General features: G+C 34.4%; 2 protein-coding genes across 2 annotated transcripts; both read left to right on the top strand.

Moving 5' to 3' along the window:
* The first annotated feature begins 18,003 nt into the window (after window positions 1–18,003).
* LOC150031932 (uncharacterized) lies at window positions 18,004–24,738 on the top strand. The gene is made up of 3 exons (XM_090308326.1): window positions 18,004–18,582; window positions 19,511–19,855; window positions 24,625–24,738. The coding sequence occupies exons 1-3, from the start codon at window positions 18,130–18,132 to the stop codon at window positions 24,736–24,738; spliced, it is 912 nt and encodes a 303-aa protein (XP_090164452.1). The 5' UTR covers window positions 18,004–18,129.
* Window positions 24,739–47,044: 22,306 nt separating this feature from the next.
* LOC120067916 (EF hand calcium-binding protein family) lies at window positions 47,045–48,011 on the top strand. Its single transcript, XM_039019545.2, has one exon. The coding sequence runs from the start codon at window positions 47,322–47,324 to the stop codon at window positions 47,877–47,879; it is 558 nt and encodes a 185-aa protein (XP_038875473.1). The 5' UTR covers window positions 47,045–47,321; the 3' UTR covers window positions 47,880–48,011.
* The last annotated feature ends 24,078 nt before the right edge of the window (window positions 48,012–72,089 follow it).

Raw genomic sequence — 72,089 nt, 5'->3', positions numbered from 1 at the left:
GGAATTTAGTAATATTCTTTTGAAAGTTAAGCTTGCAATCCATTTTAGGAAGAGACTTGAATAAGACTTAAGAAAATTCTGGTATATAGAATTTGAATGAAGTATCCTTGAGGAATTTAGGAAAACAATTTTGCGGTGGACTTGCTAAAGGAATCTTTAGCTTATGCTTGAGGACAAGCATTGTTTAAATTTGGAGGTGTGATAACGGACATAAATGCACGTTATCATAGTGCTAAGTTATTAAACAATGTTGGATTGCATTGATAAAATATGTTAAATTGCGTCCATTAAGCATAAATTCTATAATATTACAGTTGCATGTGTTTAGCGCATTAGAACTATTGATTTTTGTATTTTTGTGCAGAATATGTGTTAACGCAATGCAAGATTGCGATCATAGGAAATTATCGGTCGAGCGCAACTTTACCGCAAGACTTTGCGTTGATCGTGCTCGCAAACATTCGCCTGAGAAGGATCGCCCAACTTGGTCAGCACAACATGGTGGGCACATCCAGGTGAAAGGATAATTAAGAGTGATGGGACAGAAAGCTGATGACAGTCGGATCCAAATTAAATTGACAGCCGATAATGGTCACGAAGTACACTCAGCTTTATTGGTGATAATCATTCGGCGCGTCAATCAGGAATTAAAGCTGTCTCATCTGTACAACCGGGAGAGAGAAGCCTCCTTTCACCATTGATGCCCAATAAATACCAAGTACATTCTTCAGAAAAGGGGTTGATCAGTTGACAAGTTAACCAATTGCTTCTGTTCATAGTTTTCTTTTCCATTTCATGACGAAGCAAGAGAAGAGTGGTGGTGCCGGAGATCGCCCAGGGCAACTTGAGAGAGAACCTTGGGGCGTAAGAGCAGAGAGCGGGAATATCTTTAGAGCACGAGTAGAAACAGTGTAAACGCCTGGCTGCAAGAAATTGCTACTAGGCTCTTTAATATACTTGCATTGTTATTTTGTACTTCATCTTCATATCTATTCAATGGAAGTTCTATTTCTGCATCTACTCACTCTCATAATATGTATGAGTAGCTAAACTAGTTGAATGGGTTGAGAAGAACTAAGCTAACATGACTTAGAAAGTTCATTGCTTGTGATTGTCTTGTTTTATGTTGTGCAGAATACCCTTTAGAGTTACTCAAGAGAGAATCTAAAGAAAGAACCTAATGTCTCGAGAGAGCTAGGTTAGAATCTGGACTCGAAAGAGCAAGATTAGGCTTGCATAAACAAGAGATAGGGACTTAGAGATAAGCTCTGTTTGTCAGCTTATGTTGCATGCATCCTCAGAATGGGAATGATAGTATGTGGTTGCATATTTGTGTGAATGTCATGTTGTCATCGTATAAATAGAGATAGAGGATTATGTGTAAACCCTATAGACTTATCGCATGCGTTCTAGCCTTAGAAGCCGTAGCACTCATGTCGAGAGGTGGTGTACTATTGTATGCATGTTGCATGATCGCAAATCATGAACGCATTCTAGGGAATGTTAGCCAAAAATTTTCTTAACCCGTTCACCGCATATTCATCGTATTTCCCGTTACCAACTCTTTTCAAACTCTGCCGCATTCATTATTTTTTTTATCAACGCAAACAACAAATCCAACGATTTATTTATTTAACTAGTTACCGCAAGTCTTCATAAAAATCACCAATGCAACTATTTTCACAAGCCCCTGTGTTCAACCCTGGACTTACCAGGAAACTCGGGGGGATTTACACTTGAATTTCGCTGGGGAAACTTGACTGCACAACACAATTCCATCAACGCATCTCATCCATATTTCCACTTAATAAAATAACGCATCAACTGGACGATTAAGATCAGATGAAGTTCAACAATATTCCAATATTTGAGAAGTACACTCCAATTACTCTCCTAATAGAACAAATATTTATGGAGATAGAACACATGAACCTCCTAAGAGAATCAGAGCAAATGAAGACAGGGCCACATCGTAAGGACAAACAGAGATATCATTTCTTCCATCGGGACCACGACCATCTGACTAAAAATTGCATGCAGTTAAAAGACAAGATTGAAGCCTAAATGCACAATGGATATTTATGAGAGTTTATCAGGTGCTTGGCCGATCAAAAAATGAAGGAAGCGTCGTCATCAGATGGTCCAAGGTCGAACAGAGGTAGCTCCAAAGATGGTGGGTAGAGACCATTTATGAGAAAAGTAAAGGTAATCCTCAGAGGTCTGGCAGAGGGAGATTCCAACAGAAAAAGGAAGGCAATGGCTCGAGAAGAAAATGAAAAGCTAAAGGGTTTCCAGATACATTCACTTCAAGTAAGGAATTCAAGATCCATCTTTGAGTTTTGTGAGGAGGAAACATGAGCTCTCCACCAGCCACACGATGAAGCACTAGTTGTTTGCCTGGTACTAGCAAATGTAAAAAAATTTTGTGTGTTGGTTGATGGAAGAAGTTCAGTGAATGTACTAACCCTAGAAGCCTTCAATAAGATGGAGTTGGATAGAAAACAGCTAAAAAGATGCATAACTTTTTTAGTAGGTATTGGAGGAGAGACAATACAGCCAAAGGGAAGCATAGAATTTTCAGTCACATTTGGAGAGGGCACTGCCTCCTTGATGAAGATGGTGGACTTTCTAGTTGTAGATTGTCCATCTTCTTATAATGTAATACTTGGAAGATCAACATTGCACAACCTGAAGGTAGTTTCGTCAATATTGAAGGAAATCAAACATGAGGATTTCCATGAGCAGCGGAAGGGATCGTTCCAAATTTTATTCGAATTAAACACAAACAATTACAGTCTTAAAATGGAAACTAACAGGTCATGCATAACAAGAAATTACAGCATGCTAAACGATGATATAAGGGATAGAGGATGCATACCTTTGAAGAACCATTCTTCAATAATCCCTCGAACTGTCTACAATGCGTCCAATAGAAACTCTTAAACACAACGAACAGAAACACCACGACCATGAACACAACGAACGCAGCCTCCACGAAATCAATCGAGTCTAACTCGATCCACGAACTAAGTGAGGATACCACCATAATGGTTACCTTGGTATTCTCGGTGTGAGAATCCAAGAGTTGTGAGCTCTATCTGATCTTGGCTTGAGGAAGAGACTGGAAGTCTACGATCGAGTAGACGATCGAGCAAGTGGAAGATAATATACTGTCTATTGTATAAACGATGTGCTCGATCGTTTAGTAAATGGCAGCCTATCATATAGACTTGCCACTCAATCGTTTAGCTACGATCAGCTGAATGACTATCGCATAGTCAAAGGTAAGCGGTCGTTTAGCTGATCTTGTAGTCTCTCAAAAGCTATCGCTTAGTAAAACTATTTCACTGGATAGCTTATCCGCGAGTTCTTTTCGAATGAGGAAACACCTAAAATTAGGAAAACAATTTTTCTTTTATCTCACGGTTACCATAAAACCACCAATAATATCCCAGTCAATCGATTATTAGAGAAAAATATTTAATTATCATATAATTAATATATTATAAATAAATACGATAACTAACTTACCATATTATATTTATAACCTATAGTTTTAATATTTCATCTCATGAAACATATAAACCATAGTTCTTTTTCTATTTTATGTACTTAATCTAAATCATATTTACATTAATTCCTCCACTTGATGTATCTCATACATCACATCAATTATATCATATATAATTGAATTTCCTATTATTAATTTGAACACTTCAAATCAACCCTAAAATCTAATTCTCAACTTGAATCCATTGAGCTACCAAGGGGACCTTATGGACTTGTAGCTTGAAGCTCCAACGGTACGTGAATAACTGACTAAACTCTTTAGTCACGAGATTCACCATCCATTAACTGTCGGGCACTCCACTAAACATCGACAACTGCACTCTTCTCACTACAAGATATATTGTTGTGTCCATATCAACCAATCAACAGTGCGATAACCCTTGACATATCGCTCGTAAGTACAGTTGGACCAATTTTTCGTTTTGCCTCTATAGTTACATCTAACTCCTTAAGTACCACTAATTCCTCTAATGAACAATAAGTCATAGTCCTACTATGATTGGGTTCTTTTTTTCAAAGAGAGGATGTCACCACTATGTTCAAGACTTGGAATCACCCATTAAGGAGCAATCTATCTACTTACCTCTACTTCAGGGAAGGAATGAATTCTGTCATGTGTAACTGAGTTCCTAGCTCCCCAATCAGACAAATTCCTAAAAAAGTAGGCTTGTTGAGTTGAAAATCTGGCCACTCTTACCCATACTAATCAAAAGACTGCCCTCATAAGTAGAAGTTCTCAAAACACTCTGGATTAAGGTCATGTCACCTATGGTCGTTTTAGTGAGATGTAAGTCTCAATTATCAATCTCGTTACGTAAAGAGACAAATCATCTCGTGGTCCGGTCTTATAAAACTCTTTGTATAGGACACCTCCACTCGCTTGTCTTCACATGAATGGTCAGGATCAAACCATCTGTAGTAGTTCACAACACTTGTAAACCTTTACAAAGTGGGCCGTATCCGTAGTGTCACCAGGATAAGGTATCCGTCATTTATCCTTATACTACAAACCTTTTAGGTTATTACTTAAGGCATGATCCACTTATATATCTCATATACATGTTTAAGTTTACATAAAATAACCACAGATCTTTGTTTATTGGATATGAGTAAATGCAAATAAAATAACTCTTATTTTATTCATAACAATGTGTACAATGTTTACAAACTACGAGACTCCGGGAGAATTAGGACACCAATCCCAAAAATCTCCCACTTGTCCTAATGTCTCAAGAGACTAATGTACAATACATAAAAAAACAAGTACAATAAACTAGGGCATACTCTATACCCCAGTATCATTTCTCACTTGCCCTAGACAAGATACCGCATGTCCCATAGACCCAGACTCTCTAGATGACCCTCGAACACTTTAGTCATGAGGGCCTTTGTAAACGGATCAGCGACATTGTGCTCCGATGTGATCTTTGTGACTATCACATCACTGTGATGCACAATCTCCCTGATCAAGTGATACTTCTGTTTAATATGCTTACCTCTACGATGACTTCGAGGTTCCTTTGAATTTTCCATAGCCCCGCTGTTATCACAATAGAGAGTGATCAGTAAAGACATATTTGGAACAACTTCCAAATCTGTAAGGAACTTCCTATGCCAAACAACCTTCTTAGCAACTTCACAAGTGACTATGTATTCGGCTTCCATAGTGGAATCCGCAGTGCATCCTTGCTTGATGCTTGGCCAAACTACAACCCCTCCATTTAGAGTGAACACTGACCATGATGTCAATTTTTTAGAATCTCTATCAGTCTGAAATTCAGAGTCTGTGTATTTTGTAAGGATCAAATCCTTATCTCCATACACGAGCATGTAGTCCCTCGTTCTCCAAAGATACTTAAGGATCGTTTTGACTGCCATCTAGTGATCTAATCTTGGATTGGACTGATAACGACTGACAATCCCTACTGCGTAGCAAATGTCAGGTCTAGTACATAACATTGCATACATTAAGCTTCCAATAGTCGAAGCATAGGGAATCTGTCTCATCTCCTCAACCTCTTGAGGTGTCTTAGGGCATTGCTCCTTAGACAAAACAATTCCATGCCTGAAGGGTAATAAACCCCTCTTGGAATCCTGCATCCTATACCTGATCAACAGTTGATCAATGTACAATGCCTGAGACAAGGCTAACCTCTTGTTCTTACGATCTTGAATGATCTAGATCCCTAGAACATACTATGCCTCTCCCAAATCTTTCATTTTGAATTGGGCGGCTAGCCACTTTTTAATGTCAGTCAGAAAACCTACATCCTTCCAAAGTTATGACTTAAATATGATCCACTTGTATGTCTCCACGTATATATTTAAGCTTCATCAAATAACCTTAGATCTTAGTTTATTGGTTTTGGGTCAATGCAATTAAATGTCAAATAAAATAACAACTTATTTTATTAAATAAATAATTTGTATGTACAAATGAAATACAAACTACGAAACCACGAGATTTAGGGCATCAACCCCAACAATCTCTCACTTGTCCTAAAGCTAGTGAGGTGTACAAATACAAAATTTAAAACATAGTACAGTACACAAAATAATAAACTAGAGCATACAATACGCATCCAGTAAAATCTACCACTTGCCCTAGACTAGATGATGCATGACTTGTAGACCCAGACTCTCTAGGTGACCTTCAAATACTTTAGCCATGAGAGCCTTCGTAAGTGGATCAACAACATTGTGATCCGAAGTGACTTTCGTGAAGATCACGCCCCCTCGATGTATAATCTCCCAGATAAGATGATATTGCGTTCTATATGCTTCCCTCGGTGGCTTCTAGGCTCCCTGGAATTAGTCACAATACCACTATTACCTCAATAAAGGGTATTGGGCTTTGACATGTCTGGAACTACTTCCAAATCAGTAAAAAAATTCTTGAGCCAAACAGCCTCCTGGGCAGCTTCACAAGCAATAACATACTCTGCCTCCATGGTAGATTCAGCAATGCAACCTTACTTTGTGATTCTCTAGACTACTACTCATTCATTAAAAGTGAACATCAATTTTGATGTGGATTTCCTAGAGTTCCTATTAGTCTGGAAATCAGAGTTAATGTATCCTATAAGGATCAAATCCTTAGCTCTATACACAACATATAGTTCCTCGTTCTCTGAAGATACTTGAGGATGGTTTACCGGTTGTCCAGTGATCTAATCCTGGATTAGATTGATATCTATTGACAATCTGCACTGCATACCAAATGTCAGGTCTAGTACATAACATTGCATACATCAGGCTACCAATAACTGACGTATAGGGGGTCTGTCTCATTTCCTCAACTTCTTTAGGTGTCTTAAGACACTGTTCCTTGGACAATACAATTCCATGTTTGGAAGGTAATAAATCCCTCTTAAAATTGTGCATCGAATATTTGACAAGCATCTTATGAATATAAGATGCCTGAGACAAGGCTAGCGTTTTGTTCTTACGAACCCTGATGATCTGGATTCCTAGAGCAAACTACGCCTCTCCCAAATATTTCATTTGGATTTGGGTTGCTAACTATTCTTTAATCTTTGTCAGTGGACCTAAATCATTCCCAATGAGTAGGATATCATCCACATACAACACTAGAAAAGCTATTGAATTGTTCATGATTTTCTTGTAGACACAAAGCTCATCAACATTCTAGTCAAAGCCATAAGATTTGATTGCAGTATCAAATCTTAAATTCCAAAATCGAGATGCTTGTTTCAATCAATAAATGGATCGATTAAGCTTACAAACCATTTTCTCTTGACCTTCTTTAATGAATTCCTCTGGTTGTTGCATATAAATGGTCTTCTCAAGATTACTATTCAAAAAGGCAGTCTTGACGTCCATTTGTCATATCCCATAGTCATAATATGTGGCAATAGACAAGATAATACAGATAGATTTTAGCAAGGCAATAGGTGAGAAAGTTTCCCCATAGCCCACTCTCTCAATCTTGGTATAACCCTTTGCTACCAATCTAGCCTTAAAAATCTTTACCTTCCCATCTACACCCCTTTTTCTCTTGTAGATACATTTGCAACCTATAGATCCCATACTAAATTGAAGTATATAGACTCCATTTTGAGGTCCATAGCTTTAACCCATACATCTTTATTCATATCTTCCATTGCCTATTTATCGGACAATGGATCCTCAATCACAATTTGATATGACGGTCAGGGTTTCTGTTAATCTTATATAATGAACAGGTGGGTTCACAACCCTCCCACTAAAGGAATTTGGAATTCCCATAGTGGAAGCATAAAGATGTCGGGTGTTTTAGAAATTCGTTTATGAAACTCAATTAAATAGAGAGACGGAAACTGAGTTTCCTCTTTAATGAGTGTTCACGAACAAATCTCCTCTAATGAGTGTTCACGAACAAAGAGAGGAAGAGGTTAGTGAGAAAACTGATTCTTGAAGAACCGATTCTTCATGTTTCCTCTCTAATGAGTGTTCGCGAACAAATCTCCTCTACTTCTCCCGTTCACAGCAACACAACACCACTGCAAGATCACGAAATTGGCATGGAGGACACCACCACAATGTTACCTTGTTATTCTCAAGGTGAGACTCATTGCAAAGTTTCGTGGGCTCGCTTTGGTTTATTTTGGTGAAAGGAAGAAGTTCTCTTTGAAAGAAAAACATAGGAAAAAGATGAAGCTTATAGAGAACTTCTTCTGCCCCAATTGAATTTCACGTTCAAAAGTGAAGTCTCTCATCTACCTAATTTTTGCAATATGAGAGATAGGAGGGAGTTGTAGAATAACTCCCTCCACCAATGTGAAATAACTCCCAAGGGAGTTATTTCAAAATTCAAAATTAAAATATTAATTATATTAACAAATTTAATATAATTAAATCTAAATTATATATTATATCCCATATAATATATAAACTATAGTTCATATTATATCACATATAAAATAACCTATAGTTTATCTTCTCTAATATAACTTATAGTTTTAATATGAATCATATTCATATTAATTTTAACCTATAGTTTTTATATGTATCACATTCATATAACTAATATTTGAATCATATTCAAATATTTATTTCTCTCATTAAACATTATATTATAATGTATCACATACATTATATTAATTGTATCTCATACAATTATTTTCGTTTAACTAATTTGAACATTCAAATTAATCTAAAATTAATTCGATTCTCATTAATCTTTATCGAGCTAACAAGGGGACCTTATGGACCTATAGATTGGAGCTCCAATGATAGAGATTAATTAATTAAACTCTTTAATTAAATTAATCCTCATTCATCAGCTGCTGATCACTCCACTAAAGACCGACAACTGCACTCTTTGCATTGTAGATATATTTCTGAGTCCATTGGATATAAAAAATCAACAGTGCATTGACCCTTCACAAATTGCTCGTAAGTACAGATGGGTCAAAATTACCGTTTTACCCTTGTAGTTACATCTAATTCTTTAAGTGCCACTGATCCCTCTAATGAACAATTAGTCATAGTCCAACTATAACGTCTGGCCAACGAGAGGGTGAGACATCTCATTATTCAAGATCCGAAATCAGCCCTTAAAAGAAAATTTTATCTACTTACCCTAACAACGGGAAGAAGTGAATTTATTTTTATGTAGTTGTGTTCCTTGTGTTAGGATTGGTGTCCTAATTTTCCTGGAGTCTCGTTGTTTTGTAAAGATACACATTGTTCAATGAATAAAATAAGTGTTATTTAATTCTGGCATTTACTCATATCCAATAAACAAAGCTCCTTGGTTATCTTATGTGAAATTAAATATGTATATGTGATATATAAGTAGATCATGCCTTAAGTGATAAACTAAATCGGTCTGTAGTATAAGGATTAAGGTGAGATACCCGATCCTGGTGACAATATGGATACGACCCGCTTTATAGAGGTTTGCAAGTGTTGTAAACTACTACAAATGGTAGATCCTGATCATTCGTGTGGAGACGAGGAGCGGGGGTGTCCTATACAAAGAGTTTGTATAAGACCTGGACCACAAAATAACTAGACTCTGTATATAACGCTATTGATAGTAAAGGCTTGCATCTCACCTAAACGACCATAGGTGACACGACCTCAATCCTGAGTGTTTAGGGAACTCCTGCCTTTGACGACGGTTCTTTGATTAGTATGGGTGAGAGTGGCTGGATTGCCAACTCAACATGCCTACCGTTTTGGGGACTTGTCTGATCTAGGAGCTGGGAACTCAATCCAAAATATGGAATTCACTCCTTTCCTGAAGCAGGGATAAGTAGAGAAATTTCTCCCTTAAGGGTTGATTCCGGGGCTTGAACATAGTGGCTACAACTTTTCTTTGGAAGAGAAGACTCAGTCATAGTGGGACTATGACTTATGTTCATTAGAGGGATCAGTGGTACTTAAGGAGACAGATGTAACTATAAAGGCATAACGGTTATTGGCCCAGCTGTACTTACGAGCGATTTGTGAAGGGTTGTCGCACTGCTGATTGGTTAAGATGGACACATAATATATCTGTAGTGAGAAGAGTTCAACTGTCGGTATTTAGTGGAGTGTCTGGCAGTTAATGGATGGTGAATCCCGTGAACTAAAGAGTTTAGTCAGTTATTCACATACCGTTAGAGCTTCGGATCTACAGGTCCATGAGGTCCCCTTGGTAGCTTGGATTATGTTGAGGATCAGTTTTTGGTGTTGATTTGAAATGTTCAAATTGACAAGAGATATTTTGATTATATATGATATAATCGTTTTGATGTATGAGATACATCTAGTGGAGGATTTATGTAAATGAGATTTACATTAAGTACCATGGAATAGAAAAAGAACTATGCTTTATATGTTTCATGACATGAAATATCAAAACTATAGGTTATAAATATAGTATGATAAGTTGGTTATCATTTTTGTTTATAATAATATTAATTATTAGATAATTAATACTTTTTCTTTTAAATAACCAAAGTAGTGGGTGGTTATTGGATCATGGTAACCGTGAGTTTAAAAGGAAATTGGTTTCATATTTGAAAAAAAAGTTTTTTACAAAAGTTTGAAAAAGGATGTTGAGTTTTCTCTCCGCGAAAAGAAACTCACGGTAGTCGTCAAGTAAATACAGATTTACTAAACGACGGCTAGGGGAGCTAAACGATCGTGCAGGTGCGAGCTAAACGATCGTGCAGTGTTTACTAAACGATCGCATAGCTTTGCTAGACGATCGTTGGCCTAAGGTACACGATCGTGTAAAGTCTGTACGCGACAGACCGAGCTAAACGATCACATAGCTTTTGCTAGACGATCGCATAGCTTTATCTAAACGATTGGGCATCAACCTATGCGATAGGTAGGACTTCTCCCACTTGCCTAGTCGTGTAATCAATCGTTGTTTCCCCCTTCATCTGCCTCACACCAAGTCCGAACAGAGCCCACCCTCTGGATTCTCATACCGAGAATACCAAGGTCGCTTTGTTGGTGGTGTCAGACTCAACTCGACACCGTTGAGGTTTTTCTGAAAGCCGTTCGTGGTGCTGTGGAGGTCGCTCGTATCACTGAGGATGAACACAGTGTTCGTTCATCTTGCGGAGGAGTTCGTTGAGGACGAGCACGAAGTATTCATGCGGTGTCCGTTGCGGTGTTGCGGTCGTGTAGATCAAACGCTCGTGGTTGTTGTTGTTCAATCAGAGTTGTGCATCGGAATGTGGAGACACTTCTGCCTATGTTCGTATAGAGTTTGATCTCTGTTCTTTTGTATTGTACATGCTGTAGTTTATCTGTATAATTGCATAACCGTTTGTTTTGAAGTCGATTGTAAATATCTATTGATCATGATTGTAATTTGGAATAGTCTTGCTTCCGCTACTCACGAAAATCTTGAGTGTCGATTTCCTTCACCTTATTCCTCACCTGGACGAATCACCAAAATAGTAGGCATATTGAGTGGACGAATCTTGTCGCTCTCACCCATGTAGATCAAATGACCACCTTTATAGATAGGAGTTCACAACTCACTCAAGAATAAAGTTAGTTCACAACTCACTCTTCAAATAACGGCGTTATAAAGAGAGACTAATCATTTCGTGGTCCAGTCTTATACAAACTCTTTGTATAGAATACCTTCACTCACATGTCTTCACATGAATGATCAAGATCAGATCATTTGTTACACTTTATAACAATTGTAACAATTACAAATCATTTTGTGGAGTCCATGATGATCCTAGCTTAATGCTTTGCTAAACTATAACTCTTCCTTTAAGAGTGAACATTGATCCTTATATGAATTTCCTAGAATCCCTATTAGTCTAAAAATAAGAGTTTTTGTATCCTGTAAAGATCAAATTCTTAGCTTCAAACACAAGCATATAGTCCCTCGTTCTCCGTAGATACTTGAGGATTGTTTTGACCTTGTATAGTGATCTAATCCTGAATTGGATTGATATCTACTAACAATACCTACTGCATAACAAATGTCGAGTCTGTTGGGAATGTTCTAGAACTCACAGTTCGTGTTAAACATTCTATTTATCAATAAAATATTATTGAGTAATTTATTCAATAAAGTTGTTGATTTTGCATTCTATTATGAAAATCCAATAAACATATCTATGGCTATAGTGCGAATACTTTAACTTTATGTGGTGACATAAACATGATCAAGTTAATAGTATATAGCCTAAATGGTCTAATAAGTATATGGATGAAATTAGGTATCTCATCCTGGTAACACTATTGGATGCGGGCCATTTTGTAGGTAATACAAATAATGTGATCCACAGATCATTCATGTAGAGACATGTGAGTGGAGGCATCCTATGCAATGAGTTTTCATATAGACTGGACCACAAAATAGTCACTTTTTTTTTTTTTATAACGACCGTTTACTATTAAAACTGACTATTTCAGTTTAAGTAACCTAGGATAACTAGATCTTAATCCTGAGCTAGCTATGAACTTTTGTTTGTTCGGGATTATCCTTTGATCTGCATGGGTGAGAGTAGTCCAACAGCACTGCTCAATAAGCCTTCCATTTTGGGGATAAGATCGGTTGAATAGCTGGGGACATAGCTTTGCAAGATAAAATTCACTCCTACCCAATTTAGAGTTAGCAGATAGGTTGTTTTCTTCAGTACTAATTCCAGGTCTTGAACAATTAGGGTCCCGCCTTCTCATGATAGAGAAAGGACTTGATTCATAAGTATTATGAATCAAAATTGTTCATTAGAGGGTCAGTAGAAACTTAAGGAATGAGATGTATTCATAGGGGTAAAAAGGTAATCTTGACCCAGCTATGATTACGAACGACCTGTGAAGTATCGACTTACTAATCATGGTTATATCAAGTGGACATAATATATCTATAGTGAGGGAAGTTCAACTATGGACTTTAGTGGAGTGACCCATTAGTTAACAAATGGGGGTTGATTTGGTATAATGAGTTTAGCTAATTAATCTCGGATCGTTGGTGCCCATGATCTGTAGGTCCGCGAGGTCCTTCTACTAGCTCGTAAATGGATTAGCTTTAGAGTAGCATGATAAGTTAATTTGAAACGTTCAAATTAGAATTAAACGAAATAAGAGAATTTATATTTAAATGTGGTTTAAATATATGAAAGTGGATTTGTGTAAAATTAATTTAATATTTGATATTAAATTAATTAGAACTAATTAATTTATTTAAATAATTATTTATTAATTTTATTAGAAAATTAATTTTACAAAATTAATAGTTTTTTTAATTTTACAAAATTAATAGTTTTTTTAATTTTTAAAATCAAATTGATTTTTGAAATCTTTTGGTAAAAATTGAAAAATTGGAAAATCAATACAAAATGGAAATATGGATTTTTCCATTAAACCTTCAACTAGCTCACACTAAACTCACTTCTTTTGGTTTCAATAACTCCAAGCATGAGCTGCATCTCATGCAGCCATCTTCTTTGCATGAAAGACCTGCAATAAATAAAGAAGATTGGAGTGGAATTGAGGCATGCATCAAAATAGTTTTTACAGAAAAATTCGAGTTGAAGAAATTATTCTTCAAGTGGGTTGTAGCAGTGAGCTTTTTGATGCGTTCAATTATGGTGTGTTATGGTGTGAGTTTGCGATGATGTGTGTTATGCAGTGATCACGCAAGTTTTCCTAACAAGGCCCAAGTATAAACCTTCTTAGGTTTCCTGGTAAGTCTAGGGTCAAACACAGGGACTGGCGACAAACACTTTGATTTTATTGCGGTAGTAAAAACAAATGAAGTGGATAATGTTTTGATTGAGATTTTTCCTATGCAACGAAGTTGAACGTAGAGATGATGAACACGTAGAGTTACGATAAGTATGCGATGAAGGGGTTGAGAAGGGGTTTAGCTAACATTTCCTAAGATTATGCACAAGTTATGCGATCATGCTACACACAAATATCAATACTACATCTCTCAATGCAGAATGCCATAATTCCTATTTCTAGGACGCATGCGATGTATATGCAAAATAGTCGATAGGACTTATTTCTAAAAAATACTCTTGTCTATGCGATGATGAATGATGCACACATAAAACAAGGTGACCGCATACCATCATTCCTATTTCTAGGGCGCATGCGATGTGTAAATAGCAATAAAACTTATGTCTAAGTTTCTACTTCTTGTTTATGCGATTCTAATCCACCTCTCTCAAGCCTAGATTCTAATCTGACTCTTTCAAGTGTAGATTCTATCTTTAGACTACTCTCTCAAGTATGTCCAAAGGGTGAATGATGCATACATAAGACAAGATGACCCTATAAAATGTAAATCTTAAGTCATGCTAGCTAAGTACTTCTCGACCCATTCAGAAATTTAGCTACTCATTCGTGGTATGGAGAGATTGAACATAGATTGAAATGAGGTTTCCATTTTCTGCAAATAAAGTACTGAATACAAAATAAAAAATGGATTTGAGAGACAAGAAGCCCGGTAAGCAATGTCTCGCTTCCCGTGGCCTTTTACACTGCTCTTTATCACTTCAACTCTGTTCTAGTTGTGTATTATTGCTCTCGCAAGTGAAGGCCCTCTCTCCTTTGTGTTGCTTTTTGGCAGTCTCTCGATCTGTCCAGGAGCGATTTCTCTTGGCTTCTTCCTCGTCTCTTTGCTCTCTCCGTCTGTTATGTATATGTATGAGTATGTGCGTGAATAGACTAACTAACTAACTCGCTTTTTTCTTTTGCAGCCTTCGATATTTATAGATTTCAAGGTGAAGCACTTCTCTTGCTAATGATTGCAATGATGGGCGGCATTAATTGCCCTACTCTGTTGCGCCGTTTAAATGTCACTGAAAGTTGAGTTACTTGCTACAGTGTGGCTTTTAACGGCTTGTCAACTAAATTCAGAATCGATCGTTATCAGCTTTCCGTCCCATCATGATTTATTATGTTGTCGCCCTGATGTGAGGTCTTTATGCGGCCACCTTTTTAAGAAACTTCTCACGATCACATGACTTGCGATCGCAATCTTCAAATGCGCTGACGCATTGTGCCTTTGGATCACAATTTCATTTGCGCCATCGCATTGTACCTGCACAAAATAGGTAAATTAACTGCTTTTATGCGATGAGCGCTTATGATCGCAATTCCTTTCAATTTAGTGCTTTCGGACATGATATTGCCTATTTTACCATCGCATTCTCTCATTGTTTTACTTATTTGAGTTGTAATAACTTGTATTTCTACCAGTTATCACTTTTCTCCAAGTTTTCTTTCATTCAAGCTGATTTTGAGTCCCACAACTCATTCTAAAGCTCCAAGAGAATGGTGGGGAAGATTTTAAGGTGGTTCACAGCAAGTTTCGGAGAAGATTACAGTTGAGAATCAAGATTTGAAGAAGTTCTACGAAGGTATGGCTTCGAACCCTCTTGTGATTGATGAACATGCTTTAGTTACTGCCAAAATGAATGAATTAGAGTGCTTATTGATCTTTGTTGTTTTCGCTACATGCTGATATACTCTTACAATTGTTATCAGAGCACCATTTAAGCACTCAATTTGGTTTAATTTTGGTATGGTGGGTGTTTTTCATGAGTTATATGAACATGGTGCATTGATATGGTTTTCTGAGATTTGGCATTTAATTTCTCTTTGATTTCTAGATTAAATTTGTAATTGGCTCTTGATTCATGAGCTCATATGTGTTCTCAAGAGTCTATAATTTATTTGGAGTCATTAGAGTTGAAATTAAGATGTAATTGAAGAAACAAATGAAGAAGGCCGAGCTGCAGATTCCAGTATTTCAGCCTCTGCTCAGATATCGTCGTTGAGGTATAAACATTAGACGATCGTGTAGCTACAGACGTTAAACGATGTGAAGAGGTGCTATATGATAGCACTACACGATCGTGTAGCTTTAAGTGGGCGCTAAACGATGTGAAGAAACGTTATACGATAGCACTACACGATCGTGTAGCTTTGTCCAGCGCTATACGATAGCACTATACGATCGTTTAGCTTTGTCCAACGCTATACGATAGCACTAGCTCTTAATCTCAAATTATTAATTTTAATTAATTAATTCATCAATGTTTTGATGATAAAAAACTCAATTTTTAATTACTGAAAATCTTAGTGTTTTAATATGTCCATAGCATAGAGCTCGAACAACGATTCCAACACCTCTTGAATCACTCAAATCGGAGCTAAAACGAAAACGATATGACCGAAACAAATCTATAGAGAAAATACTGTGGTGGATGACGTGGCATAACCAAACCATTTGCATGTAAACATGTGGCAACATATTGGTTGAATGGTGGATCATTAAGAGATTAACATATGATGAACTTTTGATTTTTGGATTGATTTAAAATTTAAAAAAAATTGAAATTAAAAAGAAATTTAAAAGGAAAATAAATTTAATATTATTTATGTTTGTGTCTAACGGCAATTTTTTTACACATGGTATGTTTTTTTATTTTTGGATTGACTTTAAAAAGAATGAATTTAAAAAGAAAATGAATTACAAGGAAAATAAATTTAATATTATTTTATGTTTGTGTCTAACGGCTAGTTTTTGATACATGGTATGTTTTTTTATTTTTTGGATTAATTTTAAAAAGAAAATGAATTTCAAAAGAAAAGGAATTTAATATTATATTTTGTTTGTATCTAACGACTAGTTTAGTTTAAAATCTCCACCTTTGATTTTTCTTTTCCAAAATCCAATGGTCCAAATTAATTGTGGTTTCTAAAAATTTTTCCGTCTCTACATAAACCATCTTCCTCTCCAAATTTTAAACTAACAAATTTTACATTTCATAATCCTCCAAAACTCAAAAGTTCCATTGTTGCTCTCTCTAAGTTTCCAATTTTTTTTTCATCTTATTCTTGAGAGAGTGTTATTGTATTGTAAGGATAAACTTGTTGAGTGCTTAAACTTGTAAATCCACTCTAGTGTGAGTTGTATTGTGTTCTTAAAAAATTTCAACATTTGTAACGGCTTGATCCTAAACCATGGAAAGGATCGGGTTTGCTCTTGAATCTGTAAAAGGAGCGGTGGTGTAACGGTTGGGCTCTAATCCGTGGAAAGAGTCGGAAAGATTTTATTCAAATTCCCAAGAGGCGCTTAGGGAGTGGAGTAGGTCGATTTTGACCGAACCACTATAAAAATTACGGTGTCTTCTTCTTTAACTCTTTCCTTTTTATTTTTGCAATTAATTTAAGCAATTTATTGTATGTTTTAGTTTGTTCTTATTTATTTGCTAAAATTTGATGGAATTAAATTATCACATTTTTTGTCATCTTATTTGTTGCATAATTTGAATTTTTCTTATTATTTATAAAAAAAAGTATATTAATTAGTTTAATTGGGTTAATTTAGAAAAAAAAAGTTTAATTAAACCCTATTCACCCCCTCTAGGGTTGCCATATCGATCCAACAATTGGTATCAGAGTGGGTTGCTCTTCTTGAAATATTTATTTCTTGATAAACTTAATTGTGTTTTAGCTATGACAACTTTAGGTTTTATTACCGTTAGTCAATCTATTACAAATCCTCATTTCTTTAATGGCAATAATTATAGTAATTGGAAAAATAGAATGAGATTTTTCTTGCTTTATATTGATTATGATTTATGGGATATTGTTGAGGAAGGTTTTAAAATTCCAACAAAAGATGTTGATGGTGTTAGCACTATAAAACTTAAGGAAGAATGGTCAATAAATGAAAAGAAAGCATGCTCTTTAAATGCCAAAGCTATTAATTACTTATTTTGTGCTTTGAATGAAGTTGAGTATAATAAAGTGTCTATTTGCAAAACCGCTAAAGAGATATGGGATAAATTAGAAATTACTCATGAAGGAACTAGTCAAGTAGAAACAAAGATTGACATGTTAGTTCATCAATATGAAATGTTTAAAATTGATGAAAATGAAGCTATTTCCGATATGTTTACTAGAATTACTAACATTGTCAATGCTTTAGAAGGACTTAGGAAAAAGTACTCAAATCTTGAGAAGATAAAGAAGCTATTGTGGTCTTTGCCTAAACAATAGGAGCCTAAAGTCACTGCCATTCAAGAGGCAAAGGATCTCAAATCTCTCTCCATTGATGAACTCATGGGCTCGTTGTTGACGCATGAGATAAAAATCAAGAAAAACATGGAGGATGAGAAGAAAAAGAAAGAAAAGAGTATAGCTTTAAATACCATCTCTTTAGAAGTTGACTCCCAAGATGAAGATGGCCTTGATGAAGATGATGTTGCCTATCTTTCACGTAAGTATAAGAACTTCATCAAGAGAAAGAAGCAATTCAAGAGGCATCTCTCTAGCCAAAAAGAGTCCAAAGGTGAAAAGAGCAAAAAGGATGAGGTAATATGCTATGAATGCAAGAAGCCGGGTCATATTAAAACCGATTGTCCTTTTCTCAAATCATCCAAGAAATCCAAGAAGAAAGCAATGAAAGCTACTTGGGATGATAGCGATGAAAGCGAAAGTGGGAGTGATAATGAAGAAGTGGCCAATTTTTGCTTCATGGCTCATAGTGACAAAGAGGATGAACAAAATAATGAGGTAACTCTAGAACCTCTTTCTTATAATGAATTGTTCGAAGCTTTTGAAAATATGCAAAATGATTTAGAAAAACTTAGTTCTAAGTATGTTGTGCTTAAAAAGAAATACAATGTTTTATCAGTAAAAATAAGTCTTTACTTGAAGAAATTGCTTGCTTAAAAGAGAATGAACATGATGCTATGCATATTGATGAAATGAATATCTCTTGTGACAAGCATGCTTTTGATTGTGATGAGAAAAATACCTTGCTTGACAAAGTTAAATTTCTTGAGCATGATAGTTGTGAAAAAGATAATTTGATTAAATTACTCAAAGAAAAGGAATTTAGTGCTTTGCAAGAACTTGATAAGGCTAAAGAATCTATTAAAAAGTTGACAATAGGTGCTCAAAGATAGACAAGATAATTGAAGTAGGCAAGCCTTTTGGTGATAAAAGAGGTTTAGGCTATATTGATGAATGTTCTACTCCTTCAAGTTCTAAAACTATCTTTGTTAAAGCATCTCATAATATGCCTAAGCTTAATATGCCTAAGGTTGTGTCTAAGCATGTTAAATCTAACTTTGTGCCTATATGTCATTATTGTGGTGTTGAAGGCCATATTAGACCTAAGTGTTTTAAATTGAAATATGCTCATACTACTTCTCCAAGAAGAAATTTTTCTCAAAGGGAAAAGTTTCACAATGCTCCAAGGAATAATTTCTCCAAGAAAAGTAGAGTGCATAAATTTATTGTAATAGATTGCATAATGTTGTTTGTTTCTCATGTGGCAATTTTGGACATACAACTTATTCTTGTTACTCGTCTAAATCCAATGCCTTAAATGTCTATGCAAAAATGAAATGGATTCCCAAGTTTGTCAATGCTAACCATCTAGGACCCAAACAAGTGTGGGTACCAAAGAATCAAACTTGAACATTTGTGTTTGTAGGTTTGTTTGAAAGCCTCTAAGAAAAACAAGTGGTACTTGGATAGTGGTTGCTCGAGGCACATGACGGGAGACCCATCCAAGTTTGTCTCTCTCTCCAAAAAGGATGGAGGTCTTGTAACCTTTGGTGACAACAAGAAAGGTAAAATAATTGGTAAAGGTAGTATAGGTAATGAATCTTCTATTTTAATTGAAAATGTACTTTTGGTTGATGGTTTGAAGCATGATTTACTTAGTATTAGTCAATTGTGTGATAAAGGCTTTAGAGTTGTGTTTGATAAAAAGAATTGCATCATTGAAAATGCTAGTGATAGAAAAGTTATATTTGTTGGAAATAGAGATGAAAATGTTTATACTATTGATTTGAATGATTGTCCTATTAATGATAAATGTTTATCGGCTTTTCATAATGATTCTTGGTTATGGCATAGAAGACTAAGACATGCTAGCATGCACTTAATTTCAAAATTTCCAAGAATTCTTTGGAGGTCTTCCCAAATTTAAATTTGAAAAAGACAAAGTTTTTTATGCTTGTCAAACGGGTAAGCAAACTAAGTCATCTTTCAAATCTAAAAATGTAATCTCTACAACTAGACCCCTTCAACTATTACACATGGACTTATTTGGTCCTTCTAGAATTGCTAGTTTTGGAGGGAACTATTATGCCTTTGTGATAGTTGATGATTTTTCAAGATTTACTTGGGTTTTGATGCTAAAACATAAGGATGATGCTTTGAAAAGTTTTTCTAGTTTTGCAAAAAGAGTTCAAAATGAAAAAAGTTTTTTGATTTCTAAAATTAGGAGTGATCATGGAGGAGAATTTGATAGCAATACTTTTGAAACTTTTTGTGAAGAAAATAGTTTTTCTCATAATTTCTCCGCTCCAAGAACTCCTCAACAAAACAGTGTAGTTGAAAGGAAAAATCGTACTTTGCAAGAATTTGCTAGATCAATGTTGCATGAGTATGGTTTACCTACATACTTTTGGGTAGAAGCCGTTAACACCGCTTGTTATGTTTTAAATAGAGTTTTAATTAGACCTTCTTTGGATAAAACTCCTTATGAACTTTGGCATAACAAAATTCCAAATATTGGGTATTTCAAAGTTTTTGGTTGCAAATGTTTTATTTTGAATAACAAAGAAAAACTTGGAAAATTTGATTATAAGACGGATGTTGGTATTTTCCTTGGCTATTCCTCTACTAGTAAAGCTTATAGATTTTCAATAAAAGAACTTTAGTTTGAGGAATCTATGCATGTAGTATTTGATGAATCTTGCAATGTTATTTCTAATGAGCCTATTTATAGTGATGTTTTAGAAGGAAATTTTGGAGATTTACTTGTTAGTGACAAAGGCAAGGAAATTGTTTCAAGTAAGCAAGAGGTGAGCTTATCGAAAAGAACGAAGTTGGTTCTTCATCCATGCCTAAAGAGTGGAGGTATGCTTCTTCCCATCCCAAAGAATTAATTCTTGATGATCCCGAACAAGGTGTGAAAACTCGGTCCTTTCTTAATATGCTTAATAATCTTGCTTTTGTTTCTCAAATTGAACCAAAAAGTTTTAAAGATGCCGAAAATGATGAATTTTGGATTTTAGCTATGCAAGAAAAATTAAATCAATTTGAAAGGAATAAAGTTTGGGAGTTAATCCCTAGGCCCTCTCAAGCTTCTATAATTGGAACTAAATGGGTCTTTAGAAGTAAAATGGATGAAAATGGAAATATCATTAGAAATAAAGCTAGACTTGTAGCTCAAGGTTATTGTCAAGAGGAAGGAATAGATTATGAAGAAACTTTTGCACCCATTGCTAGATTAGAAGCTATTAGAATGTTGCTTGCTTTTGCTTCTTATAAGAATTTCATTTTGTATCAAATGGATGTGAAAAGTGCATTTTTAAATGGTTATATCATGGAGGAAGTTTATGTAGAACAACCTCCGGGGTTTGAAAGTTTTGATTTTCCTAATCATGTCTATAAGTTGAAAAGAACTCTTTATGGCTTAAAACAAGCTCCAAGAGCTTGGTATGATAGACTTAGTAATTTCTTGCTTGAGAATGGATTTAAAATGGGTAAAATTGATTCTACTCTTTTTATTAAGACTAAAGAAAATGATATGCTTTTAGTACAAATATATGTGGATGATATTATTTTTGGTTCTACTAATCCATCTTTGTGTGAAGAATTTTCTAAGTGTATGCATAGTGAATTTGAGATGAGTATGATGGGAGAACTTAGCTTCTTCCTTGGACTCTAAATCAAACAACTCAAGGATGGTATTTTCATAAGTCAAGAAAAATACACAAGGGATTTGCTCAAAAGGTTCAAATTCAATGAAGGTAAAATTGCAAAAACTCCTATGAGCACATCCACTAAGCTTGACAAGGATGAAAAAGGTAAGTGTGTGGATATAAAAACTTATAGAAGTATGATTGGATCTTTACTTTATTTAACCGCTAGTAGACCCGATATTATGTTTAGTGTATGTCTTTATGCTAGATTTCAATCTTGTCCTAAGGAATCACATTTACATGCCGTTAAAAGAATTTTTAAATATTTGTTTGGTACTATTGATTTAGGCTTATGGTATCCTAAAAATGTTGAATTTAACTTGGTAGGATATTCCAATACGGATTTTGCGGGTAGTTTACTTGACCGTAAGAGTACTAGTGGGACTTGTCAATTTCTTGGTAGTTCTTTAGTTTCTTGGTTTAGTAAAAAGCAAAATTTGGTTTCCTTATCCACTACTGAAGTGGAATGCATTGCAGTTGCTAGTTGTTGTGCTCAAATTCTTTGGATGAAACAAACTCTTTGTGATTTTGGATTAAAGTTTGATAATGTGCCTATATTTTGTGATAATACTAGTGCTATTAATTTGACTAAAAATCCTATACATCATTCTAGGACTAAGCATATTGATATTAGGCATCACTTTATTAGAGAGCATGTGCAAAATGATAATATTACTCTTGAATTTGTAGGCTTTAATAATCAATTAGCGGATATTTTTACCAAGCCTTTGAATGAAGAAAACTTTTGCAAAAATAGGCTTGAGCTCGGTATTATTCGTTGTGATGCCTCTTGATTTTATAATTTTACTTGTTAAATCTTTTAGAAGGCATTTTGATAGGGGGAGCTATGGAAAGCATGTGTTAATATTCTTAAGGGGAGTTGTGTTAAATTCATGTTCATGTTTTTAAGGGAAATATTTATGTAGTTCTAAACTTTTCTTAATTATTTTTTTTTATGATTCCAAAGGGGAAGAAGTTTAAGAAAAATATGTTATAAATTTATTATGATTTTGATTGTATTAATTAGGAGGAGAATTTATTTTTTTGAGTGAATTTCAAGAATGATCTTTATGATGATATGTTGAATTTTATTATGTGCTACATATGGTTTACATGTATTTCAAGTTATTTTTCTTGAATGGTTTGTCATCATCAAAAAGGGGGAGATTGTTGGCTTTTTGGCCCTTAATCTCAAATTAATTAATTTTAATTAATTAATTAATCAGTGTTTTGATGATAACAAACTCAATTTTTAATTTCTGAAAATCTTAGTGTTTTAATATGTCCATAGCATAGATCTCGGAACAACGATTCCAACACCTCTTGAATCACTCAAATCGGAGCTAAAACAAAGACGATATGACCGAAACAAGTCTATAGAGAAAATACCATGGTGGATGACGTGGATAACCAGACCATTTGCATATAGACATGTGGCAACATATTGGTTGAATGGTGGATCATTAAGAGATTAACATATGATGAACTTTTGATTTTTGGATTGATTTAAAATTAAAAAAAAATGAAATTAAAAAGAAATTTAGAAGAAAAATAAATTTAATACTATTTTATGTTTGTGTCTAACGGCAAGTTTTTTACACATGGTATGTTTTTTTATTTTTGGATTGACTTTAAAAAGAATGAATTTAAAAAGAAAAATGAATTACAAGGAAAATAAATTTAATATTATTTTATGTTTGTGTCTAACGGCTAGTTTTTGATACATGGTATGTTTTTTTATTTTTTGGATTAATTTTAAAAAGAAAATAAATTTCAAAAGAAAAGGAATTTAATATTATATTTTGTTTGTATCTAACGACTAGTTTAGTTTAAAATCTCCACCTTTGATTTTTCTTTTCCAAAATCCAATGGTCCAAATTAATTGTGGTTTCTAAAAATTTTTCCATCTCTATATAAACCATCTTCCTCTCCAAATTTTAAACTAACAAATTTTACATTTCATAATCCTCCAAAACTCAAAAGTTCCATTGTTGCTCTCTCTAAGTTCCCAATTTTTTTTCTTTTCATCTTATTCTTGAGAGAGTGTTATTGTATTGTGAGGATAAACTTGTTGAGTGCTTAAACTTGTAAATCCACTCTAGTGAGAGTTGTATTGTGTTCTTCAAAAATTCCAACATTTGTAACGGTTTGATCCTAAACCGTGGAAAGGATCGGGTTTGCTCTTGAACCCGTAAAAGAAGCGGTGGTGTAACGGTTGGGCTCTAATCCGTGGAAAGAGTCAGAAAGATTTTATTCAAATTCCCAAGAGGCGCTTGGGGAGTGGAGTAGGTCGAGTTTGACCGAACCACTATAAAAATTACGATGTCTTCTTCTCTAACTCTTTCCTTTTTATTTTTGCAATTAATTTAAGCAATTGATTATATGTTTTAGTTTGTTCTTATTTATTTTCTAAAATTTGATAGAATTAAATTATCACATTTTTTGTCATCTTATTTGTTGCATAATTTGAATTTTTCTTATTATTTATAAAAAGTGTATTAATTAGTTTAATTGGGTTAATTTAGAAAAAAAGTTTAATTAAACCCTATTCACCCTCCCTCTAGGGTTGTCACCAACACTAAACAATCGTGTAGCTTTGTCCGGTGCTATACGGTAGCACTACATGATCATGTAGCGTTGTCCGGTGGTAGACAATGGCGATATACGATAGTTGGAAGATGCAATGCGATGGCGCTACACGATCTGGCAGACACTAGACGATCCTGCTAGACGATGGTCGTCAGCACTACATGATGAGCCTTAGCGAGATTTCAAGCATGGAGCGAGAGCAGCTGGTTCGACTGATTTTTTTAGGTTCTGTCCGGTTCAGCCTCAAAAGGCTTTTGGTTGGCCCGATTTGGACTTTTCTGGTCTGGTTCAAGTTGTTTGGGTTCGGTTTGGAGCAGTTCGAGCAGTCAGAAGTGGTTTTGAAGCTATTTTATAATAATTAGGCTTTTGTTTGTTTGTTTATGCCAAAACTAAAACCATATCAGTTTGTGTTTAATTGTTTATGCATGTGATGTATGTAATAATTAAATAAATCTTGTATATACATATAGTATGCCATGTAGATTTAAAACTCCATCATAGGAGGCATGTTACATGCATTGAAAGTATGTTATAATATATAGTATGCATGTTAGGGTTTCTTTTATTTAATATAATTTTTATATTAAATATTGAATGCCTTTGTTGTATGTTGTGGATGTTTAGCATGTCTGAAGTTTTGTAAGTTGTTATAAAATTGAATTAGATTTTAAAATCCATAACAAAGAGACAGCATGCTCATATAGGTTAACAACTAGTTTTAACCGTTAAAATAGATTGTTACCTTATAAAACTTGGTTACAAACTCAAATAGATAAACCTGTCTAAGGCTGGGGGTACTTAAGTTGACGGTTTACGGAACACCTCCAACCTGGGGATTATAACCAAAAGATTGAGCATTGTTAACTAATTTTATGAGCTTGCGTGAGTGGTACAAGATTTAAAACTAGTTTAACACTTAGACATCGTAGGGTTATATCCAAATATCATTGTTATACTTGGATAAAAATCATATAGACTTGGGTTGTTTAAATTTAGCCGTTTTATATCTAAGTAAATTGATACCCAAACATATAGAACACTTCAATGGGAGATTAACAATATATTCGGTATATAGTTATTAGCTCTCACGTCCTCAAAAGTTCACATCGTGAGATCCACGCTCAGCTTCATGTCGCTTTTACCGTGACTACTCCATTCGAAAAGTGTTTGCATGGGTCAATAACAAGGTGAATGAGGGAAGTAGTTCATAGTAAGTGGGTGAAGGAAATGTGTCAACATTGTCCTACGGTCTCCTCCATTAGTTTGAATCATGAGATTCCTATGTTGCACCTGCTGTCGTTTTTAGGCGGCACTAGCTAATCGTTAACCACGGCGATCCCCTTGGAGGGTTGTAACATAGGATTCAGAACAACCCAAGCTTTAGTAAATGAATAGGGTCTTATAGTTTTGTCTTTGGTATTGTCTTCTATCTCGGGGGCATATTCATACCGTTCTATAAGATCTGAAAATGGCGAGTCACACTTACAAAAATTACTAATTATTAATAAAGATCTTGATGAAAATGATAACCAAAAGAACTATAGGAGTAAAGAGTTATTCCGATATAGTATTTGGTCAAGAATTGTCTTGCTTCAGTGAAGGAATTCTTGACTGCTCATCGGTAGCAATTATTCTAAATCACTAAAGAATCGTTGCAAATTGATAGAGTTTTATTGGGTACTTTATAATTTTGATAAAAATTGGATTTAGATGCATAATTGTTTAATAGAATTTGTTTAAATTATTTTAGCAATGTTGAATTCAGTCATACAATTACTAGCCTCTAATAAATTTAACGGTGAAGGATATTCAAATTGGAAATCCAACATCAATACGATATTAGTTGTAGATGATTTGAGATTTTTATTGACGGAGGAATTTCCTCTGGTTCCCAGTACAACAGGGAACTGAAATGTTCGGGACATTTATGATCGGTGGGTGAGAGATAATAAGAAAGCTCGGGCCTATATCTTAGTAAGTATATCTGATGTACTTAAAAAGAAACATGAGGTAATGCCCACCGCCCATGAGATAATGGCGTCGCTTCAGAAGATGTTCGGGTAACCGTTATCCTCTGTTCGACATGAGGCCATTAAGTATGTCTACATTACTCGCATGAAAGATGGAACCAATGTTAGAGAACATGTTCTCGATATGATGATCCATTTTAATGTTACTAAGGCTCATGGGACGATGATAGATGAAACAAGTCAAGTAAGTATGATATTGGAATCTCTCCCGGAGAGTTATCTACTATTCAGAACCAATGTTGTTATGAACAAAATTACTTATAATCTCACCACGTTGCTGAACGAGTTACAAACATATCATTCTATGATGAAACTGAAGGAGAAAAAGATAAATGTTATTTCTAAACCCAAGTTTTTTAAGGGGTCAACGTCTGGAACAAGACCCACTAATAACAAGAAGTTTATTCCTTCTTCTTTGAAAGACAAATCCGTACAAATTAAGAAGAAAGGAAAGGGAATAAGAAAACCACTGCTAAGAAAAACAAAAACAAAAACAAAACTCCAAAAGAAAAATGTTTCCATTGCGAAGAAGATGGGCACTGGAAGCATAACTGTCCAAAGTATTTAGCTAAAAAGAAAGCGGAAAAGGCGAAACAGGGTAAATCAGATTTACTAGTAGTTGAAACATGTCTGGTGGAGAATACTCACCTTACTTGTATATTGGATTCAGGCACCGCTAATCATGTTTGCACTTTTCTATAGGAAACTAGTTCTTGGAGAGAACTTTCTGAACAGGAAATGACCTTCAAGGTGGGAACGGGTGAACTCATTTCAACTCATGCAGTGTGAGATGTCAAGCTGTTTTTTGGAGAATCTTTTATCTTACTTAAGAATGTATATTATGTATCTAAGATGAAAAGAAACTTAATCTCCATTTCCTGTCTGCTATAAAAATATGTACAAAATATCTTTTCAATATAGTGAAGTGTTTGTTTTTTCAAGAAGTATTCATATTTGTTCTACAAGACTCGAAAATAACTTGTACATATTAAAACCAACTGAAGCGGAGGTCATTCTAAATATAGAGATGTTTAAAATGGCTGAGACTCAAAATAAGAAACAGAAAATTTCTCCTAATGTCTACCTTTGGCACCTCAGACTTGGTCACATTAATCTCAACAGGATTGAGAGATTAGTAAAAAAAAAAGGTCATCTAAATCAGTTAGAAGATAGTTCTTTACCTTCATGTAAATCATGTCTTCAGGGAAAAATGACAAAAATATCTTTTTCTGACAAAGGTCTTCATGCTAAAGAGCCTCTCGAACTTATACATTCAGACCTATATGGTTCGATGAATATAAAAGCACGAAGAGATTATCAGTATTTCGTCAGCTTTATTGATGATTACTCTAGATATGGCTACATTTACTTAATCAGTCATAAGTCTAAAACTCTTGAAAAGTTCAAAGAATTTAAGATTGAGACAGAAAATTCGTTAAGTAAAAGAATTAAAACACTTTGATCTGATCGAGGTGGTGAGTATATGGATTTACAATTCCATAACTATCTAGCATATGATGGAATTCAGTCCCAGCTCACAGCACCTGGAACACCACAACAAAACGGTGTTGCATAAAGAAGAAATCTGATACCAATTGTAAGAGTAAATCAGCATGCAGTAGAAGAAACAAGGATCAAAAGCACTCTAATTCATTAATTTTGGCAGTTACTAAAGCATGCTCATCAATCACAAGAGGGTTTGAAGCCATACCTTTGTAGAACTTCTTCAAATCTTGATTCTCAACTGTAATCTTCTCTGAAACTTGCTGTGAACCACCTCAAGATCTTCTCCACTATCCTCTTGGAGCTTGAGAATGAGTTGTGGGACTCAAAATCAGCTTGAACGAAAGGAAACTTGGAGAAAAGCTCACTGCTACAACCCACTTGAAGAACAATTTCTTCAGCCCGAATTTTTCTGTAAAAACTCTTTTGATGTATGCCTCAATTCTACTCCAATTTTCTTTATTTATTGTAGGACTTTCATGCAAAGAAGATGGTTGCATGAGATGTAGCTCATGCTTGGAGTTATTGAAGCCAAAAGAAGTGGGTTTGGTGTGAGCTAGTTGAATGTTTAATGTAAAAATCCATATTTCCATTTTGTGTTGATTTTCCAATTTTTTCAATTTTTACCAAAAGATTTCAAAAATCAATTTGATTTTAAAAATTGAAAATATTATTAATTTTGTAAAATCAATTTCATAAATTAATTTTCTAATAAAATTAATAAATAATTATTTAAATAATTCAATTAATTCTAATTAATTTAATATCATTAGACAAATCAACCTTTATATATATAAATCATATTTAAATATAAATTATCCTATTATGTTTAATTCTAATTTGAACGTTTCAAATTAACTTATCATGCTACTCTAAAGCTAATCCATTTACGAGCTAGTAGGGGGACCTCGCGGACCTACAGATCATGGGCTCCAACGATATGAGATTAATTGGCTAAACAGATTATACCGAATTAACCCCCATTCATTAACTAAGGGGTCACTCCACTAAAGCCCATAGTTGAACTCCCCTCACTATAGATATATTATGTCCACTTGATATAACCATGATCAGTAAGTCGATTCTTCACAGGTCGTTCGTAATCACAGCTGGGTCAAGAACACCATTTTACCCCTGTGAATACATCTCGTTCCTTAAGTTCCCACTGACACTCTAATGAACAATTTTAATTCATAATACTTATGAATCAAGTCCTTTCTCTATCATGAGAAGGCGGGGCCCCGATTGTTCAAGACCTTGAATCGGTATTTAAGAGAACAACCTATTTGCTAACCCTAAATTGGGTAGGAGAGAATTCCATCTTGCAGAGCTATGTCCTCAGCTATTCATTCGATCTTATCCCCAAAATGGAAGGTTTATTGAGCAATGTTATTGGACTACTCTCACCCATGCAGATCAAAGGATAATCCTGAACAAATAAGAGTTCATAGCTAGCTCAAGATTAAGATCGAGTTATCCTAGGTTACTTAAAATGAAATAGTCAGTTTAACAGTAAACAGTCGTTATAAAGAAAAGTGACTATTTTGTGGTCCAGTCTCTATGCAAACTCATTGCATAGGATGCCCCCACTCACATGAATGATCTGTGGATCACATCATTTGTATTACCCACAAAATGAGCCGCATCCAATAGTGTTACCAGGATGAGTTACCCAATTTCATCCATATACTTATAAGACCATTTAGGCTATATACTATTAACTTGATCTTGTTTATGCACACATAAAGTTAAAGTATTCATACTATAGCCATGGATATGTTTATTAGATTTTCATAATAGGATGCAAAATCAACAACTTTATTGAATAAATTACTCAATAATATTTTATTGATAAATAGAATGTTTAACAAGAACTGCGAGTTCTAGGACATTCCCAACAATCTCCCACTTGGACTAAAACTCCAATAAGAACAAATATATACAATACAATGTGAAACATAAAGGGAAAATACAATAAACTAGGGCATCTTTAATACCATAGATATTCTCCTAGTTGCCCTAGATTACATCACTCGGAGTCCTAGTCCAACCAAGTGGCCCTCGAACACTTTAGTCGAGAGGGCCTTTGTAAATGGATCAGCAAGGTTGTCTTCAGAGGCTATCTTTGTGATGATCACATCTCCTCAGTATACGATCTCTCTGGTGAGATGGTATTTTCTCTCAATATGTTTTCCACGTTTGTGACTCCTTGGTTCTTTCGAGTTGGCAATAACACCATTATTGTCACAATTCAGTGTGATAAGTAAGTGTATATCTGGAACTACTTCCAAATCAGCCAAGAATTTGCGTAGCCATACTGCTTCTTTAGCAGCTTCATATGCAGACACGTATTCTGCTTCCATTGTGGAGTCAGTGATACAACTTTTATTAATGCTTCTCAAAACTACAGCTTCTCCATTAAGAGTGAAACTGATCCTGAAGTAGATTTCCTTGAATGTACGTCAGTCTAGAAATCAGAATCAGTGTATCCTGTGAGGATCAAATCCTTAGGTCTATACACAAGCATATAATCCCTCGTTCTCCTTAAATACTTGAGGATGTTTTTTACAGCAGTCCAATGACTGTGCCCTGGATTGGATTGGAACCTGCTGACGATTCCAACTGCAAAGCATATGTCAAGGCGTGACATTGCGCACATCAAACTCCAAACTGTAGATGCGTATGGAATTCTTGTCATTTCCTCAACATCTTGAGGTGTCTTAGGACACTATTCCTTTGATAAATGAATTCCATGTCTAAAAGGTAACATACTTCTTTTGGAATTTTGCATATTATATTTTGACAACATCTTGTCAATATAAGATGCCTGAGATAATGCTAGAGTTCTATTCTTTCGAATCCAAAAGATCTGTATTCCTATTGAGCATCACCCAAATCTTTCATTTGAAATTGTGTTGCTAACCATCTCTTTACGTCAGCGAGGAAGCTTGTCTCATTCCCAATGAGCAAGATATCATCAACATAAAGAACTAAGTATGCTACAGTCTTGTTGGCTATCTTTTTGTATACACAAGGTCCATCAACATTCTGTTCGAAGTCATAAGATTTGATCGCAGTATCAACCCTTATATTCCAGGATCTTGATGCTTATTTCAATCCATAAATGGATTGTTTAAGCTTACAGACTTTCTGTTCCTGTCCTTTTTCTATGAACCTTTCTGGTTGAGACATAAAAATACTTTCATCAAGATAGCCATTTAGAAAAGTTGTCTTGACATCCATTTGCCATATTTCGTAGTCATAATATGTGGCAATGGAAAGAAGTATTCTAATTGACTTTATCATGGCAACAGGAGAAAAATTTTCTTCATAATCAACCCATTCTCTTTGGGTAAAACATTTTGCCACGAGTCTAGCTTTACAGGTTTGCACCTTGCTATTTTGGTCTCGTTTCCTCTTGTAGATCCATTTGCAACCTATAGGTGTAACCCCATGTGGTTGATCTATAAGTTCCCAGACAAAGTTAAAGTACATAGACTCCATTTCAACGTCCATGGCTTTTATCCACTGTTCCTTGTCAACATCTTCCATTGCCTTTTTAAAGGTTAAGGGATCCTCTAAACCATCATCATGTATGAAGTTTGAGTTTCTGTTAAACCCATATAGTGTTCAAGTTGTTCAATATTCCTCCCACTACGTTGAGGCATACTCATCTCTTGGGATGGACGTGACGGGACAACAATAGTTGTTAATGGACCAGCTTGATCAACATCTCTTGTTGATATTTCTATAGCATCTTTGGTCATTTCTTGCAATATTAGTTTACTGCAAGTAGATGATTTTTTTATATGATCTTCTTCCAAGAATGTAACATTTATCGATATAAATACTTTGTCTTCTTGGAGATCATAGAACAATCCTCCTTTTGTTTCTTTGGGGTATCCTACAAAAAGGCATAATTTTGAACGTGTTTCTAATTTCTTAGGATTTTGTACCAACACATGTGCTGAACAACCCCAGATACGAAAATGACGTAAACTAGTTTTGTGTCCTTTCCATAATTCATATGGTGTTTCTAAAACACTTTTTGAAGGAACAACGTTTAGAATAAATATTGCAGTCTGTACTCTATACCCCCAAAAGGATTGAGGTAACTGAGTATAAGTCATCATTGATCGGACCATGTCTAACAAGGTTCGATAAGGTCTAGTACATAACATTGCATATGTAAGGTTACCTACGGCCGATGCATAGAAAATTCGTCTCATTTCCTCAACTTCTTAAGGATTCTTAAGACACTATTCCTTAAACAAGACAATTCCATGCCTTAAAGGCAATAAACTCTTCTTAGAATTGTGCATAGAATATCTGACAAGCATCTTGTCAATATACAATGTCTAAGACAAGGCCAACGTTTTGTTCTTACGATCTCTAATGATCTAAATCCCTAGAACAAACTGTGTCTCACCCAAATCTTTCATTTGGAACTAAGCGGCTAGCCATTGCTTTATATCTATCAATAAACCTACATCATTCCCAATGAGTAAGATATCATCCACATATAACACAAGAAAAGCTACTGAATTATTGATGATTTTTTTTTAAACACAAAGTTCATCAACATTCTGATCAAAGCCATAAGAATTGATCACTGTATCAAATCTTAAGTTCCAAGATCGAGATGCTTGTTTCAATCCATATATGGATCAATTAAGCTTGCAAACCTTTTGCTCTTCACTTTGCTCAATGAATCCCTCTAATTGATTCATGTAGATGGTTTCTTTAAGATTACCATTTAAAAAGGTAGTTTTGACGTCCATTTGCCATATCTTATAGTCATAATATGTGGTAATGTACAAGAGAATCCGAATAGACTTTAGCATGACAACAAGTGAGAAAGTTTCTTCATAGTCTACTCCCTCAACCTGGGTATAACCATTTGCCACTAGTCTAGCTTTCAAGGTCTGTACCTTTCCATCTACACCCCTTTTTCTTTTGTAAATCCATTTGCAACCTATAGATTTTACCCCATCAGGTTGATCTACAAGCTTCTAGACAGAATTAAAGTACATATACTCCATTTCTTGATTCATGGCTTTGATCCATTCATCCATGTCAACATCTTTCACTGCTTGCTTGTAAGACAATGGATCATCAACCCCATCATCAGATATGATGTCTTGGGCTTCTATTAAACCCATGTAGCGAACAGGTGGGTTCATAATTCACCCACTACATCGAGGCAATCTCAACTCTTGAGATGGGTGTGCTTGATTAGATGAACTAACATTAATAACTCTTGTTGATGTACTAATCTCTTCAACAATCCTCGTTGAAGTCTTAATAGTTTCATTGGAAATTTCACTTAATACTATTTTGCTTCGTCATTTGTGCTCCCTCATGTGATCTTCTTCCAAAAAGGTAGCTTCGATACAAACACTTTATTCTCTTTGGATTAAAGAAGCACTCACCTCTCGTTTCCTTGGGATAGCCTACAAATAGGCATACTCTCGAACGAGGTTTTAACTTTTAAAATTTTTCATCAGCACATGTGTCGAACATCCCCAAATTCTGAAGTGGCATAAATTAACTTTATGACCTCTTTATAGATCAAAAGAAGATTCAGAAACATTCTTTGAGAGAACATTTTTCAAAATATAAATTGCAGTCACCACTGCATATCCCCAAAACGAGTCAGGAAGTTGAGCATAGCTCATCATAGACCAAACCATGTCCAACAAGATTCTATTTCTTCTAAGGTGTACTAAGGGCTGAGAGTTGGGACGCTATTCCGTGTTTTATCATATAGTCTTAGAACCTCAGATCCATATACTCTCCACCAAGATCATATCAAAGTACTTTTATCTTTTTACCTAACAAGTTTTCAACCTCAGTTTTATAGTTTTTGAACTTTTCAAGAGCTTCAGACTTTTGTTGCATTAGGTAAAGATACCATATTTTGAATAATCATCTATGAAATAGATGAAATATTCATACCCTACTATTTCTTTTACATTCATTGGACTGCAAAGATCTAAATGTATAAGCTCCAAGGTCTCTTTGGCTCTATAACCTTTTCCAGTAACTGATCGTTTTGACATTTTTCCTTCAAGACATGATTCACACACAGGTAAAGAGTTTTTTTCTAAGCGATTTAGAAGTCCACTTTTAACAAATCTCTCAATCCTATTGAGATTAATGTAACCTAACCTTAGATGCCAAAGGTGGGCATTTTCTTTAGGAGAAATTCTTTGTCTCTTAGTTGTTGTTTCCGTTCTGAACATTTCAGTATTTAAGACAACCTTTGTAACTAACGGCCATAGTACATACAAGTTACTTTCCATTTAAGTGAAGCCTATCTCATCCATTCTTCAAAATAGACACTTTATTTTCAGAAAAGGAGAAAGAATACTTTTGTTCAATCAAACAAGAAATGGAGATTAAATTCCTCTTAATATTAGGAATAACATATACGTCATCTAATAACATATATTGTTTCTTGTTCAAAATTAACTTGAGTCTATCTACGGCAACAGCTGAAATAACCTCTCCAGCACTAACTCGAAGAGTCGTCTCTCTAGCTTCCAATTTTCTCCAGGAATTAATTCCTTGATAGGAAGAACAGGCGTGGTTAGTGGTTTATAAATCAATTATCCAGGCAGAATCTCATTCTCCACTAAACACATTTTCAAGACAAGCAAATCAGATTTACTGACATTGAATTTCTTCCTTTTATGGAGAGTAACGGGATTAACTTCAAACCTCATACCACAAACTCCAAGTTTTATCTCAGAGGTCAAGCCACTTTGATAAACTTCACTATAGTTGTTAACATTTTCCTCCTCTATTAGTCCCTTAAAATTCAATATGGACTGGAATTCATGTAAGGAGCTGACACTACTAGTTTCGTCAAAATCAACCTTATCCTGCTTGAATTCTGAGGACACTCGCTCAAACAATTCTTGTATTGATTGCATGATTTGAAATGCAATGACCATGCTCTCATATCTTTTATCTAAGACATCAATTATGCTCCCCAAAACATAAACTTGGGCCTTATCATTGGACTGTGTCCACCTTTCATATGCATCACGAACATTTCGAGTTGCATCAAGGGTTGGGACTAGAGGACATTCCTCATTCAAGATGAAATTAAGGTTGTCAACCAGGAAAATAGTTTCAATCATATTTTTTCATGTTGTATAATTAGCTTTGGTTTTATTTATAGAGGCTAACATTGAAGTTTAGTAATTGATCTACATTAGATTTTAGCACAACTCTTATAAATCCAATCAAGTTTAGTAACATTTTAATGAACCCCACTTTAGATCTAATTTTGCAATGATGCTTTAGTGAACTAAGATAAAAGTTACCGAAGGGTGGTCAATTACCCCTTCATTGAACTAAGATACTCTCAACCAATCATTACACCAGAATAACTCTTATTTCTATAATAATTAGTCACCATTGATTTAGTTAAGAAATCATTGACTTCCTCAACAATTAAATGTGACCCTCCATTTTAGACCCTAGAGTTCCACCCCAATGAGCCAACCACAGGGAAAAATCGATTAGGGGCAAAAACTAAAGCAATCCTATCCATTTCTAGAGTTCGCCCTAATATTTACCTAATGCACAAACCATCCAAAGGGAGACGCTTCCAGGGCATCTTGAGGTCATGCAAGAAGATATCAAGATGCAAACCAATGAAGGAGATTGTAGGACATGTTGACACACAACCTTCTCCCACTTACTATAAATACTTCTTCCATTCACCTTGATATTGACCCATGAAAACACCATCCGAAGAGGGACGCTCCCAGGGCACCTCAAGACCAAGCATGAGTCTCACGATGTGAATATTAAGGGAGAACATGAGTGGAAAAGTGACATATCATATACATCTTTTTCCACCCACTAAATATTTTAAAACCTGGGGTTTATTACTTAGGTAAAATTCGGTTGATAAATTTATCTAAGTGTATTGTTAAATGGGCACAATATAACACTTATATTGGATAGTTTAACAATATATGATTCTTGTTTATTAAACACTTTAATAAACCTAATCATGTTTACATGCTTATAAAATATTTGTCTAATTCATCTTCTAGGTCGGTTCTCAAGTAGGGGTGTTTCGTTTCCGTCAGCTTAAATACCCCAACCTTAGATAGAACATTTTTTAGACATAGGTCCCTTATAAAAAATTATTTTATAAATTTAATCTTTTATTTTTTTCATTTTAATCCTATTAAAAAGAAAATAAAATATTAACCTATTTCTAATCAATTGAATTAATATAAAAATTATATTAATTTAATTAGTTTTTATGCCAACTTTTGGTTTAAAGTTGTTGATACCAATTGAAGGGATTTGGAATTCTCACGATGGAAGCATACGAACGTCAGGTGCCTTAGAAATTCGTTTATGAAAATTAATTAAATAGAGAGACAAAAACTATGGATAAACATACACCCTTAAGCATGCTTTCTACGTAATAAAATACAGAAAGGAAAAATTCTCTCAACCAAATCTCTTCTCCCTTTTATCAAAGTTGATTCGCAGAAGCCCACAACTCTTTGTTGATTCAAATTCATGAGAATAACAGGGAAGATCTCGTGTTCATTTCTCCATTGGTGTTGCTGCTATAAAGTTCCCTTCGTGTTCGTGAGAAGGAGATCAATTCATGATCTTGGTTGTGAAGAGGAAAAACGAAAAAACGTTCTTCAAGGGTATGTTACATTTCCCTCATTTCCTCTTTATTTTCACGATAGAAGCATGCTTAGGATTCAATTTGTTTATCCATATTTCTGTCCCTCTGTATTTTAAGTTCCATAAAATAAGAACAAGACACAACGCATTCAATGACTTCCGCTTCAAGGAATTCAAATCTCTTCAAGTTTCATCAAATAATCTTGGATCTTAGTTTATTGGCTTTGGGTTAATGCAACTAAATGTCAAATAAAATAACAACTTATTTTATTAAGTAAATAATCTATTTGTACAAATGAAATACAAACTATGAAACCACGAGATTTGGGGAATCAACGGTAACATATTTTTAATTAAATAAAAACTTCCAAAATTCATTTGTTCGATCTTTGTCAAATTTCAACTTGCCAAAATAGTCAAACTAGTCAATTCTTTTTTAAAGACCAAGGCCGACCCTTTTATAAGGGAGGTTGATAAGTAAGGGGGAAGACGATTTAAAAAAAAAAAACAATTGTAATGTATATATGGTCCAGGCCGACCATGGCAAGACAAAGAAAGTACGAGGCAAAAAGGAAATTCATTAGATAGTAAGGAAAGCATATACGAGGAAGCCCAAACAAACTAGAGGAGTAATCAGAAACAGAGGAGAAAGTAACATAATAAGAGTAAAAAAAGGCCAAAAAAAAAAAAAAAGAAATAGTCATCCAAGAGGACAAATACGCATTGTCAAACATCATCGCCTCCGCTGACACTTCCCCCGGCGGCTAGGCCCCTGCTTTACGCCAGCATCAACATCCGAAGAATGGAAAGCATAAGGGTTATTTCATAGAGTCTCGAAATCTTGGGTCAGATAGTCAAAGCTCATATCAAAATGATGGAACAAGCTTCTCTCTTTGCTAAACTTCACACCATATTCCATACAAGAGTTTTGCATTTTAGTATAGGCTTCAGTATTAGTGAATTTCTGCTCAAGGAAAGGGTGTCATAAAGTATAGATTCGGCTTTCTCAAGTTTGGTTTGGAGGATTGTGATGTTAGCCTCGGAAGATTGAAGCTTCGATTGAAGCGAGCAATATTAGATTGGGCTTGGGTCAATTCCTACCATGGAACTCGAAATTCCATTAAGTAGTCGATACAGTTAGCCATGCTCATCGTCGATGTCACAATGCGAGAAAAAGCTTGAGAAAAGGAAGACAGGAAGGGCCAGTCAAAGTTAACAAGCTATATGGTTGACCTCGTACAAATAAGTGCCAAGGCCAACTGAAGTACTGTAAATAAAGAGTAAGAAAGAAAGGATATGTAAGACACAACAGACTCACATCAATAAAATCATTCATAGTTCTTGTAATTTCATCGATCGAATTATCATATCCAAATTGGGGAGAAAGGCACCTAGATCCAACTCCCTACCAAAGAGAAAAGCTTTGTGCTAGTAATTCTGTTTCACCACCCACTCCAGAGAAGCCATAAGAAAAACGAAAGTAAATATCTAACGAGAAATAATCTTCCGACGGAGAAAAAATTTCAATATGGAAATGGGATATTGGAGACACATTGGAGGAATAGGGCAAGGGGGGAGATGGGCAGAATACTATTAGGTAGGTTCATCGTCGATGAGGTCGGTTACCTCATCCTGAGGCCTCCTAGAAGAGTCACCTTTCTCTTTCCCCTTTCAGCTCAGCTTATGGTGAATTTCAGTCATCGAAGCAGTGCGAGGAAGCATCTCTACAAATAAAAGGAGTGTGTTAAAAAAAAGTAGTTGAGGCCGAGGCTGAGAGTAAGAACTCAAGGTGAAGAAACCGTGAGGAAAGGCAAGGCTAAACGACACCAAGTTGCGTTGTTGGACTAAAGAAAGACCAAAATTCTGAGATTCAAGAAGATTGCAAATAATATCCAAAAAAGAAGCTACGCCCAAGGATCTGTTAGAACCGTATATCGAGTGAAGTGTGCCCAATAAGAGGAAAAAGGAAGAAAGTATGGTTTACTATATTCCCTAAACTCCATTGGAACCGCATAGTGGGAACCTTCAAGGCCAAGAGAGAGCAAGTTCCCGCTAACCCAAAACCAGTTATTTTTCCAATTTTTCATAAAAGAGGGATTATTGACCACAATCCCTTCCCTAGAACTTAGGTAATAGAAGTATTCACCAAACTTTGGGTTGTGACTAAAATTGTGAAAGGACATAAAATTTTGTGGCAGATAAAGAAGAGTCATCACCTTATTGGACCCATAAGATATAACAACCAAGTAAATTACTCCAAACGTTCAGGACAATTTGGGCAAGGGCAAGTTGGACCAAAGCCATGAAACTTTGAAGGAATAATTGTAGAGGAAGACAGACACCAAAAGGAAACATAGCCAAGTAAAATCCTACCGCTCCAAGAAGAGGATTAACAATGCAACCATTAGGATCAAGGACACTCAAATGGACATTGTCAGGAATATGGTAATCAAGCCTTAGTTTTTCAAGTTGAGGAATGTTAATGAGTGAATGAAGGTTGATAGGATGAACTTCATCTTCCATCTCGAACATCTCAGCATAGGACTCTACTTCTTGATAAGAGAAATTTGATGAGTTGTCATCGGAATAATCATCATCACCATCAAAAGGGGTGAGATTCATGCTACTACTACTCAGCATAAAGCAAGGTTAATCTAATAAATGGTAAAAAACAAAAAAGAGTAAGGCGAAGAAGAGAGAAGACTAACCTTTGAAGAATGAAGGAATATTTTAAGGGAAGGAAGAAAGAAACTCGGCCTTGGACAACAAGAGAACCAAAGGGAGTTGGAAGTGCATGGTTCAATTTTGAAAGTAGAAGTATAAATAGAGCAAGATGTAAGAAAGAAATACATGGCTCGGCCTCGGCTAGGAAGAGGAGCACTATTCATTTTGCATGCATACTATTCACTACCACCTTGAAGGGAAACTTGAGACATTAATTGAATAAAGAAGAGGTGATTGCAGAGAATCTACTTAGTGCTGACGCTGAGGCCCCTATTAACCATACATAGGCTACGTCAAAGAGATTGAAAAGCTAAAAAAAGAAAAGCACGAGAGAATCCCATGCAAGCAAAAGTGAGGACAAAAGGATTTTTGTTAATACATGTAAAAGCAAAGCATGGGGAATAAGAAGATTCCATCATGGGCTGATATGACAAATGAAGAGTTTATCTTTAGCCTAAGAAACAAGAAGGGAAAAATAAAGGAGTTGACACATCAATAGAGTGATAGGACAAGTGAGAAAAAAAAAACAAAAAATCAAAACAAAAGAGAAAAAGAAGAGAAAGAGAGAAGGGGGCCAAGGAAGTGCAACCCATGGTTGGCCTTGGCCCAAGGGCCAACTAAGGAAAGCCCAGAAAGGAACATCATAGGGGGCTTCACACAGAGGGCTTTGAAACAGCTGGCAAAATAGTGAATGCCAGTTAAAGGAAGAGACCACATATGGATTGAGATGAGAAGCAACAACAAGCCGAGAAAAGCGACATGAGGGAAGTGACAGATAACAAGCTACAACCAATAAAAGAAAAAGGAATGCCTGGAAGCCAAAATCTAACTTGACAATATTCTGGGATGACTCCTAGTCCAAGGACAACCCAGGATCAGTTAAGCAATAATCAGTTGTCGGGGCTTATCCCAAAGGTGGGCCTGACACGATTTTGCGCATAACTTCGTAATGAGGTGGAGAAGCGCGTTGGAAAATCAATTGGACCTCAGAAGGGTTTGTCTTGTTAGGCCCAGCAACCGCTAGTAAGTCTAAATTAAGTTTCGCAACGAGCTAGTGTGGAGTTTGAAGGGGAGATTGTACTCCCAAGATAGATTACAAGAATCGAAATTCGCAACAAAAGGTTCAGGAAACCACGAACCCTAACTTGCGAGTAGGGGACTAATATTGTGGGTGGATTCTGGAACCAGGTATAGAATGGTCAATATGTAGTAAATGAAAAGGTGAAGAATAAGACCAAAAGAGAGATGGGTTAGTGGGCCTCGGCCAAGTCGAGGACGTACCCATCAGGAACGGCCCCGAGGATGTTTAGCCCAGAATAAGCTTGGCAAAAAAGAGATGAAACCCTAAAAGTGTCAAGTAAGAATGTTGGGTTGGTCGGTCTCGATCCCAAGGGAATTTCTGAACAGACAGCTCAGTTAAAAACCCTAATCGGATAAGGAATAGGAGAAGGTGCAAAACTTATAAATAAGACAAAGAATAATGTAAACAGGGGGAAATTCTAAAAAATCGATATCAAATTCCCTCTTCTCCTTCCAACCTTCTGACTTAAGCATTGAAGTGGTTGTAGCTTACAGTACACTGGTGTCCAAGTTTTTCTTTACTTGCATCCTAGCTCTCTTCCCCAAAATAATAAATTTACTTTTTTTGTCCCGTGGAGATTAGGTACGCTCGCTTGGTCAAAAAAATTGGCATCAACAAGTGGTATGTTTTTATTCTTAACAATTTAGCATAAATAATCCTAGGGATAAATATTTTTAATATAGATTATAAGGAATTTTATTTATAAATTTTTATAATTGCATCAATTTACACCATCTATTATGTTAGTTTAGATAAACATCGTGTGGGACTTATAATTTTATCAATTAAGCTCCTAAACTTTCTTAAACGAAACAATTTAGACTCAATTAAGATTCCAATTTGAAAATTATCCGTGTGTCCATTTTATTAATCCGACATTTGAAGAAGTTTATACACATGTAAGAATTGAATGCATGAACAATTTTCAAACATAATTTAAACAATGAGTCTAAATTAATTTACTTATAACACTTTATAAGTTTATTTGAAATAATTATATATTTCACACGATATTTTTCAAACTAAGTTTGAAATAAGGTGTAAATTCATTACTTATGAAAATTTACCGTTTAAATTGATATAATTATTAGTTAAAGGTTTAAATGGACATAACTCCTAAAGTTTAGGGGTGTAGATTGAAATTTTCTTTAAAAAAACAAAATTTAACCAACTATGTCTATTAACAAACTTTCATTTTCTAAAAATTCATTCTTCTTTATTTTTTGACTTTTTAATTTTCTGAGTGCGATAGAGATGGAAGATTCGATTTCTTGTTCCTTAGCACAATGGTAAAGTGGTTTGAACTTCCGTTTTTTAATTTTGTGTTGTTCTATTTTATATTTTGAATGTTGTTTTATTTATTTTCCTTTCTCCTTATCCTTTTTTTTCAATGATTTTGTTTTATTTTCTAAATTTTGGAAATTTTCAAGTTTTTAATTTGGGAAAATTAAAAGGATATTGTCCAGTTAGAAACTATTTAGGAAAATATTGTTGTTTTCAAACTATTTGTAAAAATATTGTTGTTGTTTTTTTTTAAATAAGTCGAGGGTTGAAAATTCGACCTAGCACGTTGAACTTTGAACCCTCGACCTTGCCCTAACATTATTATTGAGTCTGTTTAATTATCATTCTAGAGACCTTCCTCATAATTATTTGATGTGGAGAGAACGAAAGAGGGAAGAGTAAGAGAGAGAGCGAGATTATGAGAGAGAGCGAGATTTTAAGAGAGAGCGAGATTGAGATTTTGAGAGCGAGAGTGAAATTTTGAGCGAGAGTGAGATATCCGTACAAATTTCCCTTTTTTCTTTTTTTAATTATTACACATTCCACCTTCTTATTTCTTTCTTCCTTTCTTTTTTATTTTTTTTATTTTCCATTTTATAAAAACAATTTCTAAAAAAAAAATTTTATTATTTATAATTTAAAAAAAAAAAGAAAAAAGAAAAAAAAAACTCCATCAAAATCTTGGTACCAAATGTACAAAAGGAATCCAAGATCATTATTGTAAAATCTTTTAAACTATTGACCTCACTACTGTGCTTAAAATTTCTGTTCTTTATATCAATAATACAGTCTTATTTATAGACTTGCATGTGAAGGTTTTGAGTGTTGATTTGATTTATTATGTCCCCAAATTATTATCTAAAATATGTAAATTTGAATATTGAAGTTTTTTTTACCTAACTTTTTAGATTTAGACTATCTGATGTTATTATTTATGTCAATGACATTTAAAAGCTTCTATATCAAAATAATTACTATTCATAATATATAAAAAGAATAAATTTAAAAAAAAAAATCTCATAAAAATTTTTTAAAAAAATGTAAATTAAATACCTCATTTATATAAAAATAATTACAAAAATCAATGTGTCCCACAAGGCGGACGTCGTCGATTTCGAGCTGGTTGTCATCGTCGACTTCGAACTTGAGGTTGCTCGGATTCTTCTTGATGTTGCTCTGGTACCTCTGCAGGCGCTTCATAATATAAATATTCATTATGCTCTCCACGACCCCGACCATGTTCATGCATGTATGAAGACGAAGGATCAGCCTCTGAGTCATAATGTCTTGAACTAAATGCTGGCATCATCATCATCGGACTAACATAATCAGTTTGACTCTGCGTCTGCATCATAGGGGGCAACTCTTCCACATTATGTCAACCTCATCAAACTCATCCTCTTCCCGAACAGGTCCTCTACGTTTAGAAGCTGATGGAGGAACAATAGGTATATTGTACATATAATGAATTTCCTCCATATAGCTTTGGTTGTCACTACATATAGCAAGAACTGGTTCGGATCATTCACAACCTCACGGAGTCTACGGTTGTTTGATCTCTGTGAATTATAAAAAAAATTAGACAATATTTAAAATAAATTTAAATTAAAAATAATTAGATAATATTCATTTACCAGATGACCCACAGCTGCTCCCAGACGAGTGACGTAGCGCCTTATAATATTATTATACCAATGAATATATTCTGGAATGACATCTGTGTCAAACTATTCAAGAGAAACCCCCACTGCAATAAACCTTGCACGATAGTGCCATCGCACTTCTAAATGTACAACTCTTTCGGACCAATCTCCAGTCCTTAGGTCAATATCATGCACTACGGGTTCAGTATTACAAGGCGATGGGACATTCTGCTGAAAACTGAATTGTCTCATCACCCTGTCAGGAAGATGCCACTCACCAATGTGAAAACATATGAGAGGACTCATCGTCTGCCATATGTTTTGACCATTCGTACAAAAATTAGGCAAAGTATGCATAATAATTTTGTACGACTCCCAAATAACCTGAAAACAAAATATTATATTAGAGAATATTAAAGACAAATACAATAAAAATGTGTATAAAATAATCAATTAGGTTTAGTGTAATGTACCGTTGAAGCAGATCAAACATGTATCTATACTGGCTGACTACATATGTGGCTGTCCTAGTCACACAAAATTTGTCTCTCCACCTAAATTTTTAAATTGATAATTTAGAATTTAAATTAACTAGATCAGTGATATAAAAATTAAATTGAATTAAAACAACATACCGAGAACCTTAGGCTCGTCCAACTAACTGAGCGTCATTAACATGTTGTAGCTGTGGAGCCATTGTTGGAAATTACTCCCAAGCCCATAGTTGCAAAAGTATGAGAGGTCCAGCTATCTCTCGAACCTCAGGTCTTGTTGCTTTGCATAGTTGTCTATACAACCATGCCAAGCATGCTCCACCCCACGAATACCGCCCCGCATCATGGAGGTTAGCTAATAGTGGCAGGAACATCAAGTGAACAAAATGACTTGATTTATCTGAAAATAGACTTCCACCCATTATTTGTAGTATATATGCTCGCGCACATCTTATGACGGTTTCCTCGTCTACATCATCTGTGAACTCACGAAATTGTGTTCCTAACCATATTAAACTTAACCTCGATCCTTTAATCTTATCGGCAGGTGGGGTCGCACCGAGGTACAGTTGACAAACTTCTAACCAATCATCGTACATCACTCCGGTGACAGGCTCACCGTCAACAGGTAACCCCAACTACACTTCTATGTCTTGTAGAGTGATAGTGCACTCTCCAACAGACATATGAAATGTATGCGTCTCGGGCCTCCATCTCTCGACCAAGGCTGTGATCAGATGCCAGTCTAACTGAATAAATCCTAATCTGGCAACCCATAGAATCCAGATGTGCGCAGTAGCGGTAGTATTCGAGGGTGGAGCGGGATAGTGCGCTAGAGAACTACCTCTCGACACCTGCAAGATATTTCTCCAATAGTACGATCTCACCATACAACAGATGAACGATGAATGGACTGGTCGTACAAAACATCGGGATCAACAAGTCCTGGGTTTAAAACCATGATCTGAAAAAAAAAATATTTATTTCTCAATTAAAAAAATATTTGTTTCTCAATTAGAAGAATAATGTACAACTTAATTAAAAGAATAATGTACAACTTAATTAGAAGAATAATGTACAACTTAATTAAAAGAATAATATACAACTTAATTAAAAGAATAATGTACAACTTAATTAAAAGAATAATGTACAAGTTAATTAAAAGAATAATGTACAAGTTAATTAGAAGAATAATGTACAACTTAATTAAAAGAATAATGTACAACTTTATAAAAAAAAATTGAGAGTGAGATTGTAGGAGAGAGCGAGACGCATACATTCCATAGACGTTGGAGATTGTCCCATCCTACAATCTCACTCTCTCATACAATCTCGCTTTCAATCTCGCTCTCTCCTACAATCTCGCTCTCTCTTATAATCTGCTTCACCCACTTATCTTCCTTGTCGAGGGTTGAAGTTTCGACTTATGTATGTCAAAACTAGCGAGATTTCCTTTTCCTTGTCGATGGTTGAAGTTTCGATTTATGTATGTCGAAACTTCAACCCTCGACAACCCTAATTTACATATTGTTTCCAAGTTTTTCTTTGTTTGTCGAGTTCTCAACGTTCGACCTCTACATTAGTCGAATCCTCAACCCTCGACTTCTAGCCTCGAACTCCCAAAATAACAATATTTCTCTAATAAGTTTCAAAACAACAATGTTTCTCTAATAAGTTTTGAAAACAACAATATTAATATTAAGGTCCTTTTAATTTCTCTCTCTCTTTCTTTTTTTTTTTTAATTTATTTTCTTTATTCAGATAAATTTTGGAAACGCTTCCTTTTTTTTTTTTTTGTTTCTAAGGTATTTTGTTTTGTTTTTTCAACGTCGCAGACACTCTATTTTTTTTCTTTAATATTGTTTTGCTTCTATTGAAAATGTTGAACTAGTTCTCTAATCTCATTTTATAAAAAAAGAAATAGTTTGTCTTAAAGAAAAATTATTTTAAATGAAAATATTGTTAAAAATATTTACAAATAATAGTAAAATATCATCGTCTATCCGTGATAGACCTTCATAGACTACTATCCATCTAATGATACTTGATATAGACACAGATAGTAATATATCGTACTGTAAAATTTTGCTATATTGATAAATATTTTAGTTTATTTTCCTATATTTGAAAACAACCTTTGTCTTAATCCTTATTTTCAGTGTATATAAATTTTTGTTACAAAATTTAGAATTTAACTAATTAGGGTCTTTAGATTACTCAAATTTAATTACAAAATATAAAATTAAACTAGACTAAAAATCTCAAACACCAATCAAGATGTTCTTCAACTGAATTTTAATTAAGAAAAAAACTTAAAAGATTTTTTTTTAAAAAAAAAAAAAAAGTTATTTTATATGAATTTCCAAGGGGGGAAAAAGAAAAGTAATAAAGTAATTGTCATCAAACACTTGAATTTAAAATACCATTAAAGATATTTGATAAGACAAAGAAAAAATAAGAAAAAAAAATAGAAACGGCCATTATCAAATACATTTTTGTTTCTGTTCCTTTTTGCTAAACATATAAATAATAAACAATTAACATGAAACAACAAGCGAAAATTTGTTTCATTTTTCATTTCATTTTTTCTCTTAAGAATTCATATTAACATATATTTTTATGGTTGTTGAGATTTTCAATTTAATTTATGTTTATATATTATAATTAAGTTTTCAAGTTACATTCGAGTGATCTAAAAACTATTACAAAATTGCTAAGACTTATCATGCCTTAAATAAATTTTTATGTTCGAATTATTATTAATTTTAAAAATATAAAAAAAATTCACAGATAAGAAAATGCTAACCTACTCATAGAAATAGCAAAAATAACATTTATAGAGATATTAATAGACTTCATCAGTTTTTATATGTCGATAAACTTCTATCAATCTCTATGCATGATAAAATTATATAAGTTTATATGAGTGATTAACATTAATACATAATTATAATTAAATTTTGTTATTTGGCTATTTTTGAAAATTCCTCTTATTATTATAAATATTATAATAATAGATTTTTATCATATTTTTGGTAGACATAGAACAAATTTCATGAAAATTTGAGAAAGCGAAGAATTTAGATAAATTTCTTATTTTGTATTTTATTAATTTATATATAATGTTTAATTTATTTTATTATTATATTATATTGTATTTATTTTAATGTTATATTTTATTGATATCCGTTCCTTTGACAACACTTATATATTTATTATTGATAGATTTATAAATGGTTGGGTTCATTATTATTATTGACTAACATGCTTTGCATGACTTACATTAAAATTTTCATGTGCTTCCATTTGAAGCGAAAGCTTAATCCCTTTTCTCTCTCTAAATTTGGAAAATCAAATTCCATGGGATTTCAATCTGTTACAATCTCCATTTCCTTCTCCAATTCTGTTTCTTCCAAATCCCTCTCCTTATATATCTCTAATTCTTCTCCTAATCCTTGTCTCTAATCCATCGATTTTCCCCTCTTTTCGAACGAATCTCTGTAATCATGGGATTCAAATCTCTCTTCTCCAGGAAGAAGAAATCCCATTCCTCCACCGATTCACCGCTTGGATCTACCACCGTTCCGATTCTCGGATCTCTCAATTCCCGAGCGCAAATCGCCGAACTCGAGCAAGTTTTCAAGAAATTCGATGTCAATGGCGACGGTAAGATCTGTTCCTCTGAACTCGGATCTATTATGGGGAGCCTAGGGCAACCGGCCACCGAGGAGGAGCTTCAGAACATGATTAAGGAGGTAGATGCCGACGGCGATGGCTACATTGACCTCGACGAGTTTATCGAACTCAATACCAAGGGCGTTGATTCCGATGAGGTGCTTGAGAATCTGAAGGACGCCTTCTCTGTTTACGATATTGACGGAAACGGATCCATCACGGCCGAAGAATTACACGAGGTTTTGAAAAGCTTGGGCGATGATTGTTCTTTGGCGGACTGCCGCAAGATGATTACCGGCGTCGATAAAAACGGTGACGGTATGATTAGTTTCGATGAATTCAAAGTGATGATGATGAGCGGTTCTCGATCGCAAGGCTTCAATGGTTAATTTTAATGCTAATTGATAATTATGAGTAAATTAGCTATTTTGCTAACCTTTTCCGTTCCTTTATTATCTAAATTAGGAATTATTTGTTTGTAATTGATTTTTAATTCTAATTGAAAACAAATTTAGTAGAAATTGCAATTTTTCTTTTTTCAATTTTTAATACCATTAATGGGGTAGGTTGGGAGGAAAGACTTATCAACTCTATTCAAATTTCCTAATTATTAATTAATTGTTACACATTTTTTGTATTCCAAAGAGAAGAAAAAAAAATGCATTAAATTTGAAATTTTAATATTGGAGATGGTTGAGATATTATATTTTCTACCTACCCAACTTTACTAGAATCATAGTATTAAATTTTTGTTGAAATGTCAAAATTTCTATCATTTCTATGGTTCCACATTGACATGGGGTGAATTTTTTTATCATTAAGATTCAGTTTCGTATCTCTTTCATTTTTTTTGTTTTTGAAAATTAAGTATTATGTTTTTTGTTTTTTGTTTTTAAAAATTAAATCAGTTTTCATTTCTTACCATGATTTGTATCTAAGTAGATCTTTCAAAATTCGGTTTTTTGGTAGTATCTATAAAAACGTGGCTAAAATGCCACTAATATCATTGTAATATAAATACCATGTTTATTAACTAATATAAATTATTTTTAGAATTTTGTCAAAAATATACATAGATATTTAACTCAAGAAAATAATAAATTTTTAATTACTTCCTCAAATGTATCTATATTTATTTATATAAAATGGTCCTTTTTTTCAAGAGAAGTTTGTGTTTCTAAATAGTTGTTTTAAAAAAAAAAAATTTTAAAAAAAAAAACCGAGACATAAATGAAAACATATTATGGTTGTTAATTAAGCTTGCATTGACATACACCTTCTTCGTTCACCCCTTCCATCTTTTTAGACTTTTCAAGTCCTAAACAAGTTTCAGAAGTACAAAATAGATTTTTGAAAGTTTTTATGGCTAAACTATTTTATTTTATTTTTTAAATATTGAATAATTTCTTTTATCTTGTAATCTATTTAAAAAGAGACACATTATGATATCGAAAAAATGTGCAACCATAATTTCGAGGGAAATTATTTTAGTGAAATTGTTTTAAACGCTAGACTCTAGAAAATATTTTTAAATAATAGCACAATATCCCACTCTGATACATTAATGATAATATAATTTTGTATTTTAAAATTTAAAATTTAAAATCTAGATACAATGAAAATATAAAATGTTGTTTCAAAATTTCCATTGTTAGAATCACAAAATCCGAAAATAGTTTTCGAAACAAAATTCAAAATTTAAAATTCAAAATCTAGATATAATGAAAATGTAAAAATGTTTTTTTTTCAAAATTTGCATTATTTGGGTCCTAAAATTCGAAAATAGTTTTCAAAACAAAATTGTTATCTAACCAAATATATATTTGCTGAATTTAATGATTCTGAAAACATAAAACAAAATTCAAATTATTTAGGTCCTAAATTGTAATATAATAATCCATATTCTTCTATTTAAATATTAAAAAAATTCAAATAAACTCTTAACTAAAATTTAAATATAACATTCTAACATATATGTGCACAGGAAAAAAAATAGAAATGGGCTGGCATTATTATTTTTTTTTTCCCCTTTCTACGATGGAGAAGAAATGATATAATTTGATCAAATAATTGCAAATTATTAAAGTTTCGTTAAGTAATCATTTTATTTTTTATTTTTTATTTTTAAAAAATAAGCTAAAGATTGGGTTAGATTAGTTTTGTTCCTGGATCGAGTTAGTTAAATTTTTTCTGGATTAGATTGGGTCGTGATTAAAAAAATTTGAGTTGACCCAACCCAACCCAAATTTTATATATATATATTTGTTTAAAGTTTGATTACTTTGTATTGATTAACTTGTGAATTTTTAATATTTTTATTTTAAAATTATTATAATATTTGTCTTTGTTTAAAGTCTGAAATAAAATAATAGATATTTGTATTTAACATTTGAATTTTATGAGATTTTAGTTATTGATCATGTGTTATATATAAATTTATATATTTTTAATTAAAAAGAAAAAATAAGGTATAATAAGTTATAAAACTCAACCAACCCGAATTTTTGGATTGGTCCAAAAAATATCCCCAACCCAATCTAACCCAGATACACCCTAAGCCAAATTCCAAAAACAAAAAAAAAAAAAAAAAAAAATTTAAAAGCTATGGCCTCATTTGATAACCATTTCGTTTTTTATTTTTGGTTTTTGTTTTTTGAAAATTAAGTCTATTCCCTCCCTATTTCTTACAATGATTTGCATATTTCTTAACTATACAATAGTTGAATTTTTAGCCAAATTCTAAAAGCAAAAACAAGTTTTTGAATGTTACTTTTTTTAGTTTTCAAAATTTGACTTGGTTTTTTAAACTATACTTAAAAAGTAGATAACAAAAGAAGAAATTTGGAGTGAAAATATTGTCTGTAGCTTAATTTTCAAAAACAAAAACAAAAAATCAAATGGATACCAAATAAGGCCTACTTTTTAAAATTTTAAAATTTTGGTTTGGTTTTTTAAACCATTGGTAAAAATTTGATAACAAATGAAGAATTTGGAGGTAGAGATATTATCTATAGGTTTAAAAGCCAAATAATTACCAAATGGGATCTAAAGTAACTATTCCAAAAATTGAATGGGATTGACCAAATTTTTGTTGGGTGAAAATAAAGGAAAGATAATAGATTCAACCATACAAAATACTCCTGTGGAGTAGGTTTTAGCACAGTTTCATTTCTATTTATTTCATATGCCTATAAAATTAAGGATGTGTTTGGTTTAACTTTTCAAATAATCTTCTATCTTAAATTCTTTTTATCAAAAGAATTTAAATAAAAATAAATATTTTGAAAATGAAAGTTTTTCTAATCAATCCAAATTGACTCTAAAAATGTCATATATGTTTTCCAATTTTTAAGTCATGGATTTCAATGATTTTTTTTTCAAAAACTTTAAGGACATAACTGAATTTGCTTGTAAAATTTAGTCAAATAAATAAATAAATGAGCCAATTTTTTCTGCTTTATTTATTATGGTATCGTTATGCCCATTGACTTTGGCTATCAATGAATCTTTTTTCTATGATATGTTTCTCTCTTAATATGGTATCAGTTGAGTTTTTTCTCCAATCTTCTCGCATGACGAATATTCCCATTCTCACGACTGATCCGATCATTCCCTCGTCTTCTTCCACATCGTATCAGTCTACTCCTGTCATTCAATCCATCATTGAGCAATATGCAAGTTTGTATTTTCTCCATCATTCAGATAGCACGATCTTGGTTTTTGTCTAGAATCTGCTAACAGAATCCAATTATACTTCATGGAGCTGTTCGATGATCCTTGGATTTACAGTGAAGAACAAATTAGGTTTTATTAATGGAACTCTTCCTCAACCTACTGGAGATCTTCGCAACTCATGGATCATCTGCAACAGTGTTGTAACTACTTGGATCTTGAATGCATTTTCTAAGGAAGTCGCAACCAGCGTCAATTCCTGCCCCCGGGCCTTCAATTGTCTTTTCTCCTTTTTCACCATGGCTTGATCTTCAAAATAGATATCAATGCAAAATTCGTCCTTTATTTTTCAATTGTGTCGTGAACTCTCTAATCTCACTCAAGATCAACACTCAGTTAAAACCTATTTCGCTAAATTGAAGACTTTGTAGAATGAACTTGCATCCTACCGTCCGATTTGTACTTGTGCTCAATGTACATGTGGAGGAGTCAAAAATCTCATTGATCATTTCCAAACCGAGTATGTCATGGCTTTTCTCATGAGATTGAATTATTCTTTTTCTCAAATCCACACATAATTGTTGTTAATGGAGACAGAGCCAACTATTCAGCAAGCTTTTTCATTGGTCACTTAAGAAGTCGAGCAATGGAGTTTATCTAGTATCTCTCCGTCTCCTTCCTTAACCAACGCAACTTCTCTCATTGGCAAAAGCGCTTCTCCTACTGCAAATTCTCCTTCGACTACTTCCGCTGCAAAATCCAATACATTGAAGAAGAAGGAACATCCTCTTTGTACATACTGTAACATTCCTTGCCATACAGCTGATCGATGTTATAAACTACATGGCTATCCGTCTAGTTATCATCAGTCGAAGCTTACTTCTTCCAAATCTAAAACGTCTTCCTCAAATTCTCAATGAATTTTACTCCCGAGCAGTTTCAAGGCCTCTTAGCAATGTTACAAACTCATCTATCAAAGAACAAGGTTGCTTCTGAACCATCGACCTCATCGATTGTTGCTTCATCGCACATTCAGGTGCTTGTGGTTCTTTTTGAAGGAACTCTGATCAAAGAGTACCTTTAAGCGGAAGCAAGATCATTCCAAACTCATTGTGACAGAAATATCGCATTCACAATCAAACATACAAGTTATACATCTAACAATAAATTACGACATGCTTTGAACTTTAAGCAACAAAGGAACGAAAGACATACCAGTTGAAGAACTTTTCTTCTTTGAAATCTCGCTCTCGTCAATCCACAAATCTCATTGTTGCTCGTCCACCAAATCTCGCTGTCATCTACCCCCGAACGGACTCCTCACGAACAAGGAAACAATGAAGGATACCACCACTCGGAGACCTCGGTATTCTCGAAGTGAGAATCTAGGAGATGTGGGCTCTATTGGATTTGGTAGAGGGAAGGAAGAAGGAACGGTCGTTTACCACAACCAAGCAAATGGGAGATATCGGATGTCTATGACATAGACGGATGCTTGATCATTTAGGTAGAGGTACACGATCGTGTAGTAAATTGGGGTTGATCGTATAGACGATCGTTCAGTAAAATGCTCGAGCGCGAGATCGCTTAGAAAAAGCTATACGATCGTTTAGGTAATTCTATGTGATCGTTTAGTAAATGTGCACGTGTACACAATCGTTTAGTAAATGTGCGCGTGTACACAATCGTTTAGTAAACTTTGAGTTGTCGTGTATGCTCTCAGTTTGCTAGGCGATGGACAGTGTACTCTATTGGTGAGTGAATATCTTATCACTTGCAAAATGAAAATCATTTTTATTTTATTCTTCAGTTACGAAAACTGAATGCAACCTTCCACTAACTCATTCGGTTACAGAGAAAAAACTGGCAACAATTATCCCATAATTGTTTAATTAAAAAAACAAATATAATCATATTATATTTATAACCTATATTTTAATATCACATCAAATGCAACATTTAAACCATAATTCTTTTCTCCTCCATTAGATATAAATCATATTTATATCATTTTCCTCCAATTAATGTATCTCATATATTATGTCAACTATATCATATATAATTGACCAGTTCAATCATATCATATATAATCGAATTCCCTCTTGTCAATTTGAACACTTCAAACCGACCCAAAAATTGATTCTCAACTTGAATCCATTGAGCTACCAAGGGGACCTTATGGACCTATGGCTCAAAGCTCCAACGGTACGTGAACAGCTGACTAAACTCTTTAGCCACGAGATCCACCACCCGTTAACTGCCAGGAATTTCATTAAAGACCGACAATTGCTCTCTTCTCACCACAGATATATTTTTGTGTCCATCGGATATAACCAATCAACAATACGATAACCCTTCATAGATGCTCGTCAGTACAACTTGGCCAATTCACCGTTTTGCCCCTACAGTTACATCTAACTCCTTAAGTACCACTGATCCCTCTAATGTGTGAACACCTCTCGGACCATGAGAAGGTGTGTAGCGCCACATCGTCTAAGCCCCCGAATTATCCCTTAAGGGATCAATCTATCTACTTACCCCTACTTCGGGAAAGGAGTAAATTCCATTTTGTGTAGCTGAGTTCTCAGCTCCCAAATCAGACGAATCCCCAAAGTGGTAGGTTTAAGTCGGCGATCTGGCCACTTGCACCCATGCAAATTAAAGGATCGCCCTCAAAGACAGAAGTTCCCAACTCACTCAGGATTGAGGTCATGTTACCTATGGTCATCCTAGTGAAGTAAAGTCTCTTTCATGAACGGTATTATATAACGAGACTATAACACTTTGTGGTCCGGTCTTATACAAACTCCTTCGTATAGGATGCCCCCCGCTCACATGTCTCCACATGAATGATTAGGATCAAACCATCTATAGCAAGTCACAACACTTGTAACTATTCTACAAAGCGGGCCGCATCCGTAGCATTAGCAGGATAAGGTTTCCCTTCTATATCCATATACTACATACCATTTTGGTTATCACTTAAGACATGATCCACCTGTATGTCTCCACATACATGCTCAAGTTACAACAACACACAGAGATCTTAGTTTATTGGTTTGTGGTAAAATAAATAAAAAATCCAATGTTCCATAGACAATAGTTAAGAAAAATATCATATATTATTACATCATAAGCGTTTGTTCAGTACAGTGTTTACAAACTACAGGACCCAACGAGAGTTTAGGGCATCAACCCCAACACTTTCTCAACCTATTCCTTTGATATTTGGATATTAGATTCAGGTGCTACTACACATATTTGTTACTTCAAGGATTATTTCTTAACTCTTACCTCTGTTTCTAGAATGATTGTTTTCTTACCTGATCACACTCGAATTTCTTTTTACTTTATTGGCTCGATTTTCATATTTGATGGTCATGTTCTTTAGAATGTTCTGTTTGTGCCATCTTTTTGGTTCAACCTAAACGACCATAGGTGATACGACCTCAATTCTTAGTATTTTGGGAACTTCTGCCTTTGAGAACAGTTCTTTGATTAGTATAGGTGAGGGTGGCCAGATTGCCAACTCAACATGTCTACCTTTTTGGGGACTCGTCTGATCTGAGAGCTGGGAACTCAATCCATAAGATGGAATTCACTCGTTTCCTAGAGCAGGGATAAGTAGAGAGATTGCTCCCTTAAGGGCTGATTTCGGGGCTTGAACATAGTGGCCACAGCTTCTCTTTGGAAGAGAAGACTCAGTCATAGTAGGACTATGACTTATGTTCATTAGAGGGATCAGTGGTACTTAAGGAGACAGATGTAACTATAGAAGTATAACAGTTATTGGCCCAACTGTACTTATGAGCGATCTGTGAAGGGTTGCCGCACTGCTCATTGGTTAAGATGGACACATAATATATTTATGGTAAGAAAATATCAGCTATCGGTCTCTAATGGAGTGCCTGGCAGTTAACGGATGGTGGATCCCGCGACTAAAGAGTTTAGTCAGTTATTCACGTACCGTTGGAGCTTTGAACTACAAGTCCATGAGGTTCCCTTGGTAGCTCAATGGATTCAGTTAAGGATTAGTTCTTTATGTTGATTTGAAATGTTCAAATTGACAAGAGGTATTTTGATTATATATGATATAATCGATATGATGTATAAGATACATCTAGTGAAGGATTGATGTAAATTAGATTTACATTAAGTACCATGGAATAGAAAAAGAACTATCGTTTATATGTTTCATGAGATGAAATATTAAAACTATAGGTTATAGATATAGTATGATAACTTGGTTATCATTTATGTTTATAATAATATTAATTATTGGATAATTAATTCTTTTTTCTTTTAAATAACCAAAGTAGTGGGTGGTTATTGAATCATGGTAACCGTGAGTTTAAAAGGAAAATTGGTTTTCCTATTTTGAAAAGAGGTTTTACAAAAGATTGAAAAAGTTTTGAGTTTTCTCTCCACGCAAAAGAAACTCACAAATTCGTCAAGTAAATTCGGATTTACTAAACGACGGGTGGGCGAGCTAAACGATCATGCAGAGTAGAGCTAAACGATTGTGCAATATTTACTAAACGATCGTATAGTTTTGCTAGACGATCGCTAGCCCAAGGTAAACGATCGTGTAGAGTCTGTAGGCGACAGACCGAGCTAAACGATTGCATAGCTTTTGCTAGACGATCGCTTAGCTTTATCTAAAAGATTGGGCATCGACCTATACAATAGGTCTCCGACATCTCCCACTTGCCCAGTCGTGTACGCGATCGATGTTTCCTCCGTTCGTCTGCCTCATACCAAGACCAAACAAAGCCCACCCTTTAGATTCTCATACTGAGAATACCAAGGTCGCCTTATTGGTGGTGTCAGACTCAACTCGACGTGCGTCGAGGTTTTCTAGAGGCCATTCGTAGTGCTGTGGAGGCCATTCGTGTTGCTGAGGAGTTCGTGGCCGAGGCGATCGTTGAGGACAAGTGCGAAGAGTCTGTGCCGAGAAGATCGTTGAGGACGAGTGCGAAGTGTTCATGTTATGTTGTTGTGGTGTTGCGGTCGATGTTGTTCGAGTGATCGCGCAACGGAGCGTGGAGACGAGGCTTCAAATGTTCGTAGATTTTTCCTCTCTTGTTCATTTGAGTTTATTCATGCTGTAATTTCTCTGTATGAATTGTATAACCGTTTGTTTGAAGTCAAATGTAAATGCACTGTTTATTCATGATTGTAATTTGGAATAATCTTGCTTCCGCTGCTCATGGAAATCTCAGTTTCGATTTCCTTCGGAACACCACAACAAAACAGTGTTGTAAAAAGGAGAATCCAACCTTGTTGGACATGGTTCGATCTATGATGAGTTATACTCAGTTACCTCAATCGTCTTGGGGTATGCAGTACAGACTGCAATATTTGTTCTAAACGTTGTTCCTTCAAAAAGTGTTTCAGAAACACCGTATGAATTATAGAAAGGGCGCAAAACGAGTTTACGTCATTTCCGTATCTAGGGTTTTCCAGCACACGTGTTGGCATACAATCCTAAGAAATTGGATACACGTTCAAAATTATGCCCATTTGTAGGATACCTCAAAGAAACAAAATGAGGATTTTTTATGATCCCCAATAAGATAAAGTGTTTGTATTGACAAACAATACGTTTTTGGAAGATGATCATATAAAAAATCATCTACTTTGCAGTAAACTAATATTACAAGGACTGACTAAAGATGCTACAAAAACATCAACTAGGGTTGTTGATCAGCTGGTCCATCTACAACTATTGTTGTCCCGTTATGTCCATCCCAAGAGTTAAGGATGCCTTGACGTAGTAGGAGGGTTATCCAACAACCTGAACGCTATATGGGTTTAACAGGAACTCAAAACATCATATAGGATGATGGTTTAAAGGATCCATTAACCTTTGAAAAGGCAATGGAAGATGTTGATAGGGAACAATGGATAAAAGCCATGGATGATGAAATGGAGTCTATGTACTTCAACTCTGTCTGGGAACTTGTAGATCAACCACATGGGGTTACACCTATAGGTTGCAAATGGATCTACAAGAGAAAACAAGATCAAACTGGCAAGGTGCAAACCTATAAAGCTAGACTCGTGGTAAAATGCTTTACCCAAAGAGAATGAGTTGATTATGAAGAAACTTTTTCTCCTTTTGCCATGATAAAGTCAATAAAATACTTCTTTCCATTGCTACATATTATGACCAATAGATATGGCAAATGGTTGTCAAGACAGCTTTTTTGAATGGCTATCTTGATGAAAGTATTTTTATGTCTCAACCAGAAGGGTTCATCGAAAAAGGACAGGAGCAGAAAGTCTGTATGCTTAATCGATCAATTTATGGATTGAAACAAGCATCCAGATCCTGGAATATAAGGTTTGACACTGCGATCAAATCTTATAGCTTTGACAGAATATTGATAAACCTTGTGTATACAAGAAAATAGTCAACAAGACTGTAGCATTCTTAGTTCTTTATGTTGATGATATCTTGCTCATTGGGAATGAGACAAGTTTTCTTATTGACGTAAAGAGATGGTTAGCAACACAGTTCCAAATGAAAGATTTGGGTGATGTTCAATATGTTCTAGGAATACAGATCTTTTGGAATCGAAAGAATAGAAGATTAGCACTATCTCAAGCATCTTATATTGACAATATATTGTCAAGATATAATATGCAAAATTCCAGGAAAGGTATGTTACCTTTTAGACATGGTATTCATTTGTCGAAGGAACTATGTCCTAAGACACTTAATATGTTGAGGAGATGACAAGAATTCCATACGCATCTGCAGTTGGGAGTTTGATGTACACAATGTTGTGCACACACCCTAACATATGTTTTGCAGTTGGAATCGTCAGCAGGTTCCAGTCCAATCTAGGACATAGTCATTGGATTCCTGTCAAAAACATTCTCAAGTAATTAAGGAGAACGAGGGACTATATGCTTGTGATTGGACCTAAGGATTTGATCCTTACAGGATACATTGATTCTGATTTCCAGACTAACGTAGATTCTAGGAAATCTACTTCAGGATCAGTTTTCACTCTCAACGGAGGAGCTATAGTTTGGAAAAGCATTAAACAAAGTTGTATCGTTGACTCCACAATGGAAGCGGAATACGTGGTTGCATGTGAAGTTGTTAAAGAAGTAGTATGGCTACGCAAATTCTTGGCTGATTTGGAAGTTGTTCCAGATATACACCTGTCTATCACACTGTATTGTGGCAATAGTGGTGTCGTTGCCAACTCGAAAGAACCAAGGAGTCACAAACATGGAAAACACATTGAAAGAAAGTATCATCTCATCCAGGAGATAGTGCACAGAGGAGATGTGATCGTCACAAAGATTGCCTCTAAAGAAAATCTTGCTGATTCATTTACAAAGGTCCTCTCGGCTAAAGTGTTTGAGTGCCACCTAGTTGGACTAAGACTCCGAGTAGTGTAATCTAGGGCAAATGGGAGAATATCTATGATATAGAGATGCCCTAGTTTATTGTATTTTCCCTTTATGTTTCTCAACATTATATTGAATATATTTATTCTCACTGGAGTTTTAGTCCAAGTGGGAGATTATTAGGAATGTCTTAGAACTCGCAGTTTGTATTAAACATTCTATTTATCAATAATAACAAGTTGTTGATTTTGCATTCTATTATGAAAATCCAATAAACATATCCATGGCTATAGTCTGAATACTGTAATTTTATGTAGTGACATAAACAAGATCAAGCTAACAATATATAGCCTAAATGGTTTAATAAGTATAGGGATGAAATTGGGTATCTCATCCTGGTAACACTATTAGATGTGACCCACTTTGTCGTTGTTATAAGAAGTTGTAAAGTGCAACAAACGATGTGATCCCTAGATTGTTCATGTTGAGACATATGAGTGGAGGCATCCTATGCAATGAGTTTGGACCACAAAAATAGTCACTTTTCGTTATAACAACCGTTTACTGTTAGAACTGACTACTTCATTTATTAAATAACCTAGGTTAACTCGATCTCAATCCTGAGCTAGCTATGAACTCCTATTTGTTCGGGATTATCCTTTGATCTGCAAACGGTGAGAGTAGTCCAACAACACTGCTCAATAAGCTTCTCATTTTGGGGATAAGACCGGATGAATAGCTGGGGACATAGCCCTACAAGATGGAATTCACTCCTACCCGAGTTAGGGTTAGCAGATAGGTTGTTCTCTTAAGTACTGATTCCAGGTCATGAACAATCGGGGCCCTGTCTTCTCATGATAGAGAAAAGATTTGATTCATAAGTGTTATGAATCAAAATTGTTCATTCGAGAGTCAGTGGGAACTTAAGGAACAAGATGTATTCACAGGGGTAAAATAGTTATCTTGACCTAGCTGTGATTACGAACAACCTGTGAAGAATCGAATTACTGATTATGGTTATATCAAGTGGACATAATATATCAACAGTGAGGGGAGTTCAACTATGGGCTATAGTGGATTGACCCATTAGTTAACGAATGGGGGTTAATTCAGTCTAGTGAATAGATTAATCTCGGATCGTTGGAGCCCTGATCTGTAAGTCCGCAAGGTCCCCCTACTAGCTCATAAATGGATAAGCTTTAGAGTAGCTTGATATGTTAGTTTGAAACATTCAAATTAGAATTAAACGGAATAGGAGAATTTATATTTAAATATATGAAGATGGATTTGTGTAAAAATTAATTTAATATTTTATATTAAATTAATTAGAATTATTTAAAAATTAATTTATGAAATTAATTTTATAAAATTAATAAAATTTTCAGTCTTAAAATCAAAATTGATTTTGAAATCGGTTTTGACGAAAATAGAAAATTGGAAACATGCACAAATGGAAAAAAATAGTTTTTCCATTACCATCTTCTACTTGCTCACACAAACACCATTTCCATTTACTCCAAACATGAGCTGCAACTCATGCAGTGTTCTTCTTTGCATATTCACCTACAATAAATAAAGAAGATCGAAGTGAATTTGAGGCATGCATTCTAAAGAAATTTGAGAGAAAATTTCGAGTTGAAGAAGAGTTCTTAAAACAGTATGGTGCAGTGAGTTTTTCTCTGGTTTTCTGTTGCTTCAAGCTGTTTTTGAGTCCCACAACTCATTCTAAAGCTCCAAGAGGATAGTGGGGAAGATCTTGAGGTGGTTCACAGTATGTTTTAGAGAAGACAACCGTTGTTGATCAAGATCTTGAAGAGTTCTACAAAGGTATGACTACAAATCCTCTTATATTAGATGAGCATGCTTTAGTTTCTGCCAGATTTAATGAATTTTAATGCTTATTGACCCTTGATGCTTCCACTGTATGTTGATACACTCTTATAATTAGGTTCTCTTATTAGCTCACTAAGGGTAAAACAAGAATCGTCTAATTTTGGATTAATTTAAACTATTCAAATTAAATAAGGAAATTAATTGTATAAGATACAATTAATATTATGTATATAGATACATTATGATATAAAGTTAATTTTGAATGAGATTCAAAATTATACTTTATTATATGAGAGATAAATATTCGAATAAGATTCAAATATTATTTATATGAATGAGATTCATACAAAACTATAGGTTAAAGTTAATATGAATGAGATTTATATTAAAACTATGGGTTTTGTGAGAGGATATTATTTGAATATGATTCAAATGAAATTAAATATATGATATTTAATTTATTCATTAATTTATTTATATTTATTTAATTATATATTAAATTTGATTTAATATATATATTAAATAAATGAGAATAACTCTCTTTGGTGGAGGGAAGTACATCTCCCTTTCACTCTTTGGGCAGAGATTTTAATTGAATTCTCTGCAATTTTTTTTTTTTTATTTCCCTCACATAAGAACTCTCTTTCTAAAAATGAATTGTATAGAACCATTCATTCTGTAAAATTGTTCTTCCCTTCCAATAGGATCCCACCATCCCGATTTTTTCCTGAGAATAGTGAGGAAGACACTAATGGTAGTGTTCTTTGGTAAGTTTGAGTTTGAGGGAGAAGATCACTGTACAAGGGAGATTGTTCGAGAGGAAAGCATTGAAGAAGGTCTTCAAGAGTAATGTCTTCTTATCTCTGTAAACAACATGTTGATGAATGCATGTTTATCTTGTTCTATTTTTTTTCTCTATTTTTCAAGTTTTCCAAAACGAAATTCACGCGCTTCCACTGAGGAATTTGATTAATTCACAAGCATGTTCATTTGTCCTTTGGTTAAGCAGTGTCGTCTATCTTTTTAGACTCATAGTCACTTCTCTACTAATGCTTTTGATCTTTTGCATTGTGATGTATGAGGGCTTTTTCAATCTACAACACATGTTGGTTACAAATTTTTTCTCACATTAGTAGATGACTTTTCATAATATACTTCGGTTTTTCTAATGAGAGCTAAGTCTGATGTTGCAAGGATTATTCCTCAGTTTTTTCAATATGTTGGGACTCAATTTCAAGCTTCAATGAAGCAGTTTAGAAGAGATACTACTCTTGAACTCCTTTTCACTTATTTGTTTGCTGCCAAAGGAGTTATACATCAATTCTTTTGTGTTGGTAGACCAGAACAAAACTTCATTGTTGAACAGAAACACCAACATCTCCTCAATATTGCTACTTTCTTTTTCAGCCTAGATTACCTATAGTCTTTTGGGGAGAGTGTGTTATGATAGCATTATATTTGATTAATCATATTGTATCTCATATTTTAAAATGGTAGACTCCTTACTTTCGTTTTCATGGTTCGATGCTGATTACTCCATGTTAAGGTCGTTTGGTTGCTTGTGTTTTCCATCCTCTCTACTTACACATCGATCTAAATTTCATCCTCATGCTATTCCATCAATGTTTCTTGGATATCCACCTGGGATGAAAAGTTTTCGCTTATATGATATTGAGAATAAGCGTTTCTTTATTTCAAGATATGTGATCTTCCATGAAGACATATATCCTTTTCATCAACTTGGTGATTTTTCTAAGGTTATTGATCCCTTTCCAGATCTAGTGTTGCTAACACTAAATTCTTGTGTTGATGTTTCTTTTACTCACAATCCTCATTTTGAGGTTTCTCCCACAAATCCCTTTCCAGATCTAGTGTTTCTCTCAATCTTGAGATTGACAGCTTTGTGAATTCTTACCTTAATTCTCCAACAAATTCATTGACTGCCTCTAATAGTCATAATTCTTGTGCACTCATAGCAATTGTTGTTGAACCGATTGACGATGTTACTGATAGGCACACACCTACAATTGCAGTTCCACAACAAAATTCCTCTAGACCAACTAAAAGGCCTTTATATTTGCAAGATTATCATTGCAACCTACTTCATAGTTCCCTTATTGAAACTACTATTGGGATGTATGTCCTAAATCTCATAGTTTGTAATATTGTGACATTATTATTTATTAATAAAATAAAGGGATATTTTATTCATTTATTAGTCTTCTCAACTTAATTCAATAAACTAAGATCCATGGTTATTTAATATAATTTTAACAGTATATGGTAGACATACAGTTGAATTTTGTTCAAGTAATAACCTAAAAGGTCTATAGTATATGGATAAAATTGGTACCTTATTCTAGTAACACTATGGATACGACCCACTTTATAAATATTACAAGTATTGTAAATGTTACAAATGGTTTGATTCAAGTCATTCATGTAATAGACATGTGAGTGGGGTATCTTATACAAAGAGTTTGTATAAGACCAGACCACAAAATAATTAATCTTTCACTATAACACTGTTGATTGAAAAGATTAATATTTCATAGGATGACCTTAGGTAACTCAATCTCAATCCTTGGTGAGTTATAAACTCTTACCTATGAGGGATTGTCCTTTGATTGTATGGGTGAGAATGGCCCGAGTAACCGACTTAATAAGCCTACCATTTTGGAGATAGAATTGAGTGGGGAGCGGGAAACATAACTACACGAGATTAAATTTACTCCTTCCCGTCTTTAGGGAAAGTAGAGGAGTGGTTCCCTTAAGTGCCGACTCCGAGTCTTGAATAGTGGGGCTCTTTCTTTCTCATTGGCCCTAGAGGGATTTTGTTTATGGTAGGACTATAAATAAGTTGTTCATTAGAAGATCAACGAGACTTAAGGAACTAAAGGTAATTACAGCGGTAAAATGATAATTTGACCCAACTATAATTATGAATGATTCGTGAAGAATTGACTTATCGGTAATGGTTATATCCATGAACACATAAATATACCTACAGTACAGAAACTGCAATTAGGGATCTTTAATGGAGTGACCACAGATAATGAATGTTGATTAATTTAATCAAAGAGTTTAATTAATTAATCTTGTATCATTGAAGCTTCTAATTTGTAGGTTCATTAGGTCTCCCACTAGCTTAGTGAGGATAAAAATAAAATTGTTGAAGTTTTGGATGAATTTGAGTTGTTCAAATTATTTTGAAAATATAATTGTATATGTCATAATTAATATAATGTATATGAATACATTATATTATAAAATTAATTTTGAATTAGATGCAAAGTTAAGCTTTATTATATGAGAAAAATAAAATATTTGAATATGATTCAAATATTAAATAATATAAATTAGATTTATATTAAAACTATAGTTTCAAAATTAATATGAATAAGATTCATATTAAAAATAGAGGTTATGAGAGAAAAATATATTTAAATATAATTTAAATATAATATTAATTAAATATATGATATTTAATTAATTAAATTTAATAAATTAGATAAATATCATATATTTGATTAATTTGAATTAATTTTTTATTTAATTTATATTAACAATAATAAATAAAAAATAATTCCCTATATAGGAAGTTACTGGGAGTTAGAGGGAGAAGGGTAACTCCCTTCCCCTTAACTCAACATGAAATGAAGAAGGAGATTTTTTTTTTTTTTTTTACATCTTTTTCTTCCCTCATACTTCCAAAAGTAAGGGTATACATAGTCCGGGTTGGGCCGGGTTGGAAGATTTTTGTGGACCAACCCAAAAATTCGGGTTGGCTAATAATAAACCTTATTAGTTCTTTTTTGGAGGGTCAAGTCAACCCAACCCAACCCAACCCAAAATTTTTGGGTTGGGCCGGGTTGGGTCGCCAATTCTTTTTTTTTTAATTTGACTATTTTTTTTAACTTATATATATTCGAGTCGGGTTGGGTTGACCCGACCATGAAATGGGATAACCCGAGACACAACCCGAATTTAATATTTTTTAACATTTTTAACCCAACCCTTGCAGTTTGGGTTGGGTAGTTCGGGTTGGTCGGGTTACCTGATTTTTTGAACACCCCTATCCAAAAGGGCTCCCACAAGCCAGGATTCTACTAGAGAATAGCATAGATATATTAGTGGTGGTGTTCGAAATGTCTTGAAGGGAGAAGCGCTTGAAGAACGTTCTTCAAAAGTGGTTATTTTTATATTTTTTTAATTATATTACAGCATGGTTATTTGTTTTCTATTCTTGTTTTCTTCAATGGATATTGAAGCATGAGCATTCACACGCTTCCGAACGAAATTCGATCTATTGAACTATGAGTTCAAAATATCCCTTTGGAAAATACTTATCCTATTCCAAATTGTCTTCTTCAGTCAAAACTTTTCTTTTGAATGTATCCACCAATTATGAGCCTCGATTTATCATCAAGTTGTCCCTCACTTTAATCGGCGTGATGCTATGATGAAGACTTAAAAGCTATGGAACAAAATAACACTTGGTCTATTGTACCACTTCCTCCAAATCATCATACTATCGATTGTAAGTGGGTTTATAAGATTAAACATTGAGATAATGGTACCGTGGAACATCTTAAAACATGTTTGGTTGCCAAGGGGTATACACGAAAAGAGGGAATTGATTATGTTGAAACATTCTCTCCGATTGCTAAGATGGTAACTGTCAATGTCTTTCTTACTTCTGCAATCTCTAAAGAATGGCCTTTGGTGCAATTAGATGTGAGCAATGCCATTCTACTTGAGGATTTATTTGAAGAAGTCTATATTGACCTATCATTGGGTTACAAACATGACAAAACTGCTCTTTAGGCGAAGCGTTTGGTTTGTAAGCTTAACAAGTTAATCTTTGGATGAAGCAAGCATTCAAATGATGGTTTGAAAAATTCTCCAATGCATTGATACAGTTGGGTTTTCAGCAATCGAAATCTAACTACTCTTTGTTTGTCAAAGTTACTGATGCTAATTTCATTGCCCTACTTATTTACATTGATGACATCATCATCAATGGATCTTCTTCTGTTCTTATTGATGAATTGAAGCATCATTTACATTTTGTTTTCAAGCTCAAGGATCTTGGTAATTTGAAATATTTCTTTGGTTTAGAATTAGCATGATCATTGAAAGGGAATTTTCTATCCCAATGTCACTATGTCTTGCTGCTATTTGAAGACATAAGACTATTAGAATCAAAACATGCTTTGGTGGCTCGTGATCCTAACATCAAGTTACAGTCTAATGGTGTTATCTTATTATCTGATCCCATAGTATATCATTGCTTTATTGGGAGACTTCTCTAACTCATAATCTTTCATCCAGAAATCACCTCTACAGTCCACAAATTAAGTCAATTTGTTTCTAAGCCTTGTCAATTTCATCTTATTGTTGCATATTCCTTACTTTGGTATCTAAAAGGGACCTCAGTCCAAGGTGTTCTTCTCAAAGGCACCAATGATTTTCACCTTCGTGCTTTCTGTGACACTGACTGGGATCTTGCTTAAATACACATAAATCTACCACCGAATTTTGCATCTTCTTAAGGGACTCTATGGTCTCATGGAAGTCCAAGAAGGAAACAACAATATCTCAATCGTCTGCTGAGACTGAATATCGAGCAATTGGTGCTTCCACTAGTGAGCTCACCAATTGCTTTCTAATTTACATATTCCAAGTCCATTCCCTGCTTTGATTTTCTGGGATAACACTTCAGCTATTCACATTGCAAATAATCCAACTTTCCATGAGCGTACTATCAGGGTTGATGCCCTAAGTCTCGTTGTTCCGTAGTTTGTAAATTATTTATACAAATGAATTATTTATTTAATAAATAAAATATTATTTTATTTGACATTTAGTTTGCATTAACCCAAAACCAGTAAACTAAGATTTTAGGTTATTTAATGTAGCTTAGTGACATACAAGTGGATCACTTTAAGTAATAACCTGAAAGGTATGTAGTAGATGGACAAGGTTGGGTACCTTATCCTGATGACACTACAGATACGACCCACTTTGTAATTGTTACAATTATTGTAAAGTGTTACAAATAATTTGATCCTGGTGTATGCAATGTTACATACTACACCTGACATTTGTTATGTTGTGGGGATAGTCAGTAGATATAAGTCTAATCCAGGATTAGATCATTGGACGACCGTTAAAACTATCCTCAAGTATCTTAGGAGAATAAGGGACTACATGCATGTGTATGGGTCTAAGGATTTGATTTTTACAGGATACACTAACTCTGATTTTCAGACTAATAGAAGTTCTAGGAAATCCACTTCATGATTAGTGTACACTTTTAATGGAGGGGTTTTAGTCTCAAAAAGTACCAAGAAAGTGTACATTGCTGACTCCACCATAGAGGCAGAATATGTAACAGGATGTGAAACTGCGAAAGAGGTTGTATGGCTTAGGAAATTCTTGACTAATCTGGAAGTTGTTTCGGATATGTCAAAGCCCATTACCCTTTATTGTGATAATAGTGGTGTTGTGGCTAATTTCAGGGAGCCCAGAAGACACAAGTGTGGAAAGCATATTGAGTGCAAGTATCAACTGATTCGGGAGATTGTGCATCGAGAGGACATGATCATCACGAAGATCGCTTCGAAGCACAACGTATCTTATCTATCTACAAAGGCCCTCATGGCTAAGGGGTTTGAGGGTCACCTGGAGAGTCTAAGTCTAGGGGACAGGCCGCATCTAGTCTAGGGCAAGTAGGAGATTTTACTAGTTGCATATTGTATTCCCTAGTTTCTTATTTTTATGTAGTGTTGTACTTGTTTGTACTTTTTTATGTACACTTCACTAGCTTTAGGATAAGTAGGAGATTCTTAGGGTCTATGTCCTAAATCTCATGGTCTTGTAGTTTATAATTGTATTGTACAAACATTTATTTATCTAATAAAATAAGAGGTATTTTATTTGACATTTAGTTGCATTAACCCACAAAAACCAATAAACTAATATCCAAGATTATCTTTTGTAACTTAAATATGTATGTGGAGACATACAGATGAATCGTGTTTAGGAGATAACATAAAAGGTCTGTAGTAGATGGATAAGGCTAGGTACCTTATCCTAGTGAAACTACGAGTACGACCTGCTTTGTAGTTGATACAATTGTTGTAAAGTGCTACAAATGATCCGATCCTGATCATTCATGCAGAGACATGTGAGTCGAGGTATAATATACAAAGAGTTTGTATAAGACCGGACCACAAAATGAATAGTCCCTCTATATAACACCATTAATAGAAGAGACTTATATTTCACTAGGATTACCATAAATGACTTGACCTGAATCCTAAGTGAGTTGTGAACTCTTGCCTATGAAGGCGGTTCTTTGATCTGCTTGGGTGAGAGTGACCAATTTCATCGATTCAATATGCTTACCATTTTAGGGATTTGTCTGATTGGGAAACTGAGAACGCAATTACACAAGAAGGAATTCACTTCTTCCCTACTGTTAGGGCAAGTAGATAAATTGCTCCCTTAAGGGCTGATTTCAGGGCTTGAACAATGTGCTACCACACCCTCTTCTTGCCTAAGAGGGATTCGATTATATTTGGACCATAACTAATTATTCATTGTGTTCTGCTCAAGTATTTTGAGGAAATCATTGGTTCTAAAGGTATATACTAACGTTTGCTCCTCATTTTTGGTTTTAGGATGGATTTTCCATTTTTTATATGCATTCCATAGAACATCTGGGATTGGGAAGCATGGGTCATAGGAACTAACGGTTCTTATGGGGAAGTCAGGTATAGGGACCAAAGGGTTGGGATTGATAATACCAATGGTCGGTTTCAATCCTACTACAAGTGGTTGAGCTTCTTGAGATTGGAGCTGCGAAGATTTTGAAGGTGAATAAGGTTGAATCGTTTTTTAAGAAGGTGGTTGAGGATCACTTGAATGAGTGAGTTGAGGATCACTAGAAAGAGAATCTCTCATTTTCCTATTTTTCACATCCTCAAGTGTGAATTTGGTTGGTTTTTTCCTTTTCTGACATTCACAATCATTTTTATCCTACATTTAAATTATAAATTTAGTGACAGTACAATGTTAAGGTAACTAATTCATGCAATAGCCTTACCTTAACTTTAGTGGCATCCTTTTGAGTTGAAATCCCCACAACCTTGGTTGAATCTGAATCGAAATGCCTCTAAAATTGAACATTTGAGTGGGGAGTTCATGTATTTCATCAGTGGTCTGATGAACTGATTGTTCATTGATAGTTGGATCATTGATGGTGGTGTCCATCAATTCAGATATTGGAGTCAGTTCTTGAGTTTTAGACTGCTCACTAATCATCCCAACTAGCTGTTCATTAACATGTCTGCATTGGTCTAAGGGGATCTTCTCCATAGTGAGTTTCTTTGTGTGTGTGAGGGGGATCTTCTGAAAGAGTTAAATAACATGCAGTAGAAGTATCAAGGATCCATAAGCATTCAAATTCACTAATTTTGACAGAAACTAAAGCATGCTTTTCTAAAAAGAGGGTTTTAAGATCATACCTTTGAAGAACTCTCCAAGAATCCGAATGTACAGCAGCAGTCTTCACCAGAGATCACTATGAACCACCTCAAAGTCTTCCTTACTATCCTATCGGAGCTTTAGACAAAGATGTGGGACTCAAGAACAACTTGAAATGGTGAAGAACAGTGAAGAACACACAGCAGCCGAATGAAAGAACACTTTTCTTCTTATAGAGATTTTCTCTCAAAATTTCTGCATTCTTTCTTCTCAAATGACTCCAAACTTCTTTATATATTGTAGATGAACATGCAAAGAATTGAATTTCATGACTTGCAGCTCATGCTTGGAGAATTAATGAAGAGAAGTTAATGGCTTTTGTATGAGCAGGAAGATGAAGATAATGGAAAAAATGCATTCTCCATTTTAATCAACATGCAAAACCAATTTGAATTTTCTTTTAAAAATCAAAAATGATTTCAAAACCATTTTGATAAATAAAACTGAAAAATGATTTTCTTAAATTAATTTAAAAAATATTAATTTAATATCAAATATTAAATCAATTTTTGCAAAATAATCATCTTCATATATTTAAATCATATTTAAATATATATTCTCCTGTTTCGTTTAATTTGAACGTTTCAAATTAATTTCTCAAGCTACTCTAAAGCTTATCCATTTACGAGTTAGTAGGTGGACCTCGCGGACCTACAGATCATAGGCTCCAACGATTCAAGATTAATCGGCTAAACTCATTAGTCCGATCTAACCCCCATTCGTTAACTAATGGGACACTCCACTATAGCTCATAGTTGAACTCCCCTTACTGTAGATATATTATGTCCACTTAATAACCATAATCAGTAAGTCGATCCTTCACAGGTTGTTCGTAATCACAGCTAGGTCAAAAATATCGTTTTACCCCTGTGAATACATCTTGATCCTTAAGTTTCGACTAATCCTCTAATAAACAGTTTTGATTCATAATCTTTATGAATCAAATCCTTTCTCTATCATGAGAAGGTGGGGCCCCGATTGTTCAAGACCTGGAATCAGTACTTAAGAGAACAACCTATCTGCTAACCCTAAATAGGGTAGAAGTGAATTTCATCTTGCAAGGCTATGTCCCCAACTATTCATCCAGTCTTATCCCCAAAATGGTAAGCTTATTGAGCAGTGTTGTTGGACTACTCTCACCGTTTGCAGATCAAAGGATAATCCCGAACAAACAGGAGTTCATAGCTAGCTCAGGATTAAGAGAGTTAACCTAGGTTATATGATAAATGAAATAGTCAGTTTTAACAGTAAACGATCATTATAAAGAAAAGTGACTATTTTCGTGGTTCATACTATATGCAAACTCATTGCATAAGATGCCCTCACTCACATGTCTCAACAAGAACAATTTGTGGATCACATCGTTTGTAGCACCTTACAACCTCTTGTAACAACTACAAAGTGAGCCGCATTCAATATTGTTACCAAGATGAGATACCCAATTTCATCCATATACTTATTAGACCATTTAGGCTATATACTGTCAACTTGATCCTGTTTATGTCACTACATAAAGTTACAACATTCAGACTATAACCAAGGATGTATTTATTGGATTTTCATAATAAGATGTAAAATCAACAAGTCATTATTATTGATAAATAGAATGTTTAACACGAACAGCGAGTTCTAGGACATTCCTAACATCTTTTGTACTCGTCTGATGAACCTCTGTATTGTTACCATCATCATTATTATCGTCACAAGAAATTCCCTCATAATTGTCCCTCTCATCATGATGAGTCCTTATGTTATTACTATCCTAAACAAATCAAGCGAAATTTTTGTTAAGTGAGGTAATAGATGAAGAATATCTAAATGATTGTTTAATAATCTTAAATGATCATCTATATTTTCTAAACAATCACTTAAGAATATGTAAACGATCATTTAGAAAATCTAAACGGCCATTTAAGACTATCTAAACGATCGTTTAAGATTATCTGAATGATCATCAAAGAATATTTAAACGGTCGTTTAGAAAATATAAGCGATCTAAACAATCTTATAAGACTATGTGAACGATAGTCTATTTGATAATATCTAAACGATTGTACATAAATACATACCTTATTCAGACAATGGACTATCATCTTTATTTCATTCAGTTATTGGCTCATCAGATGATGTTAGACAGTAAATGTCTTCTTTAATTTCCTCCTTAAGAACCTTGTAGGATTTGGAATGACAAGGTCTTAAGGACCTCTGCTTCCCATTTGATGTTTCGTCACGTGCTCTCTTACCCTTCAGGGGGTTAGTCTGAACCGGCATACATGGTTCCGGCTCCATGGGATTAGTCTGAACCGTCATATGTGGTTCTGGCTCTATACGTTGTATATTTACAGGGTGATCTACATGGGGTTCATGTTTTTCGTGCCCCCTAAAAGATTCGTGAGTATTGATGGAGTGTCCAATCCCTTCGATCCTTCTTTCTCCAACAACATAAATCACATTAAGTCTTTCGAGTTGGTTCTCCTTGTACCTTATCTCCTCTATGCTAGGTACAAGTCTCGACACAACAATAGTCTGTACATAAACAAATGAGCAAGTCATAATGCATGAAACTATAAACAAATGAGCAAGTCAGAAGCGATCAGTCAGTTAATTTTTTTGGCTGGAAAACTTTATTGCTCAATGATTTATAAGATGGAGTAAAAGAACAGGTCCATCTAAGAATTCTAGAAATTGTAACCTTGCTAACTTTGGTGGCTATGAACTTACTCGATGTGGACAAAATTTCGTAAGCCTAAACCTACGACATGGGAACTTTGTTACACGTACATAATACACAGGTTCAATGTATATTAAAGTGAATCAGAAACAAAAGTACATGGAATACCTAGAATGCAAGTGTGAATCCCTTTATACAGTAATATGAGGCATGGTGATCATTTTCTACTTTCTTTGCAGTCTACGGTGCCTAATTTCGCTGGGATCCTACTCGTCGCAACCTTTTAATGTAATAAAACAACCCATGGCCTACAATTTCAGAGCTGTAATCAAAATCCATCCATGATATCATGACTCGATGATGAAATCCATGGGTCTAACCAGTATATATAGCCAAATTTTGGCGAGATTCTCTCATAATCTAATGAAATTTCATAAGATTATGTTATCTAAATTGAATTCAAAATGTTGAGTGGTTGGTTGGTTTGGAATTTTGTTTTTTT

The sequence above is a fragment of the Benincasa hispida genome, chromosome 12 (genome assembly GCF_027475165.1).
Source record: "Benincasa hispida cultivar pf3 chromosome 12, pf3_genome.v1.1, whole genome shotgun sequence".
NCBI lineage: Eukaryota > Viridiplantae > Streptophyta > Magnoliopsida > Cucurbitales > Cucurbitaceae > Benincasa > Benincasa hispida.
The sequence above is the reverse complement of the archived record's forward strand: the minus strand, read 5'-3'. Positions and strand labels throughout refer to the sequence as shown.

Coding starts and splice junctions, on each gene's coding strand:
- LOC120067916 (XM_039019545.2), top strand. CDS start 47,322: ATGGGATTCAAATCTCTCTTCTCCAGGAAGAAGAAATCCCATTCCTCC.
- LOC150031932 (XM_090308326.1), top strand. CDS start 18,130: ATGGGCTCGTTGTTGACGCATGAGATAAAAATCAAGAAAAACATGGAG. Junction 18,583..19,510: donor AGGATGAACAAAATAATGAG/GTAACTCTAGAA, acceptor TTGTGTTTGTAG/GTTTGTTTGAAAGCCTCTAA. Junction 19,856..24,624: donor TTGGAAATAGAGATGAAAAT/GTTTATACTATT, acceptor TGTCCGGTTCAG/CCTCAAAAGGCTTTTGGTTG.